At 43.3% G+C, this 72089-nt stretch overlaps 2 pseudogenes; both read right to left on the bottom strand.

Moving 5' to 3' along the window:
- Positions 1-47047: 47047 nt before the first annotated feature.
- LOC112314418 (large ribosomal subunit protein eL32-like) lies at positions 47048-50989 on the bottom strand (annotated as a pseudogene).
- Positions 50990-65926: 14937 nt separating this feature from the next.
- Positions 65927-66805, bottom strand: LOC112314170 (small ribosomal subunit protein uS5-like; annotated as a pseudogene).
- Between the last annotated feature and the right edge of the window lie 5284 nt (positions 66806-72089).

The following is a 72089-nucleotide window of genomic DNA, read 5'->3' as shown; positions in this document are numbered from 1 at the left end:
AGAGCTTCTAAAACCCTTGTAAATTCCTAAGTGATGAGGGCACTGGAAACATATTTGGTTCTAATGAGGTAACTCTAGATGGGCTCTGGGATGGCTCCTGGATAGGGGCTGGTCACCAGAAATACCAAACCAGGATTACAATAGAAGTTGTAAACTTTCAGTTCTCTACCTCCCCCTACCCTCACTTCTCTAGAGAAGGGAAAAGAGCTGGAAGATGGAGTTAATGGATCACACTTACATGGTGAAGCCTCCATAAAAATCCCAATATTATGGGGTTTGGAGACCTTCCAGGCTGGTGAAAACTTTCATATCCTGGAAGGGTTATCATCCACAACTCCGTGAGGACAGAAGCTCCTGCTCTTGAGACTCTTCCAGACCTTGTCCTATGTATGTATCTCTTCATCTGGCTGTTCTTCTGTATCCTTTATCATATCCTTTAATAAGTTAGCAAACATAAGTAAATGTTCCCATAAGTTCTGTGACCTTCTATGGCACATTAATTAAACCCAAGGAGGGGGTCCTGGGAACCTCTGATTTGTAGCCAATCCATTAGAAGCATAGATGACAACCTGGACTTGCAATTAGTATCTGAAGTGGTGGTGGGAGGAGAAGGCAATTTTTATGAGACTGAAACCTTAACCTGTGGAATCTGATGCTCTCTCCAGGTAGATAGTGTCAGAATTGAGTTAAATTGTATGACACCTAACTGGTGGCACAGAGAATTTGTTTGGTGGTAGAAAACCCTACATGTCTGGTGTCAGAAGAATTGTGAATGTGGTAGAAGTATGAGAATAAAGGAGAGTAGAGAAGAACTGTGTTTCTTTCTACCCAGGAGGAAAGAACTAATATTTTTCCAATATATCTACCTTACACTCAATGAAAGCTTTATCCTCCAAAAATAATTTTGCTGTCACTCCTGGCTCTAAAACACTATGATACTCAAACTGCTTATTCAAGGCTCTACGAAAAGGGGCTCCCCTGAGCCTATAGTTTCATTAAAAATAAAAAATAATAAACCCATTTTCGTTTAAAAATTACTACACATAAACCTAAGCAATTTGGACATTCAACTCAATATTTGGATTCTTATGGAAACATTAAAATTGCCTTCAACATAATGTAAGTTTTGATAAAAAATTAAAGTGAATTTGGACCTAAACATTTGCTCTAATTTCATATAACACAAGCACTTCTAATATTTATTCAGTTTCCTTTTTTATAAATCAATTTATTTCTATGTAATTAATTTGTAATGTTCAATATCCTATGCTCAAAAGTATTTCTTATATACATTCTTTGCTATTTCAAGAAATAGTTGCTTGCCCTGGCCAAGTGGCTCAGTTGGTTGGAGTGTCAACCCATGCACCAAAAGGTTGGGGGTTCCATCCCCTGTTGGGGTATGTATGGGAGGCAACTGATTGATGTTTCCCTCACATCGATGTTTCACTCTCTCTCTCTCTCCCTTCCTCTCTCTCTCAAATCAATAAACATATCCTTCGGTGAGGATAAAAACAAAGAAATAATTGCTTTTTACTTTATATTCTGCTTGAGATAAGATTTCTAACCTAGCACAATTATATCCCGTAAGTGTATAAAATAGGGCCATTAATTCTAACAACAAAGTTATAATCAGCAATCATATAAAAAAGAATCTTTGGCTGTTTTAGGAAGTGTCTGAACACTAAATATATCACTATCCCTCTACCCAGCCTTTGTTGGATTCAGTGACAATTCTTTGATTTCATATATGAAAAGTCATATGTATGATTTTCATCTCTATTCTAATGTAGAACTCTAGCTCACCAGTTGTAAAACTAATTTACACACATAGTACAAAAACCAACATGACTTTAAACATTATTTTGTGGTAAATGGCCATTCTGTGTGTTGGAGTGACCCTGAGGGATATATAAGCAATTACTTTCATCTACTCATGTCTCAAATGCTCAGAAAATCTTACCTTCTTGGCTTCTTGGGTTGGATTCCAGCTTGGACGTATGTTAGGGTGGGGGGGCTCCACCCACAGGGCCCTCCCCATCCTCCACCATCCTCCACAGATGAGAATAAGTCTACCAAGACATGATCTCCTTGGGGAGGAAAAGTGGCTGATCTCTCAAAGGAGAAGGGCCAGGAGCATGTTCCTCAATGGGCTTTTATTGGGTTCTATTTGCACAGGAATACAGGTAAAGCTCATCAATCATTGTCAGGCAGTAAGGATCAAACAATAGATAACATACAAAGAACTCTGAGGGCTTATTCTGAGTCAGGGTCAGTTAGCTAAAGGGCTATAAAACTTTGGGAAACAAACTCATTTCATGCTTGGACCCTTATCAGAAAACTGAGAGCATTCTTAGCAATGCAGGTTTCACAGGGTTTTATGTATTCTTTCTTAGGCCTGATCACCCCGGGGAATCTGCCCTTTCCAGCACAAGACTGCACTGCCCTCTGCCATTGTTTCAGGCTTAACTCAGGCAGGGGAAGTAAGGCAGCCAAGAGATTAGGAGACTTCTTGCAGACAGAATGAGGACTCAGGCTATGTCAAAGCCAAGGGGCAAGGGTCCATCACCCCCTTTTTCTATAGCCCCCCAAGTCCTTCCCTGAGGGCCTCTTCATGACCATGCCTGTCTTAGGTCATCCCTCCCTTGAGGAATCTTACCTGTCATTGGCTAACAGGTCATGCACTGGGGGCCAAGCAGGGTGAAGTAAAGTGGGCAGAGGTGGTGCCCCCTGCCAGGGAGATAAGCTTTGTCTCGTTAGTGGTTTATGGTCCCAAGGTCTGTCACTCAGCCTTAACCATGGGGTTTACAGCTTCTGAAACCAGGCAGGGCGGTTCCCAACATTAGGGCTATCTAGCCCCTCTAACACCAGTCACTGTTACAATCCCCACATCTCAGTGGCTTATCACCATAAAAATTTATGTTGATGGGGATGGATTATGTTATTGGGCAGCTCACTTCCAAGTGGAAACTCAGGGGTCCAGCCAGTCCTCTTCCATTTTGTGGTTCTACCAGGCTCTCACATAAGTTCAACAATGCATTTGATAATATTAAATATTTTGAGATTTTAAAAACCCTTCTTAGTAGATTATTACTAGGGGACAGGAATTTTTTAATCTGATCAAGGATACTTCTAAAAAAATCCACAGCAAACATTATGGTTAATAGTGAGATTGTAAAAATATTCCCACTAAAAACTGGAATAAGAGAAAAACAATTATCATTGATTTTATAGCCAATGTAATAAACCAAGAAAAAGAAATAAGAGTAAAGGGTTGGAAATAAATATATATTCTCTTTATTTCTAGATGATATGATTGTCTACATTAAATATCTAAGAGAATCTACAAATGATTAGAGCTAATAAAAATTTTAGCATGTTCACTGAATACCAAACCAACATACAAAATAAATAACATTTTTACATAAAATAATAGCCAATCAGAAACAAGAAAATTAGGAAAAAACATTTATAAATACCAAATAAATTTTAAGATATCTATGTATAAACTTTTCAAGTTTTCTGTGAACAAAGTATTTTGAGTGGAAGGTTTAATCTCTTTTACTTCTCTTTTCATTTTCCTCCCTCTATCCTGACCCCTTCTTGCCTAGTGTTTGCATGTACTTCCTCCCAGCTTACTTAGTCCCTGTTCAGGAACTAGGTATTATAAATAGCTACTCAGAGTTCTCTTGCAGGTGATGGTAGGTTTTCACAGATCCCAGGATCTGATTTGTGGTTGTCTCTGGCCTTCCGCATCTCTGGGCTACAGTTTACAAAGAGATGTACCCTTGGACAGCATTTGTCAGTAGTAGTTTATAGCCTCTTTTTTTCCACCTGGGAGGGGAGTAGAGGGTAAAATCTCTGGGCTCCAGTCCCTGGGTTTGTGTGAATTATTTAAAGCTCTTTTATCCTTAAGAGCTCAACACCCAGCCTCTATTCCCTGTTCATGGGACCAAGCCCAGCAACCCATAGCTCCATTCAGGCTCACCTTTTATGTTTGTGTTCTGTTTCTGATCAATAGAGATGCATATCTCATTGGTCATGTAATATTTTGTTTTCATTTTTTTACTTCATTGCTATGTGTTTGGTATAGTGGAAGTTATTAAACATGAAATTGCTGCCCATCTTGACGAGAGGTAGTTCATTCTTTTTCATGGAAAACAAAGGGGAGGAGAGGATGAGAAAAGGTACATTGTACATCTCAATGATTACCAATTAACACCAATTTATGTAAACATCTATTTTAAAAATCCATTTGGGAATTGGGCAAGATAAAAGTAAAGGGCAGGGTCAGAAGGAATTGAAGACTTGGGTGCTTGGGAGATGGAGAAACAGGTGAGGAACATGAGCAACTGCTTCTCTTTGGGCAGCGTGAATTCTGCCCCTTTTCTTCACTGTGGACAAGAAGAGCTCTTCTCCCATCTCTCCTGCTCTTTCTATTCCTTCATCCACTTCTTCCTTTTCTCCTAAGAAAGGGAGATGGAGGTTTGTAATTTCTTTCCCCTACTTTCCTCTTTGATTTTCAGAACGAAGACACCAAGAGATGCTTCCAGGACTCAGCTAGGTCTGTCCCTTTGTTCCTGGATAACAATCTCCAGGTTGGGTAACTGATCAGAAATAAAATTCTCCCCAGAGACCAGATCAAGGGTTTGCATTGATAAACTCACCCCCCCCCTTTTTGTAGTATTTTTGAATAGCTAATATGTTTCAAGGTCAGAGAACCCAAAAGAAAATTCATAGATAAGGATGAAAAATGATGTTGAGTAGTCCCTGAATCCTGAAGAAATCCTTGATTTCCAAACTCCTTTTCCAGCTTTCACTTTTCCTTTCCTCACACAACTGCTGGTCTCTGAACCAAGAGGAAGAGCCAACCGTCTGGTTAAACAGCCAAGGCCCCTGCTTATTCCTGGCTCTCTTGTTTTACTATGAGGACCTTGGCATTGGAAGAATATATACTTTGGCTCCTGGCCATTATCTGCCAAGGTCAGCATGGTCACCAGCCTGTGAGGGCCTGTCCTGGGGCTTATGCAAGCCCCTGTTCCAGGAGGCAAACTGCAGATGGTTCTTCTACTTTTAGATCCTGGGATGTTGCCCATGAATGAGCCAGTGACCTGGAAGTGGCAACTCTGCCTCCAGTCTATGTTTCTGACTTCCTTGTTTCCCTTCATTGTCCTACCAGAAATTCTGTCTAGGAAATGAATTTCCCTCTGACTAGGATGAAATGACCCAGAGTTAACAGAGCTGGACCTTGGTTTGAGGGCACAGACCCTGATGCCAAGACTGTGGCTACCAAGACTGATTTTAGGCGTAGCCCACTGGGCTGCTTGTTACATCAGGAGTCTCCAAAATATTTCATTTTACTTTGCTGTCAGGAAAACATGTTTGAGCATATGCCCCAGTTTTTGCCTATGTATTTATTCATAAATTCTATACATGTAAGGTTTACTGATATTTATTATTATTATTATTATTATTATTATTATTATTATTATAATACACAAAACAAGGTATTTGTAGGCTGAGATAGTTATAAAGGATTAGAAGTTCTTACATTTTTGTCTTGCGGCACACAGATTTTCTGGCACATCCCACTGTGGAACTCACTGCCCTACACAGAGAAATGAGAAAATGTTCTTTGGAGATATAGTTTGAGCTTCAATGTTAACCATTGCTGATTTGAAGAATAATGGAAAGGTCTTTGATAATCAAAGTATTTATTCTTTCCAAATAATTAGCAGTATCTGGAAATTCTCTATTAGAGAAGTGATTATCTTTGAGTTAAGCATTGCCTTCTCTCTGAGATTTCTTAGAACCCTGATCCTCTTAAGAGTTGAAACAAAAAGCATGTTACACTTCCAGTCCTTGGGTTGATGCCTAAATCCTTGCTTTCTTTAGAGCCCTGGATGCCTGGCATAGAACCTGGCCCATAGAAAGAGCTCAATGAGTCTGCTGAACAAGAGAATGACTGTGGAACGAACACAGAAGAGAAATATCAAGAAGAGCAAGAAGGAAAAAGGGTGCTGGGAGATAGAGTGAAGTTGAGCTTCCTCATCTCCCTTATTTTGCTTGGGCTGAGAGCAATCATTCAATCATCACAGTCCTGTGCAGTGTGATTCCTCCCAGCACAGGGCTTCTATTGCTCTGAAATTCTATTTTCCAAGACTGCTGGAGAGTTTGGGTCCCACCAGGTTTAAGAATGGAGCCTCTACCATCTAGACATCTGGAAAGAGGTCCCTCTCTGCCTTTCCAATAAGCTTAGCAGTATTATGTTTGGATTTCTTTCTCTTTATTTCTTGTGTATCTCTTGTAGATTTCTGGTAACCATGTGCTTCATATAAACAAACATGTTTATAGCAGTCTATTTTAAGGTGATGGTCATTGAAGTTTGAACACATTCTAAAACCACTACCATTTTTACTCACACCCTCCACATTTATGTTTTTGTCATTTTTTAAAAACTTTTCTTGTGTGTGTGTTTGTGTGTATCCCTTAACTTACCATTGTAATTACACATGATCTTTCTACTTTGGCCTTTTTTTTAAATTTATTTTTTATTGTTATTCAATTACAGTTGTATGCCTTTTCTCCCCTTCCCTCCCCCCCCACCCCGGCTGAACCCACCTCCCTCCCCCACCCCCACCATGCCCCCCAATTTTGTCCATGTGTCCTTTATAATAGTTCCTGCAATCCCCTCTTCCCACTGTCCCCACCTCACTCCCCCCTGGCCACTGCTAGACCGTTCCCCCCCTCAATGTCTCTGGTGGTATTTTGTTTGCTTTTTTTCTTTTGTTGATTATGTTCCAGTTAAAGGTGAAATCATATGGTATTTGTCCCTCACTGCCTGGCTTATTTCACTTAGCATAATGCTCTCCAGTTTCATCCATGCTGTTGCAAAGGGTATAAGCTCCTTCTTTCTCTCTGATGCGTAGAATTCCATTGTGTAAATATACCATAGTTTTTGGATCCACTCATTTGCTGATGGGCACTTAGGTTGCTTCCAGTACTTGGCTATTGTAAATTGTGCAGCTATGAACATTGGGGTGCACAGGCTCTTTTGGATTGGTGTTTCAGGGTTCTTAGGGTATAATCCCAGCAGCGGAATTGCTGGGTCAAAGGGCAGTTCCATTTTTAGTTTTCTGAGGAAAGTCCATACTGTTTTCCACAGTGGCCTCACCAGTCTGCATTCCCACCAACAGTGCACTAGGGTTCCCTTTTCTCCGCATCCTCTCCAACATTTGTTTGTGGATTTGTTTATGCTGGCCACTCTGACTGGTGTGAGATGGTACCTCATTGTGGTTTTAATTTGCATCTCTCTGATGGCTAGTGATGCTGAGCATCTTTTCATATGTCTCTGGGCCCTCTGTATGTCTTCCTTGGAGAAGTGTCTGTTCAAGTCCTTTGCCCATTTTTTAATTGGGTTGTTTGTCTTCCTGGAGTGGAGTTGTGTTAGTTCTTTATATATTTTGGAGATCAGGCCCTTGTCTGAGGTATCATTGGCAAATATGTTTTCCTATACTGTTGGCTCTCTTTGTAATTTGGTACTATTTTCTTTAGCCTTGCAGAAGCTTTTTATTTTGATGAGGTCCCATTTGTTTATTCTTTCCTTTATGTTCCTTGCTTTACGGGACATGTCTGTGAGGATGTTGCTGCGTGGAATGTCTGAGATTTTCTTGCCAACATTTTCCTCGAGGACTTTTATGGTGTTACAACTTATATTTAAGTCTTTTATCCATCTTGAGTTTATTTTTGTGTGTGGCGTAAGTTGGTGATCAAGTTTCATTTTTTTGCACGTAGCTGTCCATATCTCCCAACACCATCGTTGAAGAGGCTGTTTTTGCTCCATTTTATGCTCCTGCCTCCTTTGTCAAATATTTATTAACCGTAAAGACTTGAGTTTATTTCTGGGCTCTCTGTTCTGTTCCATTGGTCTATGTGCCTACTTTGGCCTTTTAACCTTTGTACTAGATTTAATGTTGGTTGATCCCCTGCTTTTATTATGTGTTTGCCTTTGTCAGTGAGATTTTTTTCTTTGTGATATTTTCTTATTCATATTTTAATTTTTATCTTCTTAAAGAAGTCCCTTTAACATTTCTTGTAATATTGGTTTGGTGGTGATGAACTCCTTCAGCTTTTTCTTCCCTAGGAAGCTTTTATTTGTCCATTGACTCTAAATGATAGTTTTGATGGTTAGAATAATTTTGGTTGTAGTTTCTTGTTTTTCATCCAGTCTGGGTGCCAGTCACTGTCATTTCAGAACTCTACCCAGGACATCAGTGAGGAGATGGTCTAGGGGGACAGCCATCTGCATCACTGAGGGGCAGGTGCACCAGGCCACCAACAACAAAGATATGGCTTCTTGACTGTCAGCACAGCCTTAGTGGGGAGCTGACTTCATGGAGAAGGACACTCTCTGTTGCAACAGTAGAGAGGTAATTGGTTACTAATTACTGAAACGTCTCAAGGAGGGAGGATTTCCAAGATTCCGAGTTTGAGACACCTACAAAAGTCTGAGGAGAGAAACAGCTGAGAAGAATGAGGCTTTGCAATCACCTTCAAAGATTCATTTATGGCTTTTGCAAGGTGAGCTTCTCACTCTGAAGCATGAAGAGTGGCATTGGAGTCAGGACAAATGTGTGTCTTTCAACACTGCCATCTCTAGAAGAGTGTCACAGAGGAACCCCAGTAGTTAGTTTCCTACTGGAACGGGGTAGAGGACAGCAAAGAAAGGGCACAAGGAAACTGAGCCCCTCACTTTGTCAGACTGCATATGGGCAGTTATGCTGTAACTGTGTATGGTGTGGGGTGCAGGGTGAGTGGTCACAAACCAGAAGGGCTCTTGGGGAGCTGATGTCTGGGGAGGAAGCCCAGGCAGGGGACCACAGGCAGTGACCTCTCTTCTAATGATAGACCTCAACAGAGCTTGGAACCCTGGTCACCACATTCTAAATAAGGCCTGAACCAGCTCACTTGGCTGGAAAGGCTGGCTAGAACAAGATGTTAATTTGTTAAATCCCCCTGTCACAATGTTGTGGCCTCAGGGAAGCCTGCAAAGACAGCCTCTTTAGACATCACAGATGCTGGGTAAAATCTCACCGGGAAATCCTTTGATTTCCCAGACAGACCCAAAGGAAACATAAAGAAGCCCAGGGTGATCCACCTCAGGCCAGGCCACCACTCAGATCCCACCTGGGCATCTCTGTGCCCCTCCCAGTGTGTGTGGGGTAGGAAGATTTCCCACATGGAGCATCTGCCCTGAAAAGAGCAGGCTGAGGAGGTGTCAGAAGCCTGGTGGGCTGCTTATATTCACACCACAGGTCAAGGCTGGCTGGGTGGATGTGAAGTGTGGGGCAGTGCCTTCTGCCTGAGGGTACCCTGAGCCCTGAAGGAGAATCCCTTGTCCCCCAGGTGGAAGCCTGTGTAGACACAGTGCTGGGGCTGATCTGGGAGCTGAAGGTCAAATGAACAGAAGAAGCAGTGAAGACAGCCCTGCAGGGCTCTGATGCCTGCAGATGGGCTAATGGTGATTCTCATTGCAGGACTCCACTCAGGACTTCCTCCAGGAAATGGTCAGTGTAGACATCACTCCATCCTCCTAGTGAACTGCAGGTGTGTCACACAACCCACAAGGGCCAGTGAAGGCCTGGGATGATTGATTGTGGTGGCTACTAAGGGGTCTGCAGAAACAGGGCCACGTATAGCTGGGGATGACCCTGACGCTGCCCAGACAGCCTCCCAGGTTCCTGCCCCTGGTCGATGTGCACTTCATCCTGTGCAGTCTTGACCTGGACACTATGTCAACCTCCATGGACTTGGCTTGAGAACCTGGAGCCCTCATTGGAGGTAAAGGCCAGCCATGAGAAGTCAGTGAGGTGGGGTGGTGGTGTTACATGGAGAGCATGTAGGGAGGAGCCAGGGCTGGACACACAGAACAGAAACCTGGAGGCTGGCATTGGGCCAGGAACAAAGTCTGCCTTCACATCACCCATCTGGTGGACTGCAGGCAGGGAAGATGTCCTGTGGTGCATCCTGGATTGCGGCTTTTCTGGAGGGTTCTGGCTGTTCTTTGTCTCTGGAGGGCACCTAGAAAGGCAGGCACATGGCTAATCTTTTCTCCTCTTCCAGTTCTAGCACAAGCCCAGAAGGCAGAGCTGGCTCCAGCTTCAGCGCCTGCACATCCTCAGGAGCCAGCTCCAGGTGCTGCAACCAGTACAGAAGTAAAGGCTGCTTCAGAACTGGAGGACTGTCCACCTCCAGCAGCCACTCCAGAGCTGCAGGCAACACCAGCATCCATTCCATCAGCAGGTCTGGAGCAAGAGGCAGCATGTGGAGTAACGGACTGTTGCAGGGGCCCAGGGCCCAGCACTCCTGCAAAGAAAATATATCATCAGTTGCACCCACAATGGCTCTTGTATGGTGCCCTGACATCTCACAGGAACCACCACCCTTGCCAAGTGAACCGTCATCTGCACCTGTGCTGGATACTGTAGGAGACCAGGTGATCGTCCCCTCTGTTAAGAACCATATTCTGCACCAGCAATAGCTCCTGCAAAAGACCAGGACCTGGCACATTACACAGCACCCACTGTGGAGAGCCGTCACCTGCACCTGCACCCGCACCCAAGAGCTGGTGAATTAACTACCCACCCCCCCTCAGGTAGGACCATCACACCTGCGCCTACACTGGATTTTGCAGGAGACCAGGAACTGGCACATTACCCACCACCCCTGAAAGAAGGGCTGGTTTTAGAAACTTCCTCAGTGTCAGCTACAGAGCCTTTTGTTTTGCCTGCTCTCCCACCAGAACTTCCTTAACCCTTCCTTTCAGCACTTTGTTTTTGGTGTTTTTTATAGTTTATATTTTTGTTTTAAGCATTATATATTTTAAATTATTTCAAGTTGTAAATTACATATCATTTTTGTCTTAAATTGTGCAAGTCATGAGCGTTATGTACATTTACAAGGCTGTGCAAATATTCCCACAATCTATTTGCAGAATATTTTATCTCTCCAAATGGAAACCTTTTAACAAAAGCACCCACCCCCCATTGCTCCCTTCCCCAGCCTCTGGCAATCTCTAATCTGCTTTCTGTCTGTGTTCCTTTACCTTTTCTGGATGTTTCCTAAAAATGGAATCTTACCACAGTGATGTGCCTTTTTCTGGCTGCTTACATATTCAAGAAGGAACTGATTACTTTGGTTTTTGTTTTTATTTGAACCAGCATTTTTGTTATTTTAAAGGGAAATTCCAAAGGATTTAAAGATTAGATATAAAGATGGAAGCCCTTTTAGTTAGTGTGTGTGTAACCTTAACTGTGGAAGCCTCAGAATTTAAAAACTGTGGTTTTTAAATTCCTTGTATGTATGAAAAAACTATACAAATTCTGCTTTCTTTTCTGCTCCTCTCCTTGTTGTCTTCCACCCAGTAAGATGGCCTGGCAGCTCAGTCCATACTTGTTAACCACCTTTACACACTCTAGTGCTCTGTCCAAAACAAGAGCAGCTTCCCTGAGTACTTCACAATTAGCAACCACCGATAACTGTCAATACTGACAGTTATTTGGTGTCCACCTTGCTGTGAGACCCTGTTAAATGCAACTTCTGAAGTCAAAACATTTGTGGCTCAAGTAAGGTCCCCAGTTATTGATGTCATATAGAAATGTTACTTTAATGGTTTCTTTCCTTTTTTAATTAAATTCAAATCTAAAAATCTAATAATGTGCAATTTGTAGGACATATATAATGCCCTTGATGTTTTAGGTTAATGTTGAGCTTATGAACCTCTTTTATTATTTGATATCTGATGAAGGGGACAATTTGAAATGACAATATCCATTATAAACTGGATGGTGGAGTCTTTCCCTTACAATTTCCCACCTGGGATTAAATATTTTGTAATTGGCTTCCCAATGAACTTGATAGGTACATGCTCCAGAAAAAACTCCTGCCTTTCAACAGGGGTCATCTATACTTGCTTTGGGGTCTTTGACCTTTGATTCAAAACTTGTTTTACCCATCAGTAAATGAGTGGATTAAAAAACTATGGTACATTTACACAATGGAATACGACGTAGCAGAGAGAAAGAAAAAGCTCCCACCCTTTGTGATAGCATGGATGGAACTGGAGAGAATTATGCTAAGTGAAATAAGCCAGGAGCAGTCAGAATACATCAGGTTTATTAAATGTATGTTCTGCCACTCAACACAACGCACCCAACCTATGGTTGAATTGAAGACACTGTAAAAATTCAAATATTAATTTGAATAATTCAGTGATTAATTTGAATAACTGTAGGTTACTCAATACCCAATATGCACAAGAAAGCTGTACAAAGACCCTTTGTATTCTTTCTTTTTTGCTTTTCCCATTTGCCTTCTGTCTTCCATCCAGTAGGATGGACCAACAGTGGCTCAGTCCATACTTGTTAACTAATCACCCCTATACCCTCTGGCCCCTTGTCCATACCTGTCAAAGCTCCATGAGTGATTCATGATTAGCAACTACCAAGGGACTGACAGTTGTTCTGTGTTCCTCTGGCTCCATCTGAGAACCTGTTAAGGGTGACTTCTGAAGTCAAAACATCTGCTGCTCAAGTAATGACTACTTTATTTATGATATATATTTTTCCCCTTTTTTCAACTTTTCAATTCAGTTCAGATATGAGAATCTGACAGTGTTTGGTATATATGGATACAAAACAACCATAATGTGGTGGCTTGGTATTTACTGTGGGTCTTTACCAGTTGGTAGCTAATAGAAGAGATCATCTTCCAATGAGAGCATCCATTATAAATTGGATGAGGAGTTCTTTTTTCCTTAGGACCAATTCTTTCCTTGGTTTAAGTATTTTATAATTGTCAGCCCAATGTACTTCAGAAGTACATGGTCCAGGAAAAGCTCTGGCCTTTCAACTGGTTTGGCCTTTCAACTGTGTTTGACCTTTGAGTCAATACCTATCTACTCTTTTTAACTCAAATTGTGAGCAAACCAACCAACAAACAAAAAATGACTCTCATACATTTGCACAGCTTGATTTCACCATCACAATGTTTTCCATGACTGCAAATGCCTCAAACATCAGGAATATTTGTATGTATTCTGGAACCACCAACCAGCTGAATAAAAATGTGTGTTGGCTTTTGTCTCTATAGCCACTCTAACTCTGGGTTCTGAAATGAGACTGTGGATGTGGGGAGAGGTAATTGTCTCCTGTGTTTATTTCTATGGCCAATGAGTCTCTAGGGAAGTCCTTTTAATCCAGATAAAAGAGCAGGGTCATCTTGTGTCAGCCAGCATGGCCTCACTGGTGCCTGGAATAAGGGTGGGCCCTTCTCTCTAATAACGCTCTCCTTGCTGTCTCTCTTTATGGAGACTTTGGAGAGTGTTAGCAATGATGAAATCTGTTATGCTGGGTCAAAGGATTCCAGGTAGGAGCAGTCAAATATACTGACAGTGGTTTTGAAAAAACTACATTCTGCCAAATACAGGGTGCACCCTACAAATTACTCAAATGAAGGTACTGTGGAAATGACATCTTTCAGTTGATTCAGAACTAATAGTTGTAGTTATTTAATGCTTCTTCACATGTAACAAAAACTATGAAAATGCAAAGCCATATTCTTTTCATTTACATGTAGAAAATCACATTACTTCATCAATCAGTACTGCTACAACCACAGATTGAAAGATTCATTTAAAAGCCAAGTGCCAGTGCCCTGACAGGTGGGCTCTGTTGGTTGGGCGTCATCCCACAAAGCAAAAGGTCTTGGGTTAGATTCCTGGTCAGGGCACATGCCTGAGTTGTGGGTTCTGTCCTGTCAGGGCACATGTGAGAGGCAACCAATCAATGTTTCTCTCTCCCTCTCTTTTTCCCTCCCTGCCCTCCTCTCTCTAAAAATAAATAAAATCTTAAAAAAAAAAAAGTCAAGTGAAAGTGCAGCCATTGCCAGGCTCATCAGGCCTCAGTCAAGGCTGAACAGACAGTAGCTGAAATCTTGAGTCAGCCATGTGTCAGAGCCTTACAGACTTAACACGTTAACCCAGCAAAGCACCTGCCCAGCTGGCCGCTTTCCCCTTGGTTGCATTAACTGCTCTTCCAGGTCTGGTCAGTTGAAATAACTGCTGATTCTTGGCAGCTGTCATGTGACAGTTGGTTTGGAATATTCTGGGTTCTGAGGCAGTTTGAGAGCCAAACAGACAGTTGATCACTGCTCATGACAAGGGCTCATGGCCAAAGATCCGGCCCTGAATGCGTGTGTGTGTGAGGAAGCTAGGGATGGGGAGCAGGGCTTGGGGTGCCTGAGAGCTTGTTTTTCCCAGGGGACCTCAGGCATTGGTTGGAGAAAAATGAGCAGGATGCTGGTCACTTTTAGAATCTTTTCCTGACTCCCATTGCCTGCATCTCTTTTCCAAATATTAGGCTGATGGCCTTGATTGCCCCAAGGAAGGCTAAACCGGTGACAAGGACAACAATTATTGGCTCTTCTGTGGAGATAGATCAACTTCATGAGAGTATATGTGAGCATGGTTTTATATACATGAACCAAAGTTGCCCAGATTATTGTCCCTGTGTTTTTTACTGCACTACAGGCTGGACGGCTTGTTCAAAAACTACCTGACCCAACTCCAATTCTCACACATGCAACTGTTTAAATTAGAGCTGAAGTAAGCACATTTTAGCCATTTAAAGTCTGCCTGCTTTGCATAGTGTGATACATGCACCACCATCTTCTGGCCATGGAGAAGACAGACTCTAGTGGGGGTGGGGGTCGGGTATGAACAAGCTCAACCCACTGTAGCCCTCTGGCTTCTCTGACCCAGAGCCCCCTCACCATGCTGCGGAGAAAAATCACTAGACTTCAGGTCCCCAACTGGGCCCATTCTCCCCCTGGAGCTACCAGCCCTTTCCCCTTCTGGACTGGGACCCCATCCTGTTGTCTCTGGAAGGGCCTCACACTGGCCGGGACTCCCCCTGCATGCAAACCTGTCAAAGTGCTCCCCAAGTAAAGCATATTGGGTGTTACTGCCTCCTTGTTGTGGACATATGTTTTCGCTTGCTCAGCATGAAATCCCTGAACTGAATACACAGTGGAGTTGGAGCCAAGAATCAGGTGCTGTATATTGTGGAGGACAGTGATGGGAGAGGTTTCCACCTGCTCCTCATCCACTTAGACTGAGTCCTGAGTGGTTCCAGGTGAAGAGTGTGTGGCCACACTTGGTTATGAATGTGCAGTCCAGTGGGTATGACGTCAGGTCTTTCTCCTAGAGCTTCAGAAGAAAGCATGTGGGACAGGTGGGAGGGGCCAACTGTATGGACATGCAAATTGTGCATTTGTACCTTAATTTTTATCTCTGAACTTTTCCTTTGCATCGAAATGTGGTGGGATATGGGTCATGCGAATGAGCAGAGGAGATAGCCATCTGTATACCTGTGGGCTCAGGCATGAGGCTCAGCAGGCAGAGAGAGCATCATGCAGTGGAGGGTTTGGCCTGCCGACCTCGTGTATGTGTGCACCCTGGACATTTCAGAGACCACAGGTCCCTAGCGAGTGTTTAGGCTTGGGACCCAGAATGAAGTTGTTTGTGATAATGCTAGCAGCAGAAGACTGGGTAAGTTGTATAATGTCTAATCACTGAAACTAATCACTAGTAGAACCGAAACTAATATAACATTGCATGCCAACTGTAATTGAAAAACCATGATTTATTTATTTATTTTCAAAAATTTATTGTGTTTTTCCTATTACCAGCTAGTTAGTCCCCTTATACCCACCTCTCCAACCCTCAGTCATCACACTTGTCCATGTTCATGAGTCCTTTTTCTTTTTTGCTCAGTCCTTGTACTCCCTCACCTTCCCCACTCCTTAGCTGTCATCCTGCTCTCTATGAGTCTGTTTCTTTTTGCCTCAGTTCAGTTTGTTCATTAGATTCCACATGTGTGTGAAATCATATAGTATTTGTCTTTCTCTGACTGGCTTATTTCACTTAGCATAATGTTCTCCAGGTCCATCCATACTGTCACAAAAGGTAAAATTTTCTTCTTTTTTATGGCTGAGTAGTATTCCATTGTATAAATGTCCTATAGTTGTTTTACCCACTCATCTACTGATCGATACTTGGACTGCTTCCATATCTTGGCGATTGTAAATAATGTTGAAATGAACATAGGGGTGCTTATCTTCTTCTGAATTAGTGTTTTGGTTTCCTTTGGTTATAGTCCCAGAAGTGGGATCAGTGGGTCAAAAGGCAGATCCATTTTTAATTTTTTGAGGTATCTCCATACTGCTTTCCACAGTGGCTTCACACATCTGCATTCCCACCAACAGTGGGAAAGGATGCCTGATGCAGACACCAGCCCGCAATTTCCACTGTGTTGTGGATGAGACGAGAGAAATTCACACGGACTACAAAAATCCTGTGGAGGAAAAGGGATGACACAGCTTCTCTCTCAGTGAAAGAGAGGGCCAGCCCAGTCCCATGCCTGGACAGGCTTTTATTGGGTTTAATTTGCATAGGAATACAGGGCATATACATAAAGCTCATCAATCATTGTCAGGCAGAAATGATCAAATAATAGATAACATTCAAAGAACTCTGAGGGTTTATTCTGAGTCAGGGTCAGATAGTTAAAGGGCCATAAAACTTTGGGGAACAAACTCATTTTATGCTTGGACCCTTATCATTTAAATTGAGGGTATTAGTAAAGTAGATTTCATAAGATTTTATGCATTCTTTCTTAGGCCTGATTGCCATGGGGAAGCACCCTTTTCAGCACAGGGCTGCACCCACCTCTGGCATTGTTTCAGGCTTAAGTCAAGCAGGGGAAGTAAGGCAGCCAAGAGATTAGGAGACTCCTTGCAGACAGAATGAGGACTCAAGCTATGTCAAAGCTGAGGGGCAAGGGTCCACCCTTCCCTTTTTCTATAGCCCCCCCGAGTCCTTCCCTGATGGCCCCTTTGAGACCATGCCTGTCTCAGGTTGTCTCTCCTTTGAGGAATCTTACCCATCATTGGGTAACCAGTCATGCACTGGGGGCCAAGCAGGGTGAAGTGAAAGGGGGCAGAGGCAGCTCCCCTACCAGGGAGATAAGCTTTGTCTCCTAAGTGGCTTATGGTCCCAAGGTCTTTTTACTCAGCCTTAGCCATGGGGGTTACAGTTTCTAAAACCAGCAGGGCGGTTCCGAACAGATGACCCTTTTTCCACATCCTTGTCAGCACTTATTGTTTGTTGATATGTTGATGACAGATATTCAGAAAGGTGTGAGATGGTATCTCATTGTGGTTTTAATTCGCATTTCTCTGATGATTAGTGACATTGAATATCTTTTCATATGTCTATTATCCATCCATATGTCCTCTTTGGAGAAACGCATTCAGTCCTTTGTCCATTTTTTAATTGGACTGGTTTTGGGGTTTAGCTTTTTTTGGGGGGGGTTGAGTTTTGTAAGATCTTTATAAAGTTTGGATATTAATCCCTTATCAGAATTATCAGAAAATATGTTCTCTCATTCTGTGGGGTATCTTATTATTTTGTTGATGTTTTTCTTTGCTGTTCAAAAACATTTTAGTTTGATATAGTCCCATTTGTTTTTACCTTTTCTTTTGTTTCCCTGGCCTGGGGAGATATATCTGATAAAATCTTGCTATGAGCAATGTCCAAGATTTTGCTGTCTATGTTTTCTTCTAGGATTTTTATGGTTTCAGATCTAACATTTAATCTTTAATCCATTTGAACTTATTCTTGTGTGTGGTGTAAGAAGGTGGTCTAGTCTCATTTTTCTGCATGTATCTGTCCAATTTTCCCAACACCATTTATTGAATAAACTATCTTTAGCCCATTGTATTTGCTTGCTTCCTCTGTTGAATATTAACTGACTATAAAGGTATAGGTTTATTTCTGGGCTCTCTATTCTGTTCCATTGGTCTATGTGTCTGTTTTTAGGCCAGTACCAGGCTGTATTGATTACTGTGGCCTTGTAGTATAGTTTGATACTAGGTAGCGTGATTCCTCCAACTTTATTCTTCTTTCTCAGGATTGCTGTTGCTATGCAGGGCCTTTTCTGGTTCCACATGTATAAGTTTTTGAAATACTTGTTCTAGTTTTATGAGATATGTCATTGGAATCTTGATAGGAATTGCATAGAATCTATAAATTGCTTTAGGTGATGTGGACATTTTAATGGTTTTAATTCTTCCTACCCGTGAACATGGGATGTGCTTCCATTTATTTGCATCTCCTTCAATTTCTTATAATTTTCTGAGTACAGGTCTTTTACATCCTAGGTTAAGATTATGCCTGGGTATTTTATTGTTTTTGAAGCAATTGTGAATGGCATTGTTTTCTTAATTTCCTTTTCTGTTAGTTTGTTCTTGGCATATAAAAATACAACTGATTTCTGGGTATTAATTTTGTATCCTGCTGCTTTGCTGAATTCACTTATCAGTTCTAGTAGTTTCTTGGTGGAATCTTTGGGGTTCTCTATGTACAGTTTGATGTCCATTGTAAATAAAGACAGTTTTTCTTCTTTTTTTTCAATTTGGACACCTTTCATTTCTTCTTGTTTAATTGCTGTGGCTAAGACTTCCAGTACTATGTTGAATAAGAGAGGTGAAGGCAGACATCCCTATCTTGATAACAATCTTAAAAGGAACTCTTGTAGTTTTTGTTGATTGATTATGATGCTGTCAGTGGGTTTGTCATATATGGCCTTTATTATTTTTAGTATGTTTCCTTTATTCCCACTTTAGTGAGAATTTTTATCATAAATCAGTGTTGAATTTTATCAAATGCTTTTTTTGCTTCTATTGATATGATCATGTGGTTTTTATCCTTCATTTTGTTCATGTGGTGAATCACATTTATTGATTTGGGAATGTTGTACCAACCTTGCACTCCTGGAATTAATCTCACTTGATCATGCTGTGTGATCTTTTTGATGCACTGCTGTATTCAGTTTGCCAGCATCTTGTTGAGGATTTTAGTGTCTATGCTCATCATGGATATTGGTGTATAATTTTCATTTTTTTGTAGTGTCTTTAATCTGGTTTTGGAATTAGGATAATGCTGGCCTCATAAAATGAGTTTGGGAGACTTCCTTTCTTGAATTTTTTGAAATAGTTTGAGAAGGAGATGTGTTAGTTCTTGGAATGTTTGGTAAAATTCACCTGTGAAGCCATCCAGTCCAGGGCTTTAGTTTGTTGGTTTTGTTTTTTTTAAATTACTGCTTCAACTTCTCTAAATCTAATAAGTCTATTCAGATTCTCTGACTCTTCCTGATTCAGTTCTGAAAGACTGTATGTTTCTAGGAATTTATCCATTTCATCCAGGTTCTCCAGATTGTTGGTTCACAGTATTTTCTTATAATCTTTTGTATTTCTTCGGTGTCAGTTATTTCTCATTTTTCATTTCTGATTTTATTTATTTGGGTTCTCTCTCTTTTTTTCTTGATGAGTTTGGTTAAAGATTTGTCAATCTTGTATATCTTTTCATAGAATTGGCTCTTGGATTTATTGATCTTTTGTATGATTTTTTCCTTCTTTCTACTCACTTTGGGCTTTGTTGTTGTTTTCAAGATTCTTTAAGTGTATAGTTAGATTGTTTATTTGAGCTTTTTATTTTATTTTATTTTATTTATTTTATTTATTTTTTTGAGATAGACTTGTAATGCTATGATTTTCCCTCATAGGATTGCTTTCTCTGTGTCCTACAGATATTGCTGTGTTGTGTTCTCATTTTCATTTGTTTCAAGGTATCTTTTGATTTCTTCCTTAATCTCCTTTTTGACCCATTCATTGTTTAATAACATGTTACTTGGCTTTCATGTCTTTGTGTATTTTCAGTGTTCTTGTGATTGACTCCTAGTTTCATAGCATTGTGGTCAGGGAAAATGCCTGATGTGATTTCAGTCTTCTTAAATTTATTGAGACTTGTTTTGTGCCCTAGCATGTGGTCTATCCTAGAAAACATCCCATGTGCACTTGAAAAGTATGTATATTACTCTGTGTTAGGGTCAAATTCTCTGAAGATAGCAATTAAACCCATTTGATCTAGTGTGTCATTTAAGACTGATGTCTCCTTGTTGGTTTTCTGTCTGGAAGATCTATCCATTGAAGTCAATGGTGTGTTAAAATCCACAACTATGACTGTATTTCTGTAGATCTCTCCCTTTATGTCCATCAAGATTTGCTTCTCCCATGATTTTCCTTGATTGGCCACCAGAGAAGGGGGTTGCACAAAGTTAATTTATTATAATGCTATTATAATGAAGCAGGGATCATGTAGTATCTTCCGTGCAGGTGCATTCATGATTCACCACGATTCAGTGCTTTTCCAGAAAGTGGGACTGACCTGTCTTACCACAGGGTCTCTGTCCTATGTCGACATCCTTTATCTTGTCCCTAGGGTGCCTCCGGAGTTTCCTCCTTCCTGACTATCTCCTGCCTCATGATTGCAAAAACTAGAAATGGATGCAGGGTAACTTAAGAAGAAAATTAACTTAATGGGAAAATATCTGGTAGTTTGTAAATTAATAGAAAATCTTGGTATCCAAGTTCCGCAATCTGTCAGGAGCCAGTCAAGGCTGGGGAGCTGAAGATGCAGTGATACTCATGTCTCAGGAGCAGTCTGATTGCATGCAGACACTGACTCTAACACCACTAAGACTTGTGGCCACTGCAACTCCACTCTCATCATATAATGTGGGTAACGTGTGTGGAACAATGTTCAGAATGGGTTGTAAACTGAGAAGTCCCCTGGGAATATAGAAAAAAAAGTCCCAAAGCTTCTACAGCCTTGGCTGAGGGATGAGGAAGCAGAGGGACTGGTAAAGATGTCCCTTGCATATCAATAACAGCTGGCTAGCTTCATAGCCATGCTAAATAGTTTGCCTGCCCACTTGGGGTGAGAGAGATGAGTGTGAATTTAACCCAAGATATAGCCGGGAGGCGGTTCCCCAATGCTGGTCCTGTGCCCTATGTGAGGGCAGGAAGGCGTTTGCTTCTTGTCATGGAACATGCCTGCCCAGACTAACAATGGCAGCCAGAGAAATGCAGAAGAGACCAGGGAACTGGCAGATGTGGTCGATTGTGGGAGGAGTTGGAAATGGGGTTATGGAGGAGACACTGGGATTTAAACTTGGCAAGGGAGCCATTTCTCATGCTTGACAATGTGGCTTGGAAGGGAGTAGGAGTGCCATGAGAGGTTCTCTCTCTCGGGTGCTTGGCCATGTGGGGAGTAATAGTGAGGGAAGAGACATAATGTCTATAGTCAGGGATTTTTGCCATGTGGTTTGAAAGAGAGCAGTAAGAAAGGATAATCTGGATTTTACCTGGACTTTAAAGACCTGTGCCTTTCCTGAATTTCACCACGATCCAGAGTAACACAGTGCATGCTTTTTTGGACTGTTATATGGAGGCTGATGGCAGTGTATTCCAGATCCTGCACAGGTAAGGACATGGGAAATTTCTGGGGATGCTTTTGGCTAGTAGCCTGATGGGGAGCATAGGAAGTGCTGGCTCTTGTAGGAAAGGAGGGATCTGAGCTAAGGTACTCTGAGCCCCTCCAAGGTTGGAATGTTGTAAATAAAGATCTGTTCCTTCCAGCATTGCTTATTGGGTCATTCACCAAGGCGCCACATGGACGGCCCCAGTCTGCTTGGTAACAATCCCTGCTGCTGTCACCAACAATCTCTGTTTTTGAGCCTTTGTATTACTCTCTGCTGAGTCAAAACCCCAGGTAAGTGCTATTGACCAACCGAGGTCACATATTCCAACTGTGGTACCAAGGGCAGAATTAGGGCATGCGTGGTTTCTTTCAGCTTCTAAAGTGGAGATGTGGGCTGCCACCATTAAGACTTATACTTCTAATGGTAAGAGTGTTTATGTAAAGAGCAGTCAGTGTCAGCAAATACCTATAAATGGATCTACCTGCATCAGCCTGGGTTCTCCAGAGAAACAGACTATATATTGACCCTTGAACACAGAGGTTAGGGGCACTGACCACCCACTGCAGTTAAAAATCTGCGTATAACTCTTGACTCCTCAAAACCTAACTACTAATAGCCTACTGTTGGCCAGAAGCCTTACTGATAACATAGTCAATTAACACACATTTTGTATGTTATATGTATTGTATATTGTGTTCTTATAATATGGGAAACTAGAGAAATGAAAATGTTATTAAGGAAATTATAAGGTAGAGAAAATACATTTACAGTATTTATTGAAAAAAATCCATGTATAAATGGACTACACATTTCAAACCTGTGTTGCTCAACTACACACACACACACACACACACACAGAAGGAGAGAGAGACAGAGACAGATGGAGAGGGGGGAATTTATTAGAAGGAATTGGCTCAAGTGATTGTGGAGGCTAAGAAGACCCAAGATCTACAGTTGGCAAGCAGGAGATCCAGGACACCTGGTGTTATAAGTTCCAGTTGGAGTCCGAAGGCCTTAGAACCAGGAGATCTGATGGTGTAAGCTCCAGTCTGAAAGCTGGAACACTGGAGACCGAAGAAGAGCCTGTTTTTCAGTTCGAGTCTGAATGCAGGAAAAGACCACTGTCCTACTTCAAACAGTCATGCAGGAGGAGTTCCCTCTTAATCAGCCTTCTGTTCTACTCAGGTTTTCAGTTGATTGGATAAAGCTCACCTATTTGAGGGAGGGCAACCTGCTTTATTCAGTGTAGTAATTCAAGTGTTAATCTCACCCAGAAACACCCTCACAGACACACCCAGCATGTCTGGGTGCCGTGTAACCCAACTGTCGACCCATTAGATTATCCATCACACCAATATTGTGGTGACACAAGGTTTATATACACTATCTTCTTATTATATTTTTATTAAACTTCTCTCTGCCAAAAAATATTTGGCTACCATCTCATGACTATCCTCCCATGCATAAGTCAAAAGCACTGGCTTTTTCCCTAAAGGAAAATAGTTCAAGGTCTTACCAGCTACCACAACAGATCTTGGTCCAGCATCTCTGGGTCCTTGCATTCCATCTCCAATTTTCACCATCCCATCTCTACATTCTATAAACTATAGCGGCATACTGGCGCCAGCTTGTACTAAGGCTTTTGGAACCTGGTTATTAAACACAGCCGTTATTCAAAATTAAGTTACACACACTTACAACAAAATTAATTATATTGGAAATAAAAGTAGTAAATACCCCAAACTAATTATTATATGATAATCTATGCTCTTAAGGTCATTTGCCTCTGTATTGTACCTGTATGGTAGAAATACTGTAACATGTTCTACTGAGCACCTCTTCTCAACTCGTTCAATAATATCCTATTAGGAGAATAAAATCAGACACAGTGCAAGTATTTATGCAACAAAAAGGAGCAAACATTATAAGCCAAGGCTTTTTTTAGGTGATTTAATAAAAATGATGAAAAATGCCAATAATGGTAATTAAACTTCAATATGTACCATGTCTACACCTATTTACTGTGAGTAGTACAAAAATTGAGAAAATATTCTTCCAGTATTTGAAAACTATTATTTGATTCAGTGGTGGAGTTTTCATGCCATTAACCAATGAGTGGAGTCTGACATAGATCTTCATTGCTTTACTTCCACCTTATTTGTTAACATAAATGAAAATATCAAACAACATATATGTCAGAACTACTTTGCCTCCATCATCTTTAATCAGAGATTAGCAACAGATACAAGAATTTGGCAAAACTCAATAAAAGCATTATCTGGTGAGTCAATGGGTATACTGAATTTACATAAAAACATTGCATATTTATTATTATTTGTAAATTGTGTGAAATAATTTTTAACTCAGTAAAATTAACAATAAACTTATGTATACTGTGATATTGTGGTTTATAACAAGAAATATATAATATTTGGCCTTAGTCCTGTTTCTGGCACAGAACTAAAACCTTAGAATTTCCCACAGGATGAGAACAACAAAGGTGTGTTTTGTTACATTAATGAGATGAGTTTTGGCCTCACCTAAGGGGTGATGGGCGTGTTACCAGGAGAACCGATCTGTGATTTTAGAGAGTTGGAACTATTAGTCCCACCAAGGACAGTTGCCCACCTGACCTCAGGGAAGGAAAGACAGCCAGGAGGTTGACTCCATCACCAGTGACCAATAATTGAATCAAGTGTGCATGTGTAATGAAATCTCCATAAAACCCCAAAGGACACATTCAGAGAGCTTCCAGGTCGGTGAGCAAACACCTGGAAGTTCGGGGAGAGTGGTGTACTCGGAGAGGGCCCTCCCCACATACCATGCCCTATGTATCTCTCCCAACTGGTTGTTCCTGAGTTATATTCTTTTCTAGTAAACCAGTAATCTGTTAAGTAAAATATTTCTTTGAATTCTGTGAGCTTCTCTAGCAAATTCATTGAACACAAAACGGGGGTCATAAGAACCTCTGACTCATGGCCATTCAGTCAGAAACACAGGTGAGAACCTAGATTTGCCATTGGCATCTGAAGTAGAAGGGGGCAGATTTGTAGAACTGAGCCCCTAATCCATAACCCAACACAGCGGTCATTGGGCCCTCCGATCTATATCTTAGTTAGAAGCATAGGTGAGAACCTGGGCTTTCAATCAGTATGTGAAGCACAGGGCAGCCTTGTGGGACTGAGCCATAACTTAATGGAATCTGATGCTAACTCTGGGTCAACAGTGTCAGAATTGAGTTGAATGGTAGGACAGCAGCTGCTGTTGGAGAATTGCTTGGTGAGGAGGGAACCCTTCCTATATCTGAACTGGTGACCAGAACCTATTTATTACATGTATTTTGTGTTCTGGAAAGCTGTTGTTGGAAATTTGCCAGGACGCTAATGTCTGTGGATAAAATAATGTTAACTATCATCAACACATCGATATGAATGGATCTTTCTCAATATAGGAGTAACTGAAAAAATAAACCCCAAAAGAATAAATACAAGATGGCAGTCTTTTTATAAAGTTAAAAGTACTTTTAAAACATTTTTGAAAGAAAACATATACTAATGTGTACTAATGTCTATTTACATCCTTTAGTCATTTTTAATTTTTTTAATTGTTGAGTTGTAAGAGTTCTTTATATATTCAAGATACTAGGTCTTTACTAGATTTGCAAATATTTTCTTCCATCCTGGGTTGCCTTTTTACTTCCTTGACTCCTAGACATTTGTTTCATCTGTTTTGAAACTTGGCTATGAGTCTCCCTGAAGGGAGATTTGCTCTATAGTCCAAGTTTCAGAGGTCAAGGAAGCCCAGAGTCTCAGAAGGGAGGAAACAGTTAACAAGTTTGTCTAAGGGAAGAAGCAGGTTTCAGGTGGATGATAATTAATTAAACAAAAGTTCGGAATTCAATCAGGTGCCAATTTTGGCATCTGCTGAGATTCCATTAGCCATGATTACAGCCACAGACTGGAAATGTGGTGTCCTCTGCACTTTAGTGCCCCAGCGCATTGTATGGAGTGCCTGGTGTGGGCGGGAGCCTGTCCAGCAGCATAGGCCAAGTGGCAGGAGCAGCACGAGCAGCAGGAGCCCCAATGTGCAGTGACCATGCTGTGGGCTGCATTTTCACCTTGGAAAGGGAGCCACCTTGCTCTGCCCACTAGATCTATGCCTAGATAAGTCTCTGAAAGAACTGTGGCCAGGGCTTTTTCTGTACTTTGCCTAAGGAGCTTTCCTGCTAAGTGGCATCAATCTACTTTTCTTGGGCAGATGGTGTTTTAATACCAGATGTCTTCTCCTGGGCAGGCAGCAGTTTCAGGAGGACCATTTCCTAAGAGATATCTTAACAAAACCCAGAAATAGCTGCCAGGAGGGTGGGACTTTTCAGACAGTTCTAAATGGGATGCTAGAACACCTTTTCTCTGGCAGCGCTTCTGTTGTTTTACACATGCATTGAGCACCATGTGCCATGGCACCTCATACACACACATTTACTGAACAAATGAATGACCACTACTGTAGTCTCCATCATATGTATGAGCAAACTGAGGCTCCAAAAGGTTAAAATCACATGAATACTAGGACTAGGAGGAGCTAGGACTGTCTGAAACCACATCCTGAGGGTTTTTCTTTCATAAAATAAGACTTATTTTGAAATAAGGTTAATAAATTTGTGAGGTTCAAGTAGGAATTATGAACCATGAAACTACTCACACAGATTAGTTTCCTTCCCTCTTCCATGATCTCTCTGATAGTCCAATCCATACTGAAGCTTCTGTAAGGAAAGTCTGATCTTTCTCTGTTGCCTTGGAATACTTTCTCCTTGTCTCTTACCACCTAGCCTTTTGTCCATCTCACCCTGCCCCTCTTCTCCCTATATCAAAACAAAGCTTTTAAGAGCAGCTCAAACGTTGTCCCCTCCAAGTAGTCTTCCCAGATTGAGCCTCTTAAACTCCCCTGTCCCCCAGCTGCCTGTCAATTTTCCCATTCCTGTTTTTGGCCTGCAATATAGGCATTACAGTCTCTGTTATACTCACTTCCTCCTATGCACACCAAAACTTGAATATTCATAGCAGCATTGTTCATAACAAGCAAAATGTAGAAACAACCCAAATATACACCAGCTGGTGAACAGATAAACAAAATCAGCACATCTATATAATGGAATATTATTCAGTCACAAAAAAGAATGAAGTAGTAATTCGTATGTGGAAGTCTTGTATGTTGTCCTGGCCGCGGGTGCCCCAAGAGCATGGCTTAAGACTTCTTCTGTGTTTCCCTTCTCTTCTCAGCTCTGCTGCCCATGGACTCTGGGGAACAAGAGCCAGCTACCAGGGAGGTCTCTCCAGATTTGGCCACCTGCAAGGTCCACCACAATATGGTGGATACAGGAAGAAAGGAATTTCTCCTAAAACAGAACACTGATCTTCAAAGGATTTAGTTCACAAAATAACACAGGATGGGAAAGCCCTGAGCCAGCTTGAGTAGGACACCTTCCTTACCATTCCCTCCTTACAGATAAATGTTGAACCAAGGGTCAAGGCAATTTCCATACATGCTATTGATTCTCTTTCCTCTCCCTGCTTCTTTTGGGGTTCCTGAGAACCAGTGACTCACAGAAGCAGCATGTATATGGAGGGAACACTGGACAAGGAGCTTGACTGCCTGGGCTCTGCTTCCCACTCTGACACTTCTCAGTTGTGTGTCCTTGGTCAGAGAACTTCAATTTCCTCACCTACAAAATACTAGAGTGTAAGATCCTTCAGGGCCTGTCTTGCATACTTTCTGAACCCCATAGCACTTAACACAGTGCCTGAACACAGTCGGTGAACAGCATGTTCTCACTCAGTTAAATGGTGCCTAAAACTGACCTCACCTACCTTACAGGGTTGTTTTGAATATCTAATGAGGTCATGCAAGTGAAAGACCTTGAAAGGCTTTATGGTTGTCCTGGATGGAAGAGGCCAGCCCTGACTAGGTCAAGCAGTAGTCAAAGATTGCTCTGCTTTTACACCCTCTGTCAGATGTGTAAAAGATACATAAAGCTGCTGCTTTTTGCAGTTGCCAAAAATAAGAAGCAACCCAAATGGCCATTAAAAGACGGATGAATAAACAGATTGTGATGTGTCCATATAATGGAATGCTATACAGTAAGAACAAGAATAAACTACTGAATCAGAGTACATACAGTATAATTTCATTCATATGAAATTCTAGAAAAAGCAAACTATAGTGACAGAAAGCACATAAGTGTTTGCCTAAAGATGGGGGTAGAAGGAAGGGTGAATTACAAAGGGGCACAAGGAAATTTTGGGGTATGATGGAAATGTTTGCTGTCTTGATTATGGTGATGGTTCAGTGGTGCATGCATATGTCAAAATTCATCAAGTTGTGCACTTTAATTTTGTGCAGTATCTTACACTTTAATTAGAGCTCAATAAAGCTGTTAAAAAGAAAGATTAGTCAAGGATGATTTTCCTCTTGGGACTGTCTTTACCTTTCCCTTTCTCCCCTTCAAGTGAAAAGGTTCTGAGAGGTAGACATATGGTTATCCTTTTGGGGGGGTGAAAAGGGTGGGAAAAACTCTCTTGTAGAGTTTCAGTCTGTTTCTTTCTTAAGTTTTTTTGCTAGACAATTGCAAGGAAACAAGCTCATTTCTAATTTACTGTTCTCTCTGTGCTTTCTCCCTTCTGAAGGTTTTAGTTGATTGCCTTGGTAAATTTTTGGATGGAGGACAAGATTGTATGGTGGCTGCATCCCAGGCTAGTTTGGATACAGCCTTTATGACTGTAAATCATCTATCACCCAGTCCTCCAATTCTCCCACACACCAGCCTGACTTCATCACCTGCATCTCATTCAAGGTGGCCATCATAGAGAATATGGCATCTTAATGATAATTTTCTCTGAAAACACGGCACTGTAATGATAATTTTCATCAGAGACTAGTCCAAATAAAATCTCTATCTTCTCCAAAAACTTCAGGCTCTTTGGGAATGGGAACTAAAGAAGAGTAGTTGTTATAAAATCTCTTGGCTCTAGAGACTGCTCTGCTAACTCAGAGTCAGTCTCTGGGCCCTAACAACCAATTTCAACTTCATTTAATACCTGCTGAGTTTCTCTAGCCCACGAGTGTCTGAATTCTTTCTCAGCCTGCTGCTTGATTTTGCTAGTGTTCTTCTGATTTACCAACCACGTATTCCTGCAGAGAGTAATTGCACAACAGTTTCAACAACCTTCATCACTTGCAGAAATAACGCCATGCTTACTCTCACACCAAGCTAAGAAGGCAGGGATGAGTATCTCACTTAGTAGATGAGGACAGACAGTAAAGGAACTCAGTCCTTATTATGAAGGAAGACCATGTGGGTATTTATATCATTTATCTCCCTCGTTGGGGCTTTTCTCCTCTAGTCTAGCCCCTTTTGCTGCACATGTGGGCCTGGGAGAAGGCTAGTAGTAATGAGGCCTCTGCTCTTTACTCTGAGTACCATAAGATAGGTCGGAGGCCATGCTTCCTTAATCAGCCTAGTCCAATGTCTGAAGCCTCAGGATGCACAACCTGTCTGCTGCAAATACCACTTCAGCTTCCAGGGGCTGATCTGCACTTCTAAACAGGAATGCTGATTTTCTGTATTCTGTTATTCGTATACCCCTCTCCACCCCCCTACAGCTCCCTGAGGAGCCTTGGAGCTTTCTGGATGAAGAGCAGGATAAAATAAATAAAGGGGAAGGGGAAGCGGAGCTCGCATAACAGCAACTGCATCAGGACTGTGAGTTTGTAAGTCCCAGCTGGTGTCTCAGCCACACCAGATCTTCAGCAAGTTATTCTCTTCAGAAAGGCACTCTATACTAGTCTGTTGGGACTGCCATAACGAATAGCTTAGACTGGGGGTTTAAACAAAAAAGATTTCTTTTCTCACAGTTCTGAAGCCTGGAAGTCCAAGATCAAAGTGTTGACAGGACTGGTTTTTCCAGGGGCCTCCCTCCTTGCCTGCAGTCTTCCCCGTGTCCTCCCTTGATCATCTCCCTATGCATACAAGTGTCTTCTATCTCAGTCTGTGTCTTAATATTTTCTTATAAGGACACTAGCCATATTGGATTACGGTCCACCTTAACAAACCCGTTTTAACTTAGCTCTTTAAAGGACCTATCCCCAAATACAGTCACATTCTGAGGTACCAGGCGTTCGGGCTTCAACATACATCCTTTGGACGAACACAATTCAGCTCATAATAGTCACAAAGTCCCAGCTGGGTGGAGGGACGTCTAGCTTCCTACACTGGATAACTTACTGCCCTCAGTGAGATCACATTTCCCAGGCCCTACACTCAGAGTGACGGCTGAGATCAGCCAGTGAGTGTGAGCCTCCTATTTGTAGGAGGCACCCTACCCTGCCCAGGCTTCCCAGGGGCTTGCTGCAGGCAGATTTTGGCCCACTGTTGAATATAGGCCCTACATCTGGCCTTTTGTTCATTTTTTCCTCTCTTTTTACAAAACCCTCAGATAATACTAAAATAATAATATAATGGCTAACATTTATTGATGATTACTCTGTGTTAAACATTATGCTTATATAAATATTGAACTATATTATTATACCCATTATACAGGTGAGAAAACTGAGACTTAGTCATTTGTCAAAAGCCACAAAGCTAGTTTAAAGGACCTTGCAAATTATATCCTTCACTACACAGATGAGGAAATTTGGAGCTCAAAGGGCCTGTCAGAGAGGGTCTGACCCCATTTTGGACAAAGGAATTTTGGACACTGACAAGGGGACTCCAGAAGAGAATGGGGAGCTTGAAGATTCCCGAGTGCCCCGTAGAAATTGCCTGTGCAGATCTTAGTGTGGTGAATGAGCTTAACCTAGGAATGACTAGTTCTAGGGCTCAGGGTTCTGAGGGCAGAAAGAGTGACAGACATTAATGGCAAGCTTTCTTCCAGACAGAGAGACTAATTAAAATTCAGAGCACCACACCCTAAAAAGACATCCCAAAGGTAGAAAAGAGGTGGGAAAAGGCCTTGAAGATGACTCAGAGATGTGGAGGATCTTGTGTTAGAACAGAGCCTGAGATGGTAGAGATTTGACATGGGGTCTGGAAGGCACCCTTTTGAGAGGGATAGCAGAGGAAATGCTATTTTATACAGTGGTTCAAAGCAAGTGCACCTTGCTTTGTCACTGATTTTGTGCAATTTGAAAATATAGCCAAAGCCCTAGAATTTTAAACTTATATAGGACTTTGAGATAGAACTTAATAATAGATCAGATGAATTATTCATGGGAGATACATTTGAGGGGCAAATGTCCTAATGGGATGCCAACTTATTCAACAAAAATGACCAGATATAGTTTCTAGAACCTGCTGTGATGCTAACTAGTTGTGTGTTCTCTGACCAGTAGCTTAAACCTCTCTAGGCCTTAGTTTGCTTCTATGCAAACTGAGGTGTTAACTACATAATGTTCAAGGGCCCTCCCAACTCCAATACTCTAAGATTCTGTGGTCTGTGGGCAGGGAGATGTGACAGAGTGGCTGGGATGGTTGATATAGGAGGTGGGTGGTGCTTGAAGCAGCCTCCATGGGTTTTGCTTAGAGAATACCTTCCTTGAGAGCACTTTCTCCAAAGAATAACCATTGGGTGATGGTCAGAGACCTGAAACCATTTGGGAAGGACTATGGTATGACCAAGTATGCAGTCCTTTATAGATCTATTTTGTGGTATAAACTGGAAGGCAAAAATGGACGGCCACCTGGTGGAATAAACAAATTTTAGAGCATGGCAAACCTGGGTTTGAATCCCAGCTTTGTCATTTACTCATGCTGTATATTTGAGCAAATTATGTTACTTTTCTGTGTTCAAATTTCTCACCAGTACAACTGGGATAATAATGCATTCTTCCCAGAGTTGATGGGAGAAATAAATTAGATAATATATATAAATACTCAGCACAATTCCCAGTAAGTTGTAAATTCTCATTACATGGTTATTTCATATTATTAATATTAGTTCACAGCAAGTAGAGTGGAAAGATGAGACAGTCCAATTCAGTCAGGATGGGCTGTATAACACTCCCTCTCTAGGCTGGGCCTGTCTCCTTGGATGATGTTGCAGGTTTCCATGAAACTAGAATCTGAGGCCTGTCAAGTAGCATGTCAAGTAGCAAGATGGTTATTTAGTTAATTAAGGGTCTAAGAAAGAGCTGAGAAGGTGAGATAGGCATTCCAGAATAGAACTTCTCAACTAATGCAAATAAATCCACGGGGCAACTGAAGTGTAATTACATTTTTTACTGCAATATTTATGGAAATATTTTATTCTTCAGTAGACTTACATTCAAGCTCAAATGACTTTAAAGGAACAGTTGGGAGAACATTAAATGTTCTAACTAATTAAGTAATGCAACTAATTCTAATTATGCCATTGATATCCACTGAGCTACAGAAGATGTTGCTTACAGAAAAAAATACCTTAACAATTGATGTGATAAGTACTGATGCCATTTCTGATTTCCTTAATAGAGTCGGGCTATTTGTAAGAAGTAAGCAAATAGGAAGTGAATATCAATAACAATAAACAATCTTCTTGTCTGAGTGAAACTAGCTCAGAAAAATATTGAAAGCTGTTGCGATTGTACATCCTGGAGGTTTTATTTGTGTCTCTGGAAAGAGGAGTTTCATTGCTAAAACACTAAAGAATTTAACCGTTGGTCTCGTTCTCTGTTGAATAACTTAATATCCCCTTGTATGTCTCCAGCACTGGTTTGTAAAGTGATGTTGGCTGTGTTGCTGGAGAACAGGCCAACTGGCCTGGAGCTCATGATGAATGTAGCACAGGAGCTCCAAATCCAAACTGGGGAGCTGCTTAAGTGTTCATGATATTCCCAAAAAAACCACCTGGTGGACTAGCCAATGTGGACATGACATTTATTACTCACATTACAAAGGAATGTACCGACAGCGGCAGGTCGGTGTGAGAGAAACTGTACCTTGTCCAGTCTAAGGCTTGTTATAAGGGGTCCCAGACAAAGTGCCGCTAAACTGCATTACCTCAGTGTGTAAAAGGGTCAAGAAGCAATCACACAGGACAAGAAGGCACTCCCAAAAGGAGATAAGGAGGGAGTTGCTAGGTCAGAGTCACTCAAGAAACCAGACAGATGCAGCAAGCTAAGGAGCAGGGTTTATTAGCAGGGAATAAGAGGGAAAAGTGGAGCCAACCAAGGGAGGTTGGGACTTGCTTGGTTGTTCTTAGGGCAGGGTTTTTAAGTGCAAAAACCTGCAAAGGGTAACTGTTTGGGGTGTCAGATTCTGATTGGCTAGAGCTGGTTGCTGGGTGCCATTTCTGCTCATCATTGTTCCTGATACATCTTGTCAGGCTTAAGTTAGAGCTGCATCCTGTTATGCTGGATAGGTGGACCCCAGACCCCAGTCTTAGCTGGGCATCTGTTCGTCCTGGGTAGGGTCAGCAGGCAGTTTCCCAGGCAGGCATTTTCCCCGGCTACAGTTTCCCACGGTAGTTTTCCTGCCTGGTGATTTTCCATTCCTCCTAAGCCTACCTAGGTCTGTCAGGAGTTACAATCCATTCCCAAACAATACACATTCCTTATGGCCAGCCGTGTCATGGGAGGGGAAAGGGCCATGTCCATTGACCCCACAAAGAACTTGAACAGAGCATGAAAGACACTGGTGACAGTAGAGACAGGCTGGGGTTCCTGATTACAGCACAGAACTTGGTAACGGATTAAAAGGGGGAAAGAGACATAATCAGCTGTGTGCTACTGCTTAAAGTGTAAAAGTATATTGCTAAAAAACAAGTGCCAATTCTCAAGGCAAAAGGTCTGGGGCTCAGCTGTCCCACTAGCCTATAACCCCTCCCACTTCTCCTGGCTCCTGGTTGTGTCTCTGCCCCAGGCTGTCCTTTTGTTATCTTGCAAACTTTTTGAGCTGACTTTGCAAAATTTTTAGCTTTGGGACCAGATTCTCCCTTCATTACCACACAGACGTTCTTTCTTACACAAAGTATGCATCCTGTGTGAGGCTGTGTGCTCCTGGGCTCCAGGAGTCAGATACCAGGAAGTCCCTCATTCCCAGGGAGACACAGTCTGGAGCTGACAACCACTAGATGGGCAGGAGAAAGTCTAAAGAAAGCTGCAGTCATAGTGGCCTGCCAATCAGATTTTTAAAGGCCACAATCAGTGATTTATATACTGGGAGGTGGTATATCTTATGGATAAAGGCACAGACTTCAATTCAAACTCCACCTTGAATTGTGCTGGTCAGATTACTTAAACTTTGTGAGGCTCAGTTTCTTCATTTGTAACATGAAGATAGCAATACCTTCTGTAATCATGGGAGAGGATAATGGGATAATCTATGCACAGTTCCTGGCTCATTGTAGGTTCCCTACAAAGGGTGCTGATGGCTCTCATTATTCACCTAATCTACCTGATATCTTGCATGGTGCTTGGCACACAATATTTGTCAAATATATTTGTTTGATTGTCCCTGGGATCCAGGAGGATCATGGGGACAAGGCCTGTGAGTCATGGGCATCAAGGTAATGGGGAAGAAGCAGGCTCCCTGCACAGCTGAGAGGTCTAGCTGAAGCTGCTGGATGGATGCAGCTGGCAGCTTTAATGGATTCACTGAGAAAACAGTATGTTATAGTTAAAAGGGAGTTTATCAGCATCCTGCTTAGTTTACAACTGAAAAAATGAAGACTCTGAGAGGGCCCTTAGTTGTTCACTGTCACATAACAAGGATACAGTGATTTCAGATCCAGATTCCTGCTTAGCCCATTGCCCATTGTGTGCACAACTCATTAAGGTGTGTGGCAGCCTTTCATTGTGACAAGTCTGACATCTCCAACTGTTCCTCTAACCCAAACTGGACAGGGCCGCCCGCCTGTGATGCTGACTGCCTCAGTCCCAAAGACCTCCCAAAGAGTCCAGCAACTCTTCCCAGCATGTCCTAGAAGCCTATGAGGCATGCAGTCTTGTTTAGCTGTGACAGAACCTTCCATGCTGTGGAGTTGGAGAAGTGCAAGGCCATGGGTGCAGTTTCCTGGGATGAACTCCCTTGCCCTTCCAGTCTCCCCATTTGGGCTGTCTGTCCCACCATGTCTCACTGAAGGTGCGAGGTGCTACTGAGGCTGTGATGTGAGTTCTTTAAAGTTCACTTTTGAAATAAGGACATGAAGTTACCTTGAACGTTGGGCTCTCAGCTTGCTGAGCTCTGCAGCTCCCTGTGATACTGGCTGCTGCTTTCAACAAGAATAGAGCCATCATTCTGCAGGAAGGTTTAATAAACCTTTAGAGGATAATTGGGTTTTTGCCTCCCAGGAATTGGAAAGGTGCTAATCTAGTGACTCATGAGCTGTGTACAAGAAAAAACCCACTCTGGAAGTGAAACTGCATCATGTTTTCTGAGTGCCTCATCTCCTTATTTCTGTAGAGAGGGCAGTCTGGGGCTTAGCTGAGCAGGGTAGAGCCCTGGTTGTCCTGGCAACCCTGCTGGAGTGGCCATGTAACCCTACCTCCCCTCTAAGTAATGCAGTGTGTAGAAACAAGGAGGGATGGACACCAGACGCATGTCTGGGGCAGCAAACCCAGTCCACGCTACTGGGAAGGGGAGCTGGCCTGTGAATGGGTTTACAAAGGAGACAGTCATGTCAAAATCAGGGTTAGAACTTCCCAAGGTTGGGTGAGTGTGCAAGTGTGAGTGCATGTGTGTGCCTGTGTGCATTCCAGTTTGGGTGTATGTGCTCATGTGGGTTGGTTGACCCACGTGGGCTGTAGTGAGCATGTGAACGAGCATGTGTGTATGCACACACAAGCTCCCTGATGTGCCCAGGCCTGCAGCTTTGCTTTTGGCTTGGGCCGTAATTATTTCTGCTTTCTCCATCCGTGGCATCTTTTTTTAACTTTTAGGGACTTGAGCTGAATCCTGAGGTCTGGCCTTTGTGTCTTGGTACCTAGGGTAGAGGGCTGAGCTGGGTCTTGCTAATGGGGAGGAGTTGGAGTGTTAGTTGGGCCCCCTTTGGAGAAATGCAACCCCTTTATCTACCCCTAAAGGGCAGACAACTGGACTTGGACAGCACCGGGAGGGTCAGGATCTGGGACTGCCTACCCCCAGATGCCCTCAAAAAGGCTCCTCTGTACCCTACTCCCCCCTTGCAGCCCCTCTGTCACCTTGCTGCCCTCCCTTTGCTTGGGCACATCTCCCTCCTACTCCTGACCCATGTCTTCTTCTCATGGTATCCTGCCCTCTATAGAGCTCCCAACTTTGGTGCACCCCTAGGACCTCTGGAGCTGAGAAGGGCAGAGATTCCTTTCAGCCACTATTCTCCCAGTCTTCCTCTTCCCCTGCTGCTCCCAGCCTGAGTCACAGTTCCCCCCAGGCGCTCCTCTCCTTCCCCTCCCACTCCTTTCATTAACTTCAATGAAGCTAATAATCCTGCTGGCAATTCCATTGTCTCCTCTTAATTCCAATTTTCCTTTTGTCTCAAGAGGCAAATCAGCAGAGTGAAATGGTGACACAACCTCCCATGTATTAATTAGCGGAGCATTACGAGGTGATATAAACACGCCTTCAGCATCAGGGTGCTACTCCTACCTCCCCTCTCCCTTTACCTTTTCCCCTCCAAAAGTCCAGCCAGATATGAAGGTTATCCTAGGGTTAGAACCTGCTAGCTGTCCCACCTCCCCTCGCTTCTTCACCCCCTCATCAAATCAGTCACAGTCACACACTTGCCTCCTGACTATGCCTCAAATCTTCCACAATTCTCCCCTTCCCACAACCACTTCTCAGTGCACATCACCATTTGCTCACACTGGGTCATGGCGACAGCCTCATAACTGGCCTGCCTGCCTCTGGGCTTGCCCTTGTCAAGTACTTTCTTCATCGTACAACTAGATGCAGGACAAGCTGCTCCTTCTGCATACTCGTCCTGAGTGGGTACCGCACAGCCATCCCTGGCACATCCTCCTTACCACCTGCTGAGCTCACACTTCACCTCTAGTTTCTTGGGTGTCCTTTCCTCCAAGAAGCCCTCTCTGATCTGCAGGACTGGGCTGGGAAGCCTTCTGTGTGTTCCCATAGCAGTGTGGGCTGATCCCTAACATCCATTGGCTAAGCTAGATTACAGCTACCCCATCAGCCTGCATTCCAGGTGAGTGAGGCTTTTGGAGTTGGGGGATGGTTTAGGGATGACAGCTATGAATTGGGAAATAAGCACAAGAGGTGGCTAGGTTCTTTATTATTATTGTTAGGCTTTTCTTTATTATTATTAGGCTTTTTACTGTTAATGAAGCTGGATTGAAGAGAGTGACTTGGCCTCAAAACATAATAAACTCTACTCCTCCCCTCCAGGGCTGAGTTTGTCCTCCAGTCACTGCAGCGCAGCAGGACACCTGCAGGTCTCAGGTGTGGGCAGTCCCTTCAGAGATCTTACTGAATGGAGGAAGGAGGGGTGTGCCTGAATCACCACAGGAAACTCCAAACACACACAGATCTGCCAGACTGCTTTCCCAGTCTGAAAAATCAGATAGTCACTGCTTCTGAGGACAGAAAAAATGAGAGGAGGTGGGGAGCAAATTCTTGTCATTGTTAAAAGATAAACTGAGGAATATTAAAAAGTTTGAGTTTATTTGAGCAAAAGTTGTTTGGAATTCGGTAGTGTCCGGCCAGAAGAGGTTAGGAGTGCTCCACCAATGAGAGCATTGGGCAAGACTTTTTATAAGATGAGGTGGAAACAAAACTAGAAAATAATTTGGTTGGCTATATGTGGGGGGGTTCTGCAGGCAGAGCCCCGCCCCCGGCCTCCACGGATGAGAATAAGTCTACCAAGACATGATATGCTTGGGGAGGAAAGGTGGCTGATCTCTCAAAGGAGAAGGGCCAGGAGCCCGTTCCTCAATGGGCTTTTATTGGGTTCTATTTGCACAGGAATACAGGTAAAGCTCATCAATCATTGTCAGGCAGTAAGGATCAAACAATAGATAACATACAAAGAACTCTGAGGGCTTATTCTGAGTCAGGGTCAGTTAGCTAAAGGGCTATAAAACTTTGGGAAACAAACTCATTTCATGCTTGGACCCTTATCAGAAAACTGAGAGCATTCTTAGCAATGCAGGTTTCACAGGGTTTTATGTATTCTTTCTTAGGCCTGATCACCCCAGGGAATCTGCCCTTTCCAGCACAGGACTGCACCACCCTCTGCCATTGTTTCAGGCTTAACTCAGGCAGGGGAAGTAAGGCAGCCAAGAGATTAGGAGACTTCTTGCAGACAGAATGAGGACTCAGGCTATGTCAAAGCCAAGGGGCAAGGGTCCATCACCCCCTTTTTCTATAGCCCCCCAAGTCCTTCCCTGAGGGCTTCTTCATGACCATGCCTGTCTTAGGTCATCCCTCCCTTGAGGAATCTTACCCGTCATTGGCTAACTGGTCATGCACTGGGGGCCAAGCAGGGTGTAGTAAAGTGGGCAGAGGTGGCGCCCCCTGCCAGGGAGATAAGCTTTGTCTCCTTAGTGGTTTATGGTCCCAGGGTCTTTTTACTCAGCCTTAGCCATGGGGTTTACAGCTTCTGAAACCAGGCAGGGCAGTTCCCAACAGCTATAGCTTAAGCAGTTGCATTATAGTTGGCTGTTTGTGATTGGTGGTTTTTAGGTTTGATTTCTTAACCTTGAGGCATTATAGACCTAGATTTTGGTTTGCTTAGAAGCTCTAAGGAACAAAAGTTAAATTTGAAGATCTAATTGTCTTTATTGAACAACTAATGAATTGGACAACATCCCATCTAGCAAGTAGAGAGGAGCCCTAAGATACTGTACTGTATAGAAGGCTTCTATAGGCAGAAACTAAGTGGGACAAGAAAGTTATTAACATAAGAAATGATTATTTCAGGCAAGGATATCTTCCCTCTGGGGAAGGCAAGGGTCCTGTAAGGCAGATTATCTCAGCTTCCCCTGGGGTGGAGAGGGCTCTGGTGACAGATTACCTACATCGTTGATACTGACCAGATAATTCCAGATTGACCTATTAAGATTACATTCCTGGAGAAGATTGAAACTGCAGTTAGGTCAGGTATTAACTCTAGATTCTGTATCATGGGCTTTAGCATAAGTGACTCCATTTTGGGCCTGTGATTTTCCTCTTTAACAGTAGGCTACTAAGGCATTAAAGCCATCTCATTCTAATGGCCTCCTTGTTTAATTAATTCAACACCAGTACTTATAAGGACATATAGTTTCCTCTTTTAGGGGTTGGCAGGAGAGTGGTGTTGAAGAGGTAAAGGATGTTTCTCCCTTCATGCACCATCTCTGCTTTGCATCAAATCCCAGCACCCGGCCCAGAGTTAGGCACATTGTGTGTGATTGATAAAAGTGTGTCAAGTGGAGAAGTCTTACATTTATTGGCTTCATCAAACCTTAGAGCTAGAAAGAATCTTCATGATGAGGAAACCAAGTCCTGAGAGCCAAAGTGACTGACCAAGGTCACAGAGATAATCAGTACCCCTTTCAGCCTTCTTTCTACAGGATTCCACTTCCTGGTCCAGCTCCAGTTGAGGGCTGAGGTCAGTAGGTGGGTTGGCCAAGGGAGTGCTGCACATAGAGGGAGCTTGGGCTGTAGGAAGACACAATATCCCAAGCACACTATGTTGAAGCCCATGCGTGGGATAATGTGGGGTTTGAGATGGAGGTGGGTCAGGAGGGAAGAGGACTTGAAGCCAGAGCTGTGGGAAGAGGGGCTGGTTAGCCTGGAGAAAGAGTGCATTTTTGGAAGTGCTGCTGGGGGGAGAAGAATCAAGTGTGTGCTGGATATTCTCAGCAGAGGTAGCATAGACCAATGATGGACATATTTTGTTAAGTACACTGAATCCCACAGATAATCCTAGGCACTGGGCTATGTGCACAGTGGTGAACTGGTTTCTATTATTGTGAAGTACAAGCAATACTGTGTCAGAAATGCCTAGTGCTGGTATTCACTGGGGGGCAGGAAAGCACAGAAGAGGGCTCTTTGACTCTGCCTGGGCCAAGTGGAGGGTGGGGTGGTCAGAGAATGTTCAAGGAGGAGTTTTGGTTCAATAGAGAATTTTCTAATAAGTGGTGCTAACCAAAAGGGAAAGGGCTAATCAAGTGACAGATCCCTTCCAACTCTGCCCGCCATGGTTCTCAGCATGGAAGTAGGGATGAGTGATATTTAGGTCTGACCAGCCCAGGCCTCACTCACTCAGCAGAAAAGATGCTTTCAGGAGCTCACTTGCATCTGCTGCTTTATTTGGTCCAATACTGCAAAGCCATTCAATCTTTTCCTTTGTAAATTCTCCAGTGGCCCATTTTTATCCTCATCCCTGCCCTGCCCTGATCTTGTTCTCTCATGAGAGATTGCCATCCAAGACCAATTCTTCTCCTGGGAATAGGGCACATGATTTGTCCCCAGAAGCTAGCATGTCCACCTTTAAGAAGCTGGAATTCAGAGAGGAAAGCAATGCTCTTGATTTCTAGATACCAAAGCCCAGGAACCTTAAGGACAGGCCAGACCTACTTGTCACCAGATTTGCCTGCCTCCCCATTCCTGCCAGCTCTGCCCTGGCCATACCCAACTGAATATGCCCACCCAGATTGAATGCCCTATTGAATTCCCTTGGCAACGAATCCTTCTTTGCACACAATAATAGCCACCCATATTGTGGTGCTTTCAAGTGTATTTTTTTCCAGTTATTTTAACAACTTCTGGGTAGGAAGAGAAAGTTCTGCTATTGCCTTTCACAGAGGAGAAAACTGAGGCTTCTTGAATTTATAAATTTAGAAGCCATGCAGAGGCTTGGATCTAGATATGATTGCCTCAAGGAGAGATTTAGGCTGATTCAACCTTTTGAAATATTCAGATTATATTTAATGTCCCTGCCTTATTTTGCTAGAGTCTCAAATAATTTATATAGTTGTTCCAGAAGGGCCCCTTTTACAAGATCCCATATTTGGTGGTTAAAAGAAATGACCACACAAAACTCTGTATATGCATGTTCATAGCAGCTTTATTCATAATTGCCAAAACTTTTAAGTTGCCAAGTTATTTTTCAGTAGGTAAATGGATAAATAAACTGTGGTACATCCAGACAACAGAATATTATTCAGTGCTAAAAAGAAATGAGCTATCAAGCCACGAAAAAAACATGAAGGAACCTTAAATGAAAATTAATAAGTGAAAGAAACCAATCTGAAATGGCTATATACTGTATGTATCCAACTATATACATTCTGGAAAAGGCAAAACTATGGAGACAGTAAGATTAGGAGGTAGGGAGGGGAGGGATAAATAGGTGGAGCACAGAGGATTTTAGGACCATGAAACTACTCTGTATGGTACTGTAACGGTGGATACATATCATTATACATTTGTCCAAGCTCAGAATGCACAACATCAAAGTGAACCCTAATGTAAACTATGACTTTGGATGATTATGATCTGTCAATATAGGTTTATCATTGGTAACTTACATACCACTCTGGTGAAGGATGTTGATTAGGTAAGAGGCTACACATACGTGAGGTAAGGGGCATATAGGAAACCTCTGTACATGCCTGTCAATTTTGCTGTGAACCTAAAGCTGCTCTAGAAGAAATAAAGTCTAAAAAAAAAATGGTTCAATTTCTTTTTTTCCCCTTCTAATTCTTTAAAATTTTTTTTTATTGTTATTCAATTACAGTTGTCTGCCTTTTCTCCCCATCCCTCTACCCCACCCCAGCTGAACCCACCTCTCTCCCCTGCCTCCACCTTCCCCCTTGATTTTGTCCATGTGTCCTTTATAGTAGTTCCTGTAAACCCCTCTCCCACAGTCCCCTCCCCACTCCCCTCTGGTTATTGTTAGATTGTTCTTAACTTCAGTGTCTCTGGTTATATTCTGTTTGCTTTTTTCTTTTATTGATTATGTTCTAGTTAAAGGTGAGATCATATGATATTTGTCCCTTACCACCTGGCTTATTTCACTTAGCATAATGCTCTCCAGTTTCATCCATGCTCTCACAAAGGGTATAAGCTCCTCCTTTCTCTCTGCTGTGTAAAATTCCATTGTGTAAATGTACCATAGATTTTGGATCCACCCATTTGCTGATGGGCACTTAGGTTGCTTCCAGTACTTGGCTATTGTAAATTGTGCTGCTATGAACATTGGGGTGCATGGGTTCTTTTGGATTGGTGTTTCAGGGCTCTTAGGGTATAATCCCAGCAGTGGAATTACTGGGCTAAAAGGCAGTTCCATTTTTAGTTTTCTGAGGAAATTCCATACTGTTTTCCACAGTGGCCTCACCAGTCTGCATTCCCACCAACAATGTACTAGGGTTCCCTTTTCTCCGCATCCTCTCCAACATTTGTTTGTGGATTTGTTTATGTTGGCCACTCTGACTGGTGTGAGATGGTACCTCATTGTGGTTTTAATTTGCATCTCTCTGATGGCTAGTGATGCTGAGCATCTTTTCATATGTCTCTGGGCCCTCTGTATGTCTTCCTTGGAGAAGTGTCTGTTCAAGTCCTTTGCCCATTTTTTAATTGGGTTGTTTGTCTTCCTGGAGTGGAGTCATGTGAATTCTTTATATATTTTGGAGATCAGGCCCTTGTCTGAGGTATCATTAGCAAATACGTTTTCCCATACTGTTGGTTCTCTTTGTAATGTGGTGCTGTTTTCTTTAGCCATGCAGAAGCTTTTTATTTTGATGTGGTCCCATTTGTTTATTCTTTCCTTTATGTTCCTTGCTTTAGGGGACATGTCTGTGAGGATGTTGCTGCATGGAATGTCTGAGATTTTCCTGAAAAATGGCTCAATTTCTTAGCCGCTCCTTCCACTGAGAGGTGGAGTCCATGCTTCCTCCCCTTGAATCTGTGTGTGATGGTTAGTGACTGTTTTGGCCCACAGAATAACAGAGACAGTGATGTTATGAGGCTTTTGAGGTCATAAAAGGGCACGTAGCTTCTGCTTGGTTCTCTTGGAACGGTCACTCCCTGGATGTTTTCTTCGAGGGTACCATTTTTTGGAACCCAGCTAATAGGCTGTGAGAAGCCCAAGCCAGATGGAGAAGCCCCACGTAGGCACCTGGTTGGAAGTCTCAGCTGAACCCAGCATTCAAGTCTTCCCAGTCCAGGTACCAGACACAGAGTGAAGAAGCCTCCAGATGATTCAGTCCCCAGCTTTTCACATCAACCAGAGCTGTTAGAGTTTCTCAGATAAGGCCCCAGATTTCATAGAGCAGAAATAATCCATTCTTGCTGTTCTCTGTGCAAATTCCTGACCCATAGAATCTTTGAGCATAATAACATAATTTTTGTTTTATGCTCCTTAGTTTAGAGTGGTTTGTTACACAGCAACAGATGACCTGGACATCATGGCAGACCAGAAGGGTATGGGAACTTGCTTTCTCAAACTGCCAGTAAAGTTTTTCCTCAGTTTCAGGCAAGGTGTGGGCTGCTGGGGAGCAGGCAAAATGGGTCCATGGCATTGGTTGTCGGGCTTGGGTGTGGTGGCCTGGGCACTTTACCTTTCCTTTCTGCCAATCACTTGGCTAACACGGGGATAAATGGTGCCATTAATTGCCCTTTACCCTCCTTCCTCCCTCCGTCTGTCAGAAGGGGGCTGCTCACTGGTCTCAGAGCTCAGCCTTGTGCAGAATGGCCTAATCAATATCTGCCTCTGAGCCAGCTCTTAGGGGCTGTTAGTGTGTCATTTATTGTACAAAATGACTGTATTGAAGATAATTGCAAGTGACAAATGCCCACTTTGACATGCAGCTTTCTCTAGGGCAGGCAGGGCTACTACTGCGCCTCCTGTGTGGGTGTGGATGTAGTGTGAATGGGTGTGGAGGGATCAGGACATGCAGTCTGGGACTGAATGCGAAGGATGTTAAAAGGAGTGTGTGTATGTGTGTGTGTGTGTGTGTGTGAGAGAGAGAGAGAGAGAGAGAGAGAGAGAGAGAGAGGAGAAGAGTTGGGGGAGGGCTCTGAACTATTCAGTCATCCCACTTCTAATTACTGTTTGGCACCAGACAAGGCTGTGAAACACGAAAGGGTCAGGGCTTCTTTGGGGTGTTGCTTTTTTCCCCCCATTAATTTTTTTTTGTGGGGCCTAGGGACAATGGAACTACTTCCTTCCCAGTTCCTTTCTTTAGCCACCTCCCCAGAAACTGGGTAAGAAGAAAATGCACAGTCAGTGCTGATCATGCTCACCAGGGAATGAGAAGGAAGAAAAACACTGACCTAACTGGGGCAAGAGTAGAATCTGAGTGAGCAATTAGGTCACCAATTAGGTTGTGGCTGCATTACACATTTTGAAAATAACATTTTTTTCCCATGCCAATGGTAGCATACCACAATGTTGTTCTGCTCCATGGGCTTTTTTTGTTTTTCACTTTACAGTGTATCTTGTAGACTGTTCTATATTGGTACATAGAGCGAGGTCCATTTTTAATGAGTGTATGTAAAATTTCATTTTAAGGATATACTACCATTTATTCATTCAGTCAGCTTCTTATTGGTGGATATTTAGACACATTTTTCTCAAACTTTACAGTGCACATGCATCTCTGGTGATGTTGAAATGCAGGTTCTGATTCAGTAGGTTCAGGGTGGATCCTGACATTCTGTATTTTGACAAGCTCTTCTGGTCCATTGACCACCCTTTGAGTAGAGAGGATTCAATCCATTTTCCATATTTTGCCATTATAAACAATGCTTCAATAAATATATTTGTAGGTCCCTTTTATAATGTGCAATACTATCTGTAGGATAAATGCATAGAAATAGAATTTCCAGGCCAAAAAAATGTATGTGCCCTGGTAATTTGATGGGTTTTGCAAACTGCCCTTTCTAAAATGTCCACTCTGTCAGTACTGTATAAGAGAGCTTGTCCTTCACACTCTTGCCAATAGGGTGTGTTATTAAGTAAATGTGTTTTCATTTCTCCTTAATATTTTTATTTTTTATTTTATTAATTTAGAGGAAGGGGTCAGGGAGGAGAGGGAGGAAGTTGGGGGGAGAGAGAGGGAGAGAGAGAGAGAGAGAGAGAGAGAGAGATATTACTCCACTAATTTATGTATTTATTGGTTCTTTCTTGTATGTGCCTTGACCTGGGACCAAACCTGCAACCTTGGCATATTGGGATGACATGCTAACCAGCTGAGCTACCCAGTCACAGCTAGATGTCATATAATTGGTGCACAGATATTTGGGGCTGTTAGATGTTCATGGTGAGTTGTACCCTTTATATAAAGTGGGTTTTTTCTGTTTAACACTTCTGCCTGTATGCCAACTTCAAATCTGCATTTGCCTGGTGTGCCTTTGCCCATGTTTTCCTTTATAGTCCTGTATATATTTACTTAGAATCTTTCGAAATTAAAGTTAATTTATCAATTAGTTCACTTGCATATACATATTAAAGTCAAATATTATATAAAAATCTTAATGTAGACCTGCAGTTTCTTCCACCCTTATCATTTCATGAAATCATTTTGTTCAAAATCTTCACATGCATTTTCAAGATTATGGTTTTCTTCTCCGTTATTAGATAGTGCTCTCAGACACTTATCCCAATTTTCCCAAACACATCATCTTCACCCCTTTCTAAAAGTTACAATACCACACCTTTTGTATCCATATGTGCTGTCACTGCAAAAGTCCTCCCAAGCTACAAACCCTTGTTCCTTAACATTCAGTTGTTCCATCATTTGTCCTATAGCTGTCTTTTTATGAGTTCCTCAGTGGAGCTACTTACAGTGCTTTTTCCCTTTCATTAAATTTATATATTTTTTATGAGTAACACATTGGAATAGATTCAAATGGCAAGCATTCTATGAGGCTTGTATTCTAAAATATTGAAAGAAAAATTTTTCAGTCCTTTTCATCCACAGCTTTTGCTCTCAGACCATTTTGAATTCTTTTAGCTTTTTAGACATTTTTTCTATATTTCCAAATAACACATTCATTGCTATTTTTTTTAGTGTTTTAAAGTTTTAGATACTATCTTTTTACTTCCTACAATACAAAATGTGAATTTAGCTCTTCCACTCTTCTCTTCCCTATTTTCTCCTAATAAAAATATATTACTTTTTTTTGGATGAAATAAACATTCAATATTTATATTATTGTGATTCTATAAATATTATTTAGAGTCAAGCCGTGTGGTATATCATAGTTAAGTTTTCTTTCTGCACAAATTTCTGTTTTTTACTAGTTAATGACTTTCTTTTTCTTTTTTGTTTGCTTCACTTTCTTTGTATTTATCATTAATTTGCCCCCAGCTTTCTGACAGAAGCATCATTCTTGTCTCAGTATGTTCAAAATTTCAGTAAGAGATCTTCCTAGAGGCCCCTGGCTTCTTACTGCAATCCAGATGGGTCTAAGCATTAGCCTGCTTCCTGGAAAATCATCTGGGAACTCCTTTTGCCTTCCTCAGGGACCCCCTTGTCTCTCAGTTGTGTTGTATCCCTTGTCTTCTAGCTTTTTCTTTGTTTACTCTTGTTTTGGTGGAACCATCTTCCATGAGCTTTCAGAGAGGAAAGTTTTGAAAATCCTGAAACTTTGGAGGGTTTGTATCTCAGAAAGTGTTATTATATTTGCATGGCTGATTGATAGTTTGGCTAGATATAGAATCCTAAGTTTGATATAATTTCCCCTTAGAATTTGAAGACCCATTGTCACTTAGCTTCAAGTATTGCCTAAAAATTGTTCTGATACTGGGTTCTTTGTCATCCTTTCTGCCAGTGCATCACTTGTCTGGATGCTTCTAGATGACCTTTCTATACCTAGTATTCTGAGGTTTTATAAAGTCTGTCTGGAAAAAGTCCAGCCATTGTTAATATAATGAGAACGGTTTGCACAACATCAGTGCAACCTGGCAGCCAAGGAGAGTGGACTGGAATGCACATGTGTAAACAATGATGACTTCAGTGTGCTAGTCAGTGGGGGAGGTAGATACTGTTGAGTGAGCATGTGTACTGGTGTAGCCATTGCATTCAAAATGACTGAGTGAGTAGAACAATGAATTTGCATTAAATTTTGCATTAGGTTTGGACATTCCTCTGCAAAAACTATTGAGATCATTCAGAAGGCTGCAGCTATGGGCAACTGGTGATTGGCAGCTTCATCATAACAATGCACCTGCTCATGCACCTTGTCTTGTGCAGAGTTTTTTGGTAAAACATCAAGTCATCCAAGTGACTCAGCCCCCCGACAGCCCAGATTTGATGCCCAGAGACTTCTGGCTTTTCCCAAAACTGAAATCATCTTTGAAAGGGAAAGGATTTCATACAGTCAATGAGACTCAGGAAAATATGATGGGGATGCTGATGGTGATTGGGAGAACTGTGTGAGGTCCTAGGTGCCTACTTTGAAGGAGACTGAGGCATCATTGTCCTATGTATAATGTTACTTGTATCTTGCATCTTCAATAAAGGTCTCTTTTTTATATTACATGACTGGACACCTTTCGGACAGACCTCATAAAATAATGTGCTTGGATATCCATTTTCTTGCATTGTTCTCAGTGATTTGTTTTTTATTTTGGCAGAATTTTAAGGTTTTATTAACACAAATACAATGAGTGCACAGTCTGCACGATCTGCACAGTACTTGCACAATCTGTCTATTCATTTTCCTCACTGTGCAGCCTGGCATTGGGACTGGAGACTCTGATGGCCAGCTGGGCTGCTCTTTCCACAATGGCTTTGCAGTTCTTTGAGGAGACATTGTGACCAATCTCAGCAGAATAAGATTTGTTGCACATCAGCAGCACGTCAAGCTCCTTGACATTGTGGACCAGGAACTTTTGAAAACCACTGTGCAGCATGTGCTTTGTTTTCTTGTTGCTCCCATAACCAATGTTGGGCATCAATATCTGGCCCTTGCATCTTCTGTGCACCCTATTGTCAATACCTCTGGGTTTCCGCCAGTTCCACTTAATTTCGACATAATGGTCTGACTGGTGCCAGATGAACTTCTTGGTCCTCTTTTTGACAATCTGGGTTTCACAAGGGGTCTGAGGGCAGCCGTGGTGCTGAGTAAGAGATGGTTGCTGCCCCCATAGGAGCAGCGTGGAAGAAGAGAAAGAAAGCAGATGCGTGAGGCATGTGCGACTTGACTTCCTCAGTAATGTTTTTAAATAACAAGCCTGATCTTATCTTTCCTTGACTTAAACTCAAGGTTTCTAAAGTTTTTTAGGATGCAAACCGGGTCTTCAACATGGCTTGAAGACTTGTGTGACCTGCCCCCTCCTTCGCCTCCTCCGAAACAGTGCTCACTGCACTTACTCTCTTCCAGCCCTGCTGGATTTTGAATATGCTGTTTTTCCCTCTGCCTGAGTATTGTTCTTTCAACTGCCACTCACCTAGTTAATTTCTGTCCCCCTCACTGCTTATCTCTAATCTCCTGCTTCTAGGCTAGGTCAGGTTTCCTATCACACTTTCCAGTATCTCTCTGCACATGAATTTAGTATCCTTCACTAAGGTGTAAGCTCCTAGCATTTAGTTTGCAGGTAGGGTGGGTAGAGGTAGGTTCTGTGTGGCCAGGGAGTACATATGTCTTTAGTGTTGTGTCCCCACAGCCTGGCACAGTACTTGCACAGAGACTACTCAAAGTATAACTGTAAGGTGAATGAATGAATGAATGAATGAATAAGCATGCCCTTAGGCCATAGAGGTTGCCTGGCTCAATAACTACTTGTTATGGATGAACACACTGAGACTCATCAACATAATGGGAAGTGCCCCCAAACATGCACACACACATTTAAAAAGCGTAGTGCTAATAACAGTCCTCTGAGGTGGTTTCTGTCAGTCTCATTTTACAGAGGAGGAAATTGAAATTCATAGAATTAAAATAACTTGCTTAATATCACACAGCTAAGCAACAGAACTGGGACTAGCACTCAGGTCTCTCTGCCTCTGGAGCCCATCAATTTCTACACTTCGTGATGCCCTGAACAGTAACATTCAGATCCTACTCAGACCTGCGAGAAATCACAAAAGTGAGCACATGCATCAGCGTCTGCTATTATAACAATTCCTAAACCTCATGGCTTACAACATTAACATTTCATTCTGACTTATGGGTCTGCAGGTTGGCTGTGGCTCTGCTGGCCCTGGCTGTGCTTGACTGAGGGTCAAGTTCAGGCCTGCTCCGTATGTGTTCTCATTCCAGGACTAGGCTGAAGAAGCCTCCATACTCTGGGGGCATTTTGTTCTCATGGTAGAAAGCAGAAGCTCAAAGAGGGCTACCCTAAATGTTTGCCCTTTCTAGAGCTTTGGACTTGGATGCCACATCCACTCACATCCATTGAGCCAAAGCAAGTCACAAGGCCAAGCCCAACATCCAAAGTGTGTCAGGCAACACCTCCCATGGGCATGGGAGCTCTAGAGAATGAACAGTTGCTGAACAATATTACAGTCTAGCACAGTGAGAGACACAGTGACCTCCATGGACAATGACAACATTGGAACCCATTTTGTAGGGGCTTTGCAACCTGACAATGATACTTCCTGGGATAACTCTTCATTACAGCCCACACCATGGGCTGTAATGTAATAAGGATGCACCATGATTAAATGCACATTTGTTGTTAGAGGCACCCAAATCTCACTGTGAAAGAGACACTTAGTGTTAGAGTAGGCATCTGTTTGAACTGGTTTGGTGCCCATGCAGTTGTGAAGTATTTTAAGTACCGCCCCTGAATATATGTAAGTACAAATTGCACATTTAACCTCTTTTCTAACCTGACACTTTTCCCTCTTCTACAGGACTGAATAGTTCGGTAACCAGGATCTGCCAAACCCATCAGGGACCCCAAAAGCAGAATGTGTTGAAATAAAAGCAGTAGACCTTAGTTAAACTCCAAGAAGAACATCCTGTCTGCCCATGTTACAGATTAAAAAGGGAAGTTCCTTTATTTATTAATTTAACAAGCATTTTTTAGATCCCTTTAACTGCTGGGCACTCTGCAGCTACCTGGGGTGGGGTGGGGGGATGTCACATTGCATAACCAATGGCAGGGTTTGAAAGAGCCTGGTTTCTATCCGATGAAATGTCACAGCTGGATGGGGCCTTAGAGGCTTGAGGACCAACACTTTCAGACAAAGCAAATGTCATTTCACTGGGTTAGTGTAGTGGCAGGGCTTTACTGTCTTCAGAAAATACAGAAAACCCATGTTGAGAGAGAACTCCTGGACAGTAAGAGGACGGATGTTTGGTGGCTTGCTCTGGAGGGCAGCATTATCTGTCCGTGGTCAATTTTGTATGAGCTGGCTTCCCTGGGATTTAGAGGTGGCTTGGACTCCATTGCCTTGGGCAGAGGCTGGGCCCACCTCTACTGCCCTTGATAAGCCTGGGGGTGGGGAGGGGAAGCCACCTTTGCAGCTGATTTAATCATACTAGGATGTGTGAGTGGGAGCAAACGTTCCTTCTAACTGCGTAATCCAAACCACGTGAAAAATAAAACTCTCTTGGGGCCTCTGTTAATAATAAGTGGTTTATGCTGCCATCTCAGGTAGGGGGATTTGTTCACCTTTCATTCATTCCTCATCCTTATTCATCTTCCCTTCCTCCAGTGCCTGTGGATGGCAGGAGGAGAAAATAGAAAGATGGTGAACATATGTTGAAATGGATGGTTAAAATAAGGATTTGTTTAAGAATTTATTGCCTGGGTTTCTTTATGACCATCGTCCTGGAGTCTAGGCATCTAAGCCCTGACCCCACCTGCCTGGCACCTCAGGGAGGAGGAGGGGTAAGTGGCCAGGTGAGCGGTTCTTGGTGGGAGGATTAGAGCGCCTCAGCTGGAAGAATCCAGTGTGCCAGGGTCCCAGGCTCTGGTGCGCAAATTCCCCCACCACAGGGCACTGCTCTGGAGTCTTGGCATGAGAGAGTGCACTGGAGAAGGTGTCCTCATTCTGCCAGTTTTGCTGTTTAAACTTAGGTAAGTCATGTCATCTCTGGGCCTCCATTTTTTTAGTTGCACAACCCAAACATGGATCTGTCCTCACGGGGCGGTAGTAGGATTAGAAAAGATAAAGGCAGAAAAAGCACTTGGAACTGCTAAACTGGGAACTGGTGTTGGGGATGGGAATTATCATTATTACTGCCAGCCTTTCTCCTCTAACATGAAGGTAGGGGTAGGGGGCAGGAAGGGGACACCTCCTTTTTTCCATGTGGGCTGATGTGGGGTCCTGAACTGGAGGGGACCAAGACCCTGCAGGTGTGGCTACCAGTGACTCCTGTGTCTGAAGCCCTAGGCTTCTAGTGGTGCAGGGCCGTGAGCTGCCACCTACAGGCCTCTCCAGCTAGAGCACATTAGTAAAATCAGCATGGCCTTAGCTTCCTCTGCCAGGCCCTTGATTGCAGGCTTTCTCTTGGGGACAGGAACGCAAATGCATGGTGCAAAGAGCTGCGTCTATGCTCTCAGGGCAGGTGAGGCCCGCCTCTCACCAGGAGTAATGCCAGGGACAGATATGCCACCAGCCTTAGCCTCAGCCATGCTGGTCTGGACTTCTGAGTCATCTGCTTCCAGATACCCTCCTTTGGATGGAATTGAAGACATGTCCCCTTCCATCCTAACCCAAGAAATGGATCTTTCCTCCCTGGCCCCTTCTTTTCTCTGCTCTGGACATAAAGAAAAAGACTCAGATACTTTGAAGCTTTCCTCAGCTTTACAGACCCCTGTCACTCCCCTCCGCCCCACTGAAGTTTTGAAGGAAGACAAGATCTGGGCCAGCCCAGTCCCTGGCCCCAGCCCTCAGCCTACCACCAGCCTCCTGTCATAAACTTTGAAACCAGGTGGAGTGTTTCAGAGCCTAGGTTTAGAGAGGAGAAACTCATGACTCCAGAATAGAAACACTACATTGAAGTAGGTTAAACTTCAGCCCTGACTTTTAATTAGCCTTTTTCTCAGCTCCCACACTTGAAGAGTACCTGCTATTTCTTTTCTTTCACTCACAATACACTGTAAGCCAGGAGCATTTTTCTGAGCTCCCAAACCTCTCATCAGAAGTCAATCACTTTGGAAACATGATAAATACTTCTACAAGCCTGCCAGGGATGTGTCTCGGGAAGTGAGGAGCTTTCCTAGAGGTGATGAGAATACAATGGTGAGGGCAGGGGCCTCACACAAGCTCCGAGCTTTTACTCAGCCTGTGCCCCTTTCCATCACCCTGAACACAATCACCTCTCCAAGTGAGCATGAGCATCTAATGAATCCCTAGACCATGTGCCTCTGAAAACAGTGAAGAGGGAGCCAAGCAGAATGCTGCTGCTCTGCCTGCTGGGCCATGTTGGGAGCTGCTTAGAGCAGAGCGGTGAAGTGGATAGTGTGGCGTGGCTGGAGGGATAGCCCCCACCCACACATAAATAGCAAGTGCAGTGGCAACAAGTACCATGAAGGAGGTTGTGAAGCTGGGACTTGTAACCTCGGGAGCTCAGTGAAGGCAGAGATCATGAGGGTAGGTAGGATGAGGCAGGGTGAGGTATGTGTGGAAGGTTCCAGGCAGAGAAAATGGTCTGTGCTAATGCCCTGAGGGAGAGGAGAGCTGGGAACCTCCAAGGAATGGAACAAAGTCTTTCTAACATCTGTCCATTCCTCTCCATCCTGCCTCAGGCCTGGCCACAGCATTAGCCTCTTATTGACTTTCTTGACTCCTTCCCTCACTTCCTTCCAAACCACCTCATTGATTTTCACCAGGTTAATCTCTGGAGAACAGAGCTTTGATCATAATACCCACCTATCTGCAAGCAGCTGGTGTGTTCCAGTGGCCCAAGGAGACAAGGCCCTCTGCACTCTGGTTCCCATTGTTCCCATGTTTTCCCATCATTTTCCTGCTTGTGACCTCAATTTAGCTACACCGAGTCACTCCTGCTCCTGCGAACATACGCCGTGCTTTCCTTCCCCCAGCACCTATACCTTTGCCTGAAATTGTCCCCTGCATTTCCCTGAAGGCTTCTAAGCCTCCTGCCCACACTCAAGACTCCTTCCCAAATGCCACTCTTCCTTGTGAGACAGGATAGTAAAAAGCTAGGGAAATGCCTTGGCAGGTGGAATAGGGAAACTGAGACAGATAGCTGAAGACAATGGCCACACAATTTACAGCCAGATATGAAAGGTCACCTCCCTAAAGATAACATCTAGGCCTCAGTTGTGTTTCAGCTCCAGGCCCAGGAAAGCAGAAAAACCAGGTGGGTGATGCCAGGACCAACTGCAATGACTAGGGACTCCTGCCCTGTCACTGACCAATCAGAGGAGACCATGACCCTGAAAGGCCACACATGGAGAACTGATGAATATCCTGCTGAAACCCTCCCTTGAGACCTCCCCTAAGATTCCCCCCTACAAGAGAGAGATAAAAGCTTCAAGCCAAAGGACCCAATTCTTACTCTCCCTCTGGGGAGCACCCCAGCCCATTCCCTGTCCTTTCTTCCCCCACTTCTTCCCCACAGGCACGGGTCTCCTAAACTGTAAGGCAATGGGCAGCTGGCAGCTTGTCCCAGGCTAATCCCCTGAACCCGTCCCCCAAATTCCCTTTCCTCTGACTTCCCAGTGAGCTAAGGCAGCACCCCCTAGGCTCTCCTGTTGCTTCTACTGTGCTAAGCAGTTCCTTGTTTCACTGTCCTTGACTTTAATAAATGCATCTTCATAGTCACCCGCACTTGTGTTGTGAAATCTTTCCTACGTCAAGTCAAGAACCCACACGCTACAGCTGACCCTAGGCAGACCCATTCAGGGCCAGGCCCCTGCCCAGTAACACATGCAACCTTTTGACACAGACACCCCAACCTACTAGCATGTGGATCCACCTGAGGCACTGCCACTGCACAGCTGTCACAACTGATGTGCTGTGGCTGCCATGGTGAAAGCCAAGAGTGGCTTAGGTTGGAGGTGGGGGAATCAGGATGAGGTTCCAGGGCAGGCCCCTTCCAGGTCTAAGAAGACCGGTGTATTCATTTTGCCTTTGCTTCCCACAGTATAAGCCCTGAAGATCTTCATCCTACACCATCCTGACCTGACTCCCCAGCATCTGAGTGAGGTCTAGGGTTGCTCTTGCTTCTCTGAGCTGAGTGCCTGGAAGACCTAAGTGCAGCTCCTGCCACATTCACTTCTTTTAGCCTGAACTGCTGGGTCCTTTGTCTTGAGGCTTTTCTCTCTCTCTCTTGCAGGTGGGAATCTTAGGGGAGGTCTCAGGGGAGGGTTTCACCAGAATAGTCATCAGTTCTCCAAGTGTGCCTTTTCAGGATCATGGTTACCACTGATTGGGCAGTGACAGGAAGGGGGTCCTTAGTCATTGCGGTTGGTCCTGGAGTTGTCCGCCTGGTTTTGCTGCTTTCCTGGGCCTGGAGCTGAAACACAACTGAGGCCTAAATGTTATCTCCAGGGAGGAAAGGCCAGGGGAGGAAAGGCTACCTTGGAATGACATCCTTGTTTTGCTAGTTTTGCCCCTGTCAGGCACTGTGGCCTTCTGCCATGGTGACACTCTATCTGGCAGTAAATTGCTCAACCACTGTGTTCAGCTATCTGTCTCAGTTTCCCTATTCTGCTTGTCAAGGGATTTTCCTAGCTTTTCACTATTCTGTCTCAATATGTGCAATATGATATTATGGGAAGAACATGGACTTGGGTTTCAGAGAGACCTGGGTTCAAATCCACTCTGCTGTCTGTAGATGTCTATTTTTATTCACATTATTTAACCTTTCTGAGCCTCTATTTCCAGAGAGACATAAGACCTCCCTTTTAGGTATGTTGTAAAGTTAAATGAGATAAATGAGATCATGTAATGGGCTAAAAGCATAGTAGTTAACTTGTTCTAGGATCTGCCAAGCTAGAGGTGGTGTTCCTCTCTGGAATAAGCCTTAATTTGATTCTTTTAATGGTACTGGGTTGGAAATTTGATTTTCTAAGGGATAGAGCCCTGGCATTCTCCCCTACGCCCCTATTCCTTCATTCCCTGTCCAAGACAATTAAGCAGTAGTTAAGCATTACTCAGACTTTTCCTCTGCTAACAGTGGGGTTGTGGTGAGGTTATATCATGTTTGACCCATTCCTGGGTCCTGAGTTGGTGTAGCTCACCTGTAGAAAGGGCAGACCCTGAGGGCTGTGCCCATCACCCATATCCAGTCTCTGTGATCCACCTTGGAAAGAAAAAACACTTTGCCCCTTTAATGATGCAACTGGGGCAAAACTGTGGGGACCGGGTAATATCCCTCACTAAGGTATCTGAAATCTCTGAGAAAAGTCTCTTTTTGTTTCAGAAATTATGCTTGCTCTTTGATGTTCTGGGGTCAGATAGGCCTGTATACAAATTCTAACCCTATGATTTATTAACTGTGAAAACTTGGGCAAGTTACTTAATCTCTAAGTCTTTGTTTTCTCTTCAGTAAAACAGGGATAGAGTTATTATATACAAAAATGTATTTAAAACAGTTAGGATATTGCCTGGTCCACTGAAATATCCATTTATTCACCCAGCATATATGTTGTGGGTACCACTATACATCAAGAATTGTTCTAGGTGTGGGGACTCATGGACAATAATTTCTGGCCTGTGGTGCTTACATTCCAATAGAAGTGGGAGACAGACTATAGGCAACAGCAGGGTAAGGGGAATTGGGATGCTGGCAGAGGTGGGCTGCAATTTAAATGGAGTGGTCTGTCTATCATCCATCCATCCATCCATCCAATCTCTGAATCTTCTTTCGTTTGTATTCTTTATTTTGTATCCTAAGACTCTGCCTCATTTAAAAAATGTAAATTTGAATGTTTTTTCAAATGTATATTTTGCCTCAGTTACTATCACACCAGATGTATCAAATATACTTGCACAATCTTTTAGAGTTTGTTTACTTAGAGTACAAGATCTGACTTCCCTGCGAGCCCAAAACACTTCCTAGAAACCAGAACTTGTGGAGAAGCTCAGCTGATTCTCATGGATGAAGAACTCATGTAATCGAGGCCTTAGGAACCGAGGCTTAGTCCTTAGCCTCAAGCTGGTGGTCAATCCCACTCATTTCTTTCTGCACACAGATCTTGAGTAAATGATAAAACAAACAGACAAACAAGCAAACAAGAACAAAGACTGCATTTAAAATTCTGAGTCTGAGATCTTATTTCCCTAAGGTTTAGTGAGGGCAGCAAGAAGGATAACCAGTCTCTGCTCCCTGCACCTTTGCACCTCTCTCTACATCTCCCTGGGGACAGCCAAGAGCCAAGACACCCAATTCCTTTGTACGAAAAATCTCTCTACTTGGGTTAAATATGCTTTTAGAAAGTTATGCTCTGTGAAAAGGGACATGCTTTTCTGAAAGGACTGCAGTCTTTATCAGAGACTGGGTTGTCAAGAGGTGCTATGGCTTTTAGAGTTTAATGAGTAAATTTAAAGGTTGGATGCAAATTAGGCATAATATTAACTCTAGCTTCAAAGACCACAGAGCAAAGGAGATAGTTTAACAGCAGTAAGGCTTTCTGCTGACCAGAGAAGCCTACTGCCAGCCTACAGACATAATGTAGCTTTTTGATGGCTTCTACCAAGCTCCGTGGAAGTAAAGGCACATGGTGTGTGGAGACAGGGGCTCTTCTCATGCGGACCTGAGGCAGATCACCAAGATCTATCTATCCAAGAGACGGGCTCTCTGCAGTGCCCCATGTTCTCAGGTTGGGCTAGACAGTGAGTGGCCTCAGGCAGCAGGCAGGCAGCACGAATTCTTGATAAATTGCTCAGCTCCCACCTGCCCACAATAATCCTACTCCTCAGACTACACTTGGCCTCCCAGGTGCCAAATTCTACTAGCAGGTGAGAGTAGTATTTCATATCTGCCCCTGTAATCATCCTCCTCCTGCCAGCAGATTAATTAAAATGCACATGCAAATACATTGTTACAAACACAGCATTCCTCTTCCCATGCAAGTGCAATCAATAGATACCAAAATGATTACATAATGGCAAATGATAAAGGAATTCTTTATCATGTGGCTTTTGGGGTGAAAATTTCAAAACCTCATGAGTATTGTAATCCAAGCCTGTCTGGGGGTCTGACACAGCACGTTCTTAGTTATGCTCCTCTATGCACAACTGCTCTGAGACACAGGACGTTTCTCCCATGAAGCTCTCCTTGTTCAATACCACCCCATATTCTCTGCTCCCTTATTCCCACTCCTCAGTACACTCACCCCACGTCAGGGCTAGGTCACACTGTCTTGCATTTGTCCACACTTTGCTTTGAGAGTGCTTTCCTTGTAAGCTTGAGGATAGAAAAGCCCCCTGTCCCCCTCATGCCCACCCATGCTTAGCTGATTAGAAGCTCAACACTGGAAGGAGCCTCTGGGGCCATCTAATGACACCCCCTCATTGTTTGGTTGGGGAGACTGAGATCCTGAGGGGAGGGATGAGTTGTCCAAGGTGACACCAATATTAGTCAGTGGTAGAGTTGGACCCAGCCCCTGAGGAAGCATCCAGAAAGGTTGCAAGGTGATCAGTGAGGTGTATTTCTTTCCCTCAGGTCATCACTGTTACACTATTCATTTGACCTCAAAGTGCTCTGAGTCTCTTGACAGCTCTTTGGTATTCAACAATTGCTATTTGCAAGGGCTGGAGAATTACAGAACTCAGAGAAGGCACAGCTCCTACCCTAAGGGATTTTATGTTAGAGATTGCTAACATTTTCTGTTTACAAGAACCCATCAAAGTCAGAAAAAATTGGGGGTCTTCTCTTCACACACCTGAAATTGTGTGAAAGTACGTATTAATCAAGAAGATAGAAAATAATAGAGTGCTCTGAATCTAGTAGCAGCACATACATTTTAAAAATGGCTTAGAGATCTGCTCATGTACTGATACGCCAAGGATTTGGAAAAAGCAGCACAGAAGTTCTGGCCACGATGGAGACATAGGTAGAAATGCTTCACTTCCTTGCACAATCAGAAGAAGGACAACAACACATTTGAAAACAAAAACAATCAGAATGCCAGATATTCAAACTTCATGTAAGTCCGACAACCAAGGAGTTAAAGAAACATTCATCCAGAATGGTAGGAAGGGCAAAGATGGGCAGCCAAGGCGGAGAGGACGTACAGCCAAAGAGGTGGCTGGTGGACCAGTCAGTCCCACATTCATGGGCCAATAAGCTAGGAAGAACAATTGGGAAGTGAGACAGACTGCAGAACCCAGGGTTTCAGCATGGGAAACTAAAGACTCAAAACCTCTGGATGTAAAAATCTGCAGGAGTTGTGGCAGTGGGAGAAGCCCTCAAATCACATGAGAGTCCGTGGGAGAGGCCCACAGGGTCCTAGAACGTACACGAACCCACCCATCTGTGAATCAGCATCTGAAAGGGCAAAATCTGCTTGTGGGAAGTGATGGAAAGTGGAGCTAGAGCAGAGCCAGCAAGTGGCATTGTTCCCTCTCTGACCCCTCCCCCACAGACAGTGCCACAACACAGCAGAGAGAATTGCCTTGCCCTGGTGAATACATAAGGCTCTGCCCCTTATAACATAACAGGTGCACCAAGACAAAGAAGCATGGCCCACATGAAAGAACAGATCACAACTCCAGAGAAAGAACTAAGCAGCGAGGAGATAGACAACCTATCTGATGCAGAGGTCAAAACACTGGTAATCAGTATGCTCACAGAAATGACTGAGTTCAGTCACAAAATGAAGGAAGAAATGAAGGCTATACAAAGTGAAATAAAGGAAAATATACAGGAAACCAAAAGTGAAGGGAAGGAAACGGGGACTCAAACCAAGGATTTGAAACAAAATGAAGAAACAAACATCCAACCAGAACAGAATGAAGAAACAAGAATTCAAAAAAATGAGGAGAGGCTGAGAAAGCTCTGGGACAACTTTAAACACTCCAACATCTGAATCATAGGGGTGCCAGAAGGAGAAGAACAAGAGTAAGAAGTTGAAAACTTATTAGAACAAATAATGAAAGAGAACTTCCCCAATTCAGTGAAGGAAATAGACTTCCAGGAAGTCCAGGAAGCTCACAGAGTCCCAAAGAAATTGGACCCAAGGAGGAACACACCAAGATACATCATAACTACATTACCCAAGATTAAAGATAAGCAGAGAACCTTAAAAGCAGCAAGAGGAAAGGAGACTGTTACCTACAAAGGAGTCCCATAAAACTATCATGTGATTTCTCAAAAGAAACCTTACAGGCAAGAAGGGGCTAGAAAAAAGTATTTGAAGTCATCAAAGGCAAGGACCTCCATCCTAGATTACTCTATCCAGCAAAGCTATCATTTAGAATGGAAGGGCAGATAAAGTGCTTCCCAGATAACATCAAGTTAAAGGAGTTCATTATCTCCAAGCTCTTATTATATGAAATGTTAAAGGGATTTATCTAAGAAATAGAAGATGATCAAAAATATGAACAGTAAAATGGCAACAAACTCACAACTATCAACAACTGAACCTAAAAAACAAAAACTAAGCAAACAACTAGAACAGGAACAGAATCACAATAATGGAGATCACATGGAGAATTACAGTAGGGAGGGGGAGGGAGAGAATGGGGGGAAAAGGTACAATGAATAAGAAGCATAAATGGTAGGCACAAAATAGACAGGGGGAGGGTAAGAATAGTATAGGAAATGGAGAAACCAAAGAACTTATATGTATGACCCATGGACATGAACTAAGTGGTGGTCGGGGAGGGATACTGTAGGGTGGTAGGGTACAGGGAGAAGGGGGATAAAGGGCATAACAAAATTGGGACAACTGTAGTAGCATAATCAATAAAATAAACTTAAAAAATAATAGTTTGGTGATGATTTTAACCACACAAAAATAATAAAATAAAAATGGCTTGTTTATGTAACAACATATTTTTTCAGCCCATAGGCAATGCTTGGAGTGCCTTTGGATTTGTGGATTCTTCAATGACTCTGCTGTCCCCAGGACTGTATGATTTAGAACTGCCAGGGTAGAGGAATCTTTTGTCTTAGAGTCTATAGTCCCTGGAGTAGAACTTGTTGTCTGGTTTCTTCAGGCAGCTGAGACGGGTGGTAGCCAGCCAATACTCTCTTTATTCCAGTCATCCTGAAACAAACTTCCTGTAGGTGAGTCTTGAGGGAGATGGGGCCTGGAGAGATGTGGGAGGGGAAATTTCCAAACCATCAAGTCATTTCTCAGAAGGATATGGATCTTGGCTCCAGAGCATTAGGCAAATGGCTAATAATAATAGTTATAAGCTACGATTTCTTATGTAGCTACTAAGTGGTAGAAACTGAGTAAAAGGAAATCAGATAGGTATAGACATGGATAAGAACATGCATATGGGTAAGTTCTAGGTATAGATAGATATAGATATATCTCCTTCATGTAAATCCCAGGGTCTCATGTTCACCGGTCTCTGAGTTGGGTCATGTTTTAAGAAGCAAATTCTAGCAGCCAACAGTAAGTAAACAGGAATTCTAATTGGCCTCTCTCAAAGAGCATTAAAATGAGAATGTAGATGAGTAAAATCTCTCAGAATACCCTTTCCTTTTCCCTTCTCCCACACTCTCAGCCCACTTCAGAAGCTCTTACTTGGCAAATATTCCAGCATGCTCTCTGGTTCTCAGCTTCAGTGTTTTTGCTGCTGCTTTCTTCCTTCCTGAGGTCTCCACCAGGCAGAGAGAGTGAACGTCTCTCACACTAGGTTTGGATTCTCCTTTGCTTGCCCACTGTGCAGATGCTCCACGCATGAGGCTGCCCCACGAAGAGGAATCTGTCTCCCTGCCTCCTACCTCAGTAGATCTGTCTTTCTCCCCCTTTTTTTTTGTCCAAAGCTAGACAATGGTGGGCATTGAGAGAACTCTCCTGAGAGATCAGGGAGGGGAAGAGCTGAGCAAAGTTCCCTAGAGCAGGATGGGGTGGGGATGAGGAGGTGGAGAAAGAAGGATGGAGACTGGGAATATTGACACATTTACACAATGATAAATCTGCTTCTAGTCACATACATCTTATGATTTAATCTTTACCAAACCCCATGAGGGAGGTGGAGTGAGCCTTCTCTTACAAAGGAGGAAGTGAGGTGCAGAGAGGTTAACTAGGTTGCTAAGAGATTAAGAAGACAAAGTGCTCAGGTTCTGCTGCAGTGACCCTCAGGGAAGTTCTCTCCAAGCCTCCGCAGCACTTTGATTGCAGGAATCCTGTTTCAAACAATTCTGTGGTTCCCTGATATGTTCTTGAGCATTTTATGATAATCCCTTGACCATTTTTCCAGTCCAGATCATTTTATTCCAGACACGTGGTTTTTCCCAGGACATGGATTTTCAAGCTGTGCACTCATGCTATGGTGGGTTGTTCTAGAGAGAAAATACCATTTTTCTTCAGGTATACTTTATACACTCTGGCCACATCAGCTTGTTCTCCATGTTGAAATGTGACCTTGTTGTACTTACCCTGCCCTAGAAGGTACTCACAGCTCTGCACCTGCATCCTGTTCCAGATCTGCTGGGTGGGATGGCAGCTGGGTAATGATGGTCATGTTGCTGGATGCACTCAGGAGGGAGGAAAAAAGTGGGTGCCTAGTATAGGCTGAAATTCATGTGTTGAAATCCTAACCTCCAGAATGTGACTGTATTTGGAGACAGGGTCTTTAAAGAGGTAATTAAATTCAAATGAGGCCACTATTGTAGGTCTGAATCCAGTTTGACTAGTGTCCTTATGAGGAGAGAAGAGTAGAGTGCAGATATGTACACAGGGACGACCACGTATAGACACAGCGGGAAAGTGGCCATCTGCAAGCCGAGGCTCAGAGGAAACCAATGGTGCCAATGCTTTGATCTCAGACTTCCAGTCTTCAGAACTGTGAGGAAATGAATTTCTGTTCCTGAGCCACCCAGGCTGTGCTACTTTGTTATGGTGGCCCTAGCAAACAAATACAGGGCCATTCCTTGAATTTGGCAGAGGCCCCTGTCCTAGAATTGATTCCACAGGAGTCTGAACTAGCCAAGAAGAGCCCTAGGGCCTGCAGGTGCCCAAGGCCACTGAGCAGCACACCTGAAGCTCACTACCTGGAGGGCGTTCTCTTCCAGGCTACAACAGTGCCTGTGAGAAAGCTTGGCTCAGAGGGGGCTGCCAGCCTTGTGAAGCGTCTGAGGAGGATCTCGTAGACAAATTAAATTATGGTCCACAGGCAGCAGCATAGCTAACTGGGAGTGTGGTAGAAATGGACAATCTCCCTGCCCCAGATCTCCTGAATCAGAATCTTCATCTTAAAAGGAGCCTCATGGGATTAGTATGCATTCAAGTTTGAGTGGCACTGCCTCTGGTCCACACACCCTTGGATCTCAAGACAGCTCAAGTCATACCGACCTATGTTACTCCCGTGTATCCTCTACCCACCTGGACAGTAATCTGGGCTGCATCAGGATGGCCCAGGTCAGAGGAGCTAGGGCCGTGATGCTCAGTTTGGCTACACATTGGAATCTCTTGGGGGAGCATTTAGGCCCTTGGTGTTGAAGTCATATACTAGGCCAAATAAACGAGAAGCTCTGCAGGAAGTAATCTATTGCCTCATAACAAACAGCCTCAAAATGTAGTGGCTTAGAATAATAACCATTTATTTAGCTCACAATTCTATAGGTTAGTGCTTTGGGCTGGGATCTGCTCAGCAGTTCCTCTGGTTGCTGCTGGGCTCACTCCTGTGTCTTTAATAGGTCAAAGATCAGAAAAGAAGCTCTGTTTCTGGGGCATGTTGTTAGGGTAAGGGGCAAGTGTGAGACTGGGCCATATTTGTTTTGCCACCCATTCACATGGCAGTGTGGTAGGGGAGAGAGAGAGATCAATCTAGACTCAGACTGGCACCATGTCGCTGCCACCGTGTTCTATTGGGTGAAGCTAGTCATAAAGCCAGCCCAGTTTTAAAGGATGAGGCAATAGATTCCACCTCTTGATGGAAACTGCTGCAGAGTCACACTACAAATGGTACAGATACTGGAAGGGGAGGAGGACTGTCGCCATTTTTGTAGTCTACCACATTGGACTGACAAGGGCTTGCTACTTGACCAAACTTTAGTCAGGCTCCTCTGAGCTCTCTTTTCTTTAAGATTTTATTTATTTATTTTTAGAAAGAGGGGAATGGAGGGAGAAAGAGAGGGAGAGAAACATCAGTGTGGGAGAGACACCTCAATTGGTTGCCTCTCGAACACTCCCAACTGGGAACCTGGCCAGCAACACAGGCATGTGCCCTTACTGGGAATCGAACCAGTGACCTTTAGGTTTGCAGGCTGGCACCCAATCCACTGAGCCACAAGCATCCAGGGCTGAGCTCTCTTTTCAATAGACCGTGTCCTTGGCCTGCCAAGCAAGAATCCTGCGAAGCCACTTTAGGGAGAATTACCCCATCCTTTATATCCGATCAAATTCCTCATTCCCCACTCCTGAAACCTAGCCAGTAATTTTTCATTCTCTCCCTCACCCTGCCAGTTGGCTATAAATCCCCAACTACTCCTATTTTATTCGGAATTGAGTTGAATCCTCTCCAATATCACAGTTGTCTTGAACAAAGTCTTTCTTCCCATATTTAAGAAGTGTACAGTGCAATTTCTCTTTATCAGGAGGACCACTGAGATGAGTCCTCCTTCCTTCCTCCTCTGCACTCTCATACAGCTGTTCTGACTTGGCCTGAGCCCGCTCCAGCTTTGGATGGTGAAGTTGCCCTTTGAGGAAAATGGATTAAGGTAGTTTGCTGAATGGAGCATCATAGTGACTTGTGTTGAAATACCAGAGATCTATTTGTGATCTCAAACCAAGAGTGTCCCTTGGACCTCTCTTAAGCTGAAATGCCTCATCTTACAATGAGCACAATAATACCTACCTAGCTGGGTTGGGAAGCCTGACTAAAATATCTGTGAAAGCATTTAGCTCACAGGTGATCAGTCAATGGTGTTTTCTTTCCTTGTAGACAAAACTCACCAATTAGGATTCATTAGGGAAAAGGCCGGCCTGAAAAAACACAAAGTCTAACTGTAGAACTTCCCCCTCAAAGTAGCTGTATTCTCTGAACCACTGAGTAACCACACTAAGTATTCTCCGAAAGATGGAGCTCCTTAGAGGTGTGCAAGAACAAATACTGTCACAGCAATTGGTGGTATATGGAGATTTTAATTGTCTGCTAGTAGTTGCTTTTCCCTTCAATCCTGCATATATCTTGTTGCCTATTGCAACAAGTAGGCTTTTAACATGTTTAGTGAAATGGGACTATTAGTGTAATCCCTTTTCTCTTGGGCAATATTGGTAATACTTCAATAATGCCAGCTGCCATTCACTGAGGGCTTACCAGTTTCCAGGTTCTGTACTTATATTTCCTCACTTAATGCTCAACTCAGCCCCAGGAGATGGGAATTATCCACCCTTTAAAGGTAAGGAAACTTGGGCTCAAAATGTTACATGACATCCTGAGGCCTGTAAATGAAGCTGTGAAGGATCTGGGTGCTGAGTTTAGACACCTCTCCTGGGTAGTTCTATGGGACTTGTTAGCTGCACTCCTGTCTGAACTCACAATATGGCTAACCAGGGGCTCCAAATGATGAGATTCACTGTGGGTGTGGCTGGAGATGGTAATAGCCTGCTCCCAACAACCTCTTTGTGTGCAGAAGAGAGGTGGATCTTACTATTAAGGTAGGCTTTGGAATGTAGGGAGGGTTCCCAGATCTGCCCATTGGGATCTCTGCAATATTGTCAAGGGACCTGTCATCTTGAGCCCTGGCTCTCTCTCTCTCATCAGGCCTGGTGTGTCCTGCCTCTGACTTAGCTTTCTCCCTATGTGCTGTTAACACCTCCCAGCTGACAGAGACTTCCCATAAACAGGGCCCTACATTTTGAAAGTCTGAGGTTGGTTTAGGGCTTTTTGTTAGAGTGGCCAGTGCTGTAGGTTGTGAAAGAATTCACAAAGAGAAGAAAATGCAGAGAGGGCTGTGAAAAATTCTCAAGGAGAAAAAAATGCAAAAAGTAAAGTTTTAATTCACTCTCCAAGAGAGGAAATGGGATGGGTATGAAGAGATACACCAGGAGCAAGAAGTTGGGGCTGTTAATTTTTATTGGGTGATAAAGGAGATGAAGCTGGGTATTCATGGCAATTAGTTGTAAAACAGGAGGTTCCAGGCTGATTGTGCATGCTTCAGTTTGTTCTGCTGTTATCTTTGGGTTTAGGGTCTAGCTGTTTGGGTCTGGTGTGTCCTGTTTGTGTAAGTTCCTAAAACACCTGTGTGGGGATGCTTTTGGTAATCTCTCCAGTCCTGAGAATAGGGAAACAAGAGAAACAAAAGTTGATTATGCCTGGCAGGGTCAAGGAAAGAGGTATGAGCTCTAGTAAAGAGGGCCTGAAAGGGGCCCTTTTATTGTCCTTTCATTTTTGTTCTACCAGACACAGGCTGTGCTGACTTGCATTTCTCCTCCGTTTGATTATTTCTGCCCAAATCCCAGGCTCCTCCAGACTGTGGGCCTGCTGATAATTTATATCTGAAGTTACCACAGGGATGGCAAGACCCCCTCAGAAACCAAGGCTTCACAGCAGGGGCTGCTTCTGGGGAACTGCCAAGGAGTTGGTTGGGGGCAGTGGGAAAATTCTCAAAATTGAGGTTCCCAATGGGAGTGCATGGACTTTCTCGTTGGGGGAGTGTGGATGGGCTTCACAGGGTTCCTGAACCTCTTAAATTTGTGCATAAATGTTTGCTGGTAAACTTTTCAAAGGAGAGGTTCTGAAATTTTCATTGGAACTCAAGAATCACTAGTTTGAAAAACAAGGATTATAGAACTGGGAACAGTTAGGGGCAACAAGAGTGTTGATTCCAGAGAAGAACAAGAGGATGAAATAGATCTTTAGTAACTCTGAAGTTCTGTTTTTATAATAAATCTTTCCTTAACAACACCATTTCCTGAGACAAATAGTGCGCCTTGTGCTCCATGGGTACTGTTTGAACCCTTGTTGTGGCCCTTTAAGGAAGGATGAACTTTCTCCACATGATTGTGTCTATGCTGAGAAATATTGAAAGGATTCTAAAGTTTTATTACTTCTATTGTCTTCAAATGATCCCATTTTGTAATGCTTGAGACTTTTTGTAAGTAAAGTACTATTGTGTAAATTACTTTTCAGGCCTTCCCAGCCCCCTGTAAATTGTATAGGGTACATGTTAGTTCCTGCATGGTAGAGCCACACAGACTTGCCAGTATTCTGTGATGAGGGAGCAGCAGCCCCAGGCTGTCCAGCTCAGCCTGCCAGGCTCCGTGTGCGCAGGCCCAGCCTGTGATGCCTCAGTGAAGCAATGCCTGGCTGGAGGTGGCAGCTCTGCTGGAGGACCTCTGGGCAGCTCTTCTGGCTTAAGATTTCCATAATTCTAAAAAAATGGTGTGGTCATTGGGGAGTTTCAGCAATCAGTGATGTCTGTTTTTTTTTTTTTTTTTTTTTGTATTTTCCTCCTAAAGTCCTTCTCTTTCCTTTCTTTTCTTTCTTTTTTTTTTTTTTTTAACAGGTTTATTTCACTTTATTTGTCTTGTACAAAATTATGTGGTGGCCACAGCAGGAGCCTTGGTCTTCTGCACAGAAATTCTAGTGTGGGTCTTTAGAATATGTTCAGTGAAGTCCTGACAGGGAGACTGGGTGAACAGTCTCTCTCCAGGGGTTGGGGGTGAGATGGCTGTAGCTCTTAGAGAGGGCATTGAAGGTGGCCTTGGCGAAGTTGCCCAGGGTGGCAGTGCAGCCCCTGGCTGAGGTGTAGCAGTTGTTGATACCAGCCATTATCATCAGCGGCTTCTTGGGCTCGAGCTGAGATGATGCCAGGGCCCCTGGGGCGGGGATGAGGTGCACCAACACAGAGCCACCACACCGGGTGGGTCACCTTGCAAGGGATGGTGTGGGGCTTGCTGAACTTGTTCTCCCAGTAGCCTTGCTGCACAAGCACAATAGAGAGCTTAGCCAGGATGATGGCCCCATAAATGGCCGTGGCTGGTTCCTTTGATCACTTAACACCCAAACCAATATGTCCATTGTAGTCCCCAATGGTGACAAATGCCTTGAAATGGGTCTTCTGACCTGCACAAATCTGGTTTTACAGGGGCATAAGCTTCAAAACCTGGTCCTTGAGGGATGCCCCCAAGAAAAAGTCAATGATTTCAGCTTCCTTGATGGACAGGGAAAAGAGATAGATCTCCACCCTGACTGGTGTAGCTCAGTGGATTGAGTGCCGGCCTGTGAACCAAAGGGTTTCCAGTTTGATTCCCAATCGGGGCACATACCTGAGTTGCCAGCCAGGTCCCCAGTAGGGGGTGCACAAGAAGGCAACCACACATGGATGTTTCTCTCCCTCCCTTCCCCTCTGTCTAAATAAATAATTTTTTTAAGAGATAGATCCCCTCCAGGGACTTGATCTTCATGTCCTTGACCAGCTTGGTGACTGCTACCTCAGCCCTGGATGCTACTGCCAAATCCTCCATGGAAACCACCTTGGCCTCCCTTTTCAGAGTCCTGGAGCTGCCAGGCCCTGCCGCAGCATGGGTGCCATCAGCCATTTGGTGTTTCCTGGGAAAAGAAGCCCTTTTCTTTCTGAAAGAACAAAAAAAGAGAGTATCATGAAATAAAAAAAGAACATGTCTTTGTTACAGCCCAAGTATCATAAAAACATACACTCCGATCCAACATTAGAAAGACACAGATAGAGGTGACAGACATCAGCAAACACCAGCTGGGCGGTGCCACCATGGTCCACTGGCACAAGCTACTACTGCAGGCCCAGTAAGTTCACAGTTCAGTACATAAGTTCATCTCAGGTCTGGTTTGGGAAGTTTGAGGAACTAGTAGGTAAGATGCAGCATTTTCCAACTGCTGATTTCTGGGAAGGTTGAGTTGCAGTCTGTGTGTGTGTGCACCAGGTGTCAGGTGAGAGGAGTGAGGTGGGTAGGATGTGAAACAGAAAAATGCCCACACTCCCAGGGTTGTGCGAGGGTCTGTCAGCCCTGAGAGTGGAGGCCTCCTTCTGATTTGTCCCCTAGAAGCCTCACTCACCTCACCTTGCTCCTGGGCACGTGGGATGGGGCTTGGCATTCTTATTAAAGGTCTCTGTCTCCACTTCTGGCTCACGACACTTCACAAACAGAATGATTATTTAAACACCCCTTTCCTTCTAGAAGGAGCAGCTGGAGCACAGGATGCATGTGGAGTGAGCATATACAGTGGTCTGTCCTTCAGCTGAAGACTGCTCACTGCTCTGGTGGTTATGAACACTACACAGATGACACCACTCCTACAATTAGTCATATTTTGTTTAATTTTTACTCCTAGTGGACTGCTAGCTGAAGGCCAGAAACATAGGGAACACTCATGTCTGAACTCAAAAAAACAATGAGAATTATTTGCCTTACAGTCATCTTGATTAAATCAGCAAGCTGCATTTAGCTAATCAAAATTCTGATATAGCACCTTGAAGCCTCTTTAGTACTTCAAAAACCAATATGAAAAAGAAAAAATGGCTCTTTGTTTGTTGGTAATACATATTATTCATGAAGGTTCTGTTTGCAGAGATATGCTTGAAGGTAGCAGACAGGAATTTTCTACCCTACCTTGTTTAGAAACAAAATATAAAACACATGAAAAATAAGCCAGTTTAATTTTTAAAGTATAAAATGTAATAATTCAGCCATCAGGTCATTAAAACAGTTTTTCATGCTGCAATACCAAGTTAAAATTTAATCAGCATTTTGATACACAGTCAGGTCCCAAACCAAACACGTCAGACTAAGACGAGGTTTTAAATTCCGGAGAGGATTCCTGAGTCATCTTACTGTGAAGTGGCAGAGGAAACGCTTCTGTGAAAGGAAGTCTTTGGAAACAGACAAGGCTAACTTTGATGTCCTTCTGGGTTGCTCCGTGAGCCAGCCTGTCAGCCTCAGTTTTCCCATCTGGAACAGCAGGCCTATGGAGATTAAATGAGTGTTTATGTAAAGTGGGTGCTTCACTGACGTGACATTTCCATGCATGGCAATTTATTGTCACGTGGGTTTTGGTTCAACTGTCTTCCTTGACAATCAGTTTAATTGCTCCTTCTTCACCCCTGTGCCCAAAACTGCCCCCAACACATTATCCTGTTTCATCGCCTTTATAACATTTATAGCTGTCTGACATGATCTCATCCATTTATTTGTTCCTCTGTCTGCTGCCTGTATTAGAATGTATGGTCTGAGAGAACAGGAATCTCTTCTGTTTTCTTCATCCTTGCCTCTCCTGTGTTTAAAGTAGTTTGATTTTTCAGGAACTACTGTAAAGGACACATGGACAAAACCAAAGGGGAGGGTGGAAGCAAGGGAGGGAGGTGGGTTTGGCTGGGGTCGGGGGGGCAGTGGTGGGGAGAAAATGTAGACAACTGTAATTGGACAACAATAAAATAATTTAAAAAAAATAAAGTAGTTTGATAGGCAGTGCATGCCCAATAAGCACTTGTTGAATGATTGCTGAATGACTTTCTAACTTTTCCCTCTTTTGTAACTGGCTGTGAAGTCACTTCAACTCTGTCTTAGTTTCCTCACTTGTCACGGAAGCACACTGATCTAGATCAGCAGTTGGCAACCGCAGCCTGTGTGCCAAACCTGGCCCACCACCTGTTCTCGTGAATAAAGTTTTATGGGAACACAGTCTCCTTACTTGTCTACAAATTGTCTGTGGTTGTTTTTTTGCTCCAATAGCAGAGTGGAGTAGTTGCTTGCAAGCCTGAAATAGTTACTCTCTGGCCCTTTATAGAAAAAGTTTGCTAATTTCTGGTCTAGTTGAACTCTGTGAAGATCTTTATACCCCTGATGCCCTTATTCTTCTGTGAAACATCTACACAATGTTCAGTGCTCTGTGTAATTACAAATAGCTGATTTACTTTCTGGAGCTTCTTTGAAGTTTCATGTTAGGGTGTGCATTGACTTTGGTTGTGGAGTTTAAATGATAATTTGTTCATTTCTCCATTACACTCTAGCCTTCTTCCCAGACAGATTTTAGCCCTGAATGCTATAATGGTGATTACCTTGAGATTTGCCGTAACTTTTTCTCATCATCACCACCTTCAGTTCTAAAATGTGATAGCCTTGATACCATGCTTCAGGCTACTGAACATGGTTGGTCTTGGAATTGAGAAACGCTTCTAGCTTGTATTGCCCCAGCTTCAATGTATAAAATATCAGCTAAGACCTGGAGGTGGAGAAGGAGGGTGGCAGGTTCCTTATTTCTCTGTGGAGACTCTTCCCTTTTTAAGTTCCCTGCCCATGCAGTTCCACAAATGACTTTGTTGCAGAAGTAAGGCAACGTGGTATACTTGGAAGAACATGGGGTTGGGCTTCAGAGAGATTTTTGTTCACATTCTATATTTGCCACTTGCTATTTACATGATTTTGGACTAGTAACATAATCTTCCTGCACCCCAATTTCCTCATCTGTGAAGTGGAAGTAGGTTGATTACAATCTCATAAAGGAGAGTGAAAAACAGTGGTCATTTAAGAAATATTATTTGAGTACCCGTCATATAACAGGCAGCAGTAAGCAAAACACACAGTGCCTGTGCTCTTGTGGCTCTCAGGTCATGTTGGAGGGAGGGAGACAAATAAAAGGATATTCAATATAATGATGAACACAATGAAGAAAAATAAAGCAGGTTAAAGGAATGGAGAGTAATGGGAGGGTGTTATTTTACTTAATACGACAGTCGGGGAAGCCCTCTTCCAGGAGGTGACATTTGTGTATAGAGACCTGAAGGAACAGAAGGAGACTCAGGAATACCTGGAGGAATGGCATTCTGGACCAAAGAGGCCACATGCAAAAACCTGGTGTTCAGAGAAGAGCACACAGGCCAAGGTGGTGGGGCACGGGGAGGGATGGAGGAGGGCTGGTGGTCAGACGTGAGGCTGGAGGAGCAGCCAGGACTTGGATCATTCAGGGCCTTGTGGGTCCCAGAGAGGATTCTAGTCTAAATGTCGTGGGAAGGCCCAGGAGGGTTTTGAGAAGAGTGACATGATCTGATTTATGTGTTAAAACAGCTCTGGCTGTTGTGTGGAGAGTAAACTGTGAACTGTTTTATAAGTGGATATTTTAATTTCTTGCACATAGAGGATGCACAATAAATTGTTGTATACCTGCTATGGTACAACCTATCTAGAGGGAATTACCTGTAGCTGTAGAAAGAGAGTGTGAGGTCAGTTGGGAAAGAGGTCTGATTGCCGAGGGGTGACAGAGGGAGAGCAACTTCCTTTTGGGAAAGTGACTCCCACCCCAGCAGGCTCAGGGCTAGGAAGGAGGAGATGACTACTCTCACCTCTGGCCCACACTTTATCTCCTGGCCGATGAAACTATCCAGTTGTCCTCTTTGTCAGCCTCAGAGGCAATCAGAGGCACTCGGGCCGGGCTGGGCTCTTTGCCATGTTTGAAACTCGATCGCAAAATGGGAGATGATTACAAGTGCTTTAGGAAGATCATCTGTCATTAGCCTCTCAGATCTGCCCTCTGGAAAGCCTTCTTGGAGCCAATTGGAGACACATAGCAGGTTGGCAGGACTTTGGGCAGGAGGAGGTTTCTTGCTGGGAGAGCTGAAGGGGTGACAGAGTAGAGTGTGAGACTGAAATCATTATGTGAGCTTAAAAAATCAAAACCTAGGGACAAGTAGCCCTGCGCCCTCACTTACAGCAGCACCCAAGGGGTACGGGGCTGGGACTGGGACGGGGTGGTGATGACTCTGGCCACAAACTCACTCTTCTATGGGTTCAGATCTGTCAGCCAAAGTCCAATGGGAGCCAACACCCCACTCCTGCCCAGAGAGGATTTCCTACTCTCAGTCTTCTGCCTCCTTACAGGTGTCATTTCTGTGACTGACTTCAGAGGGCTATAACGTATTGGTGGGAGACTGCTGTGTCTCCTGCCCATGCAGTTCTTGCTGGGGTGGGTGGGGAGGAATTCTAATAGGGTGGCTGAAATTTCTGATTTGTCTGGGACTGGAGGGTTTTCCCAAATGTGAGAATTTCAATGCTAAAACTGGGAAAGTCTCAGGCAAACCAGGACAACTTGGTCACTCTAGGTGGCTACCTAGACTGAGAGCTTATTGAGAGTGGGAATTGCATCCTGTGGTTGTTTTTATAATCACTTCATTGAGATACAAAGGACAATGGACCATTTCAAGTTCAGTGGCTTTTATTCACAGTTGTGCAACCAGCATTACAATCGATTTTAGAACATTTTCATCACCCCCAAAAGAAACCCATACCCATTTGCACTCACCCCCCATTTCTGCCCCACTCCACCCTCTGCCCCAGCATTTGGCCAGCATTAATCTGCTTTCTCTCCACAGATTTTTCTCTTCTGGATATTTTATGTAAATGGAACCACACAATATGTAGCCTTTCATGTGTGGCTTCTTTCACTTAACAGAATGTTTTCAAGGTCCATTTATGTTGTAACGCGTATCAATGCTTCATTCCATTTTTACAGCTGAATAATGTTCCATGGTATGGATATACCACATTTATTCATCAGTTTTTGAATGTTTGTATTGTTTCTACTTTTTGGTTGTCAGGAACAATACAGCTATAAACATTCACATCAAGTGTTTGTGCGGACTTGTATTTTCAATGTTCTTGGGTAGGTATCCAGGAGTAGGACTGCTGAGTCACATGGTAACTCTGTTTAATCATTTGAGGAACTTCCAGA

The sequence above is a fragment of the Desmodus rotundus genome, chromosome 5, assembly GCF_022682495.2.
Source record: "Desmodus rotundus isolate HL8 chromosome 5, HLdesRot8A.1, whole genome shotgun sequence".
NCBI lineage: Eukaryota > Metazoa > Chordata > Mammalia > Chiroptera > Phyllostomidae > Desmodus > Desmodus rotundus.
This window is presented reverse-complemented; position numbering and strand designations above follow the sequence as displayed.